This window comes from Oryx dammah, unplaced genomic scaffold, assembly GCF_014754425.2.
Source record: "Oryx dammah isolate SB20612 unplaced genomic scaffold, SCBI_Odam_1.1 HiC_scaffold_12, whole genome shotgun sequence".
NCBI lineage: Eukaryota > Metazoa > Chordata > Mammalia > Artiodactyla > Bovidae > Oryx > Oryx dammah.
Window position 1 is genome coordinate 63,046,569 of NW_024070196.1, and position 72,089 is coordinate 63,118,657.

The 72,089-nt window shown below is 43.8% G+C and overlaps 1 protein-coding gene across 1 annotated transcript; it reads right to left on the minus strand.

Moving 5' to 3' along the window:
• Positions 1-333: 333 nt before the first annotated feature.
• On the minus strand, positions 334-39,490 carry MYO1H (myosin IH). The gene is made up of 30 exons (XM_040250925.1): positions 39,359-39,490; positions 38,460-38,575; positions 36,073-36,271; positions 34,362-34,442; positions 31,810-31,989; positions 30,618-30,716; positions 29,571-29,684; positions 29,132-29,203; positions 27,996-28,115; positions 26,646-26,713; positions 26,196-26,301; positions 25,815-25,895; positions 24,514-24,605; positions 20,079-20,173; positions 16,146-16,192; positions 15,647-15,727; positions 14,789-14,894; positions 13,451-13,568; positions 11,103-11,216; positions 8,240-8,316; positions 7,717-7,785; positions 6,405-6,489; positions 5,552-5,711; positions 4,821-4,904; positions 3,950-4,043; positions 3,684-3,739; positions 2,780-2,915; positions 2,161-2,231; positions 1,697-1,794; positions 334-501 (listed from the first exon to the last, which is right to left on the minus strand). The coding sequence occupies exons 1-30, from the start codon at positions 39,482-39,484 to the stop codon at positions 369-371; spliced, it is 3,078 nt and encodes a 1,025-aa protein (XP_040106859.1). The 5' UTR covers positions 39,485-39,490; the 3' UTR covers positions 334-368.
• Between the last annotated feature and the right edge of the window lie 32,599 nt (positions 39,491-72,089).

The following is a 72,089-nucleotide window of genomic DNA, read 5'->3' on the forward strand; positions in this document are numbered from 1 at the left end:
GTGGTGAGCAAACTGCTTCCTTTTCGTTCAGCGTTTGCATCTGTGCCCCTAGTACCCATTCCTGACTTGTTCAGTGTCGATTCGGACAGAGGAAGAAATAAACTAGATGATTCTGGTCAGTCTGTGAAACTGTTAGTCACTCAGTCATGTCTGAGTCTTTGTAGCCCACCAAGCTCCTCTGTCCATGGGATTTCCCAGGCAAGAATCCTGGAGTGGGTTCCTGTTGCCTTCTCCAGGGGATCTTCCCGACCCAGGGACTGAACCCAGGTCTCCCGCATTGTAGGCAGATTCTTTACTGTCTGAGCCACCAGGGAAGCCCAAGGAGGACTGAAATTAGGATTTTAACCTATAGTCTTGTTTAAAACAGCTTACGCCTCCCTCCCCCAGACCCAGCCACTCACCACTGTTAACTGTCCGTTTTTATCTTTATAGATTTGTTCCTCTGGTCCGGTGTCAAAAACTATTGTGCCTTCTTTTCCAGGACTAATACAAAACTGTAAACTTAAAATATTAATACACAAAGTGATAAATTAGTGACATCCTCCATTATTTTTCTCCCCCAGCTTTGGTTGTGCAAAAGAAATTCAGTTGTGATGCTTACTAGTTTCAAGATCAAATTCCTGTTTCATTACAGACTTTAATTGTATATTTGAGTAATCAGAAGAAAACCAATTCTCCAGCTAGGAAAACGGCCATGCATTCTTATAGTTACTCGCAAATCAATTTAGCACAGCTCTTCCACAGGCATCAACAGCAGGGGTGTAGCTGTCACCTGCTCTGGCCTAGGGGTCCCCCTTTTCACCTGGTGGCAGCTTCCCTTAAGACCATATGCACCTCTTTGGAAAACTAGATGGTAAGACCCCTGTTGGTTCCCTTGGGAAAATGAGTGACACTGACTTCATTTCTTTGGAGCCCTTGTCCTAGGTGCCAAGGAGGGAAGAAAGTTGTTGCAGGCAGGCAGTGCTTGCTTTTCGGGGAGGGGCAGGCATGGGTGAAACAATTAACATTTGCCTCTTCCTTGATCTGTTAATACATTATTGACCAGAGACGTATTAATATGTCTTTTGTTAGCCAAATGTTATTGACTGAAGTTGTATCAATACATTTTTAGAAAGTGATGCAATTAACATCACCGTACCTAGTTGTTAGAGCTTAAAATTGATCAAAGGTTCATTACACCATTTACGGCTGTCATTATCATTCACATTTTGCCCCATCACATTTTTGTTCCAACCTTGTGTGTATCATAAATGCCAAGTCGATTACTGTAAAGTTTTCAAAAATGACACATCGTGAAATTCTGAATGGAGAAGGATGTTTTGGTGAATCTTACGCAGATACTTTTCTCTGATTGCCCGAGCAACATAGATACTAGTGTCTCAGATGATAGCTCTTCAGAATAGAGTTCTGATTCAGACGGTGTGCGTGTTAGACCAACAAAAAGACAAAAAACCTGAGTGACTGGTTCTGATATGGAAAGTGAAAATGGAGCGGTGCTGGGGAAGACTTTACAGGCGTGTCACGTGTCACTGTTGAATATAATAGTGTTATATTCAATAGTTAGTGAATTAACAATTATATTTTTGGCTGGCCAAAATGAAAATTACTGGCCACAGGTGTTAGTTTCTGTAAAACTCCCCCAGTCCATAATGAGATAATACTGAGGGACTTACTGAGTCCAGATGCAACCACCTACCTCCCCTGAACAACATTTACGAGGCTCTCCTTCTTAACCAGCATGGCGAGCTTAGTAACCGCTTCAAATATGTGTTCGCACTGTAAGATGACATCCCCCTGCGGCAGAGAGGAGAGGACACAGCCGTTTCAGCGGCGCGTGCTCGGTCACTCAGTTGTGTCCGACTCTTTGTGATTCTATGGACTGGAGCCCGCCAGGCTCTTCTGTCCATGGGGATTCACCAGGCAAGAATCCTGGAGTGGCTTGCCATTTCCTCCTCCAGGGGATCTTCCCAACCCAGGGATCGAACCCGCATCTCTCTTAAGTCTCCTGCATTGGTGGGCAGATTCTTTACCACTAGTACCACCTGGGAAGCCCTTCAGTCACAGTGGCTTCAAGGAAAAATACCACTGAGGTTTCACTGGGGGCAACTAAAGATATCGGCAGTGTTTCTCCCTGTTAACAGCCCCACAGCCAGCAGTTACCTTTTGCTTGATGTCTGCTTGCGAAACGTGAATGACTAAGATCCCGTCACTGAGGCTGCTGGTGGAGACACCTTAGGGCAGATGCAAAGTCAGGGGCCAGGAACTGGACAAGTTGACACAAAGACAGAGAAAAGAGGCCCGCTTGGGAGTTCCCAACCCCACGCTTTTTCCCTCCTAGCTGGGCTTTATGGGGTGGCAGGCAAATACTCCAGCCGTCAGCGTCTGTGCTTGGAATAAGAAGCTGTCACGGGTGACTGGCATCCTACCTGGATGCTGGAGTGAGATGCCATAGGCCTTTATGCCAGAATCAGGCACAGGCCAGGCCTGGCTGCCCTGGGTTTTGTGGGCACCCTTCACTTAGGTCATTTTTAAAATATTTATTTATCTGGCCGTGCTGGGTCTTAGTTGTAACATGTGGGAATCTGGTTCCCTGTCCAGGACCCCCTGAACAGGAAACCTGGGCCCTCTGGGCCCCCTGCATTGGGAGCGCAGAGTCTTAGCCACTGGACCACCAGGGAAGCCCCTCACTTGGTCTTTCAACAAAGGAGCCGCTTCCTTGCTGGTGCTCCTGGGAGCTGAGTCCACCCAGGGAGTCAGCTTAAGATCGCCTGCTTCTTACCTTTGAGGGTGGGGTACTCTATTTTCTGCTTGATTTTGGCAAGTTCCACCACGTAGGCTGCTTTCTGAGTGAGGATGAGCTGCCGCTGCCGCGTCTTGAAGCCTTTCCTGTCGTATTTAGTGACCGGGACGCTGTACTGTAAGGAGGTAACCGTCACTGCGAGGGATGCTCGAATCACCGGGGAGGGGGCAGACCACCGAGTCCCCTGTCCGCGGACTCCAGCATCGTGGCTTCAGGCACTCTGAACCCTGGCTCTCTGTGAGATAGACGTGATTCCTGGCTCTGCCTATGTTGTGACCTGAGGATTTCAAGGCCCCGGTTATCGGCCTCACCAGGCTGCTCTGAAAACTCAGCAGAGATGAAGACACTCTGCGGGCGCTGGAGAGCAATCTAACCCAGTCACCGGTCTCTGGTGCCCAGGAGACCAAGTGACCCAGCAGCCCCTGAGCCGCCACGGTCACTGGCTGCTGCATGCCTGCGCCCCTCACACCCCCGACCCTCCGTCCTCCCCATTCACAGAAACACAAAGGCACCGAGACCGTAAGTCACCTGCCCAGGGGTTGCACAGCTCAGTTACGAAGCCCTCGTGGGTGCCCGGCACCCCCGTCACGCCACTTCTAACAGGATGTTTAATGATTACGTGCATAGCCGCATTCCACTCAACTTCACAGGACATCAGACACAGTGGGGTGACAGATAAGGGCCGTAAGGACAGCAACGGGCGCCAAAGATTACAGGCCCCCCTCGTCTCAGCATCTGGAGCAGTACAGCTGAGAGCTGGGGCCCCACACGTGCACCCCTGCTTTCAGATAGTGCTTCCAGCCCCGCTTTGTGTAGGAAACACACCCTACTCTCAGACCTTGAGGGGAAGTCCTGTCTCAGGCGAGGACACACAGCTCCTTACCTGGACTTTCTCGCTGCTGAGGAGTTGAAGCACTTTGGGATTAATGTCTCCTTCATCTAAGGAGGCAACCAGAACACAGTGAGTCATCACCAGGTACCAGCCCTGGGCAGAAGCCAGAGGCATCGGCTGGTTTTACGTCCCCCTGTGACCTAGACCTCAAGCTGGGAGATAGCTGTCAGGAAACGCTAGGCGTCAAACATCTTCCTTTGACTTTTTTTTTTTTTTTAGTAGGGCAAACGAGCATGTAGATGGAAAAAGGGACTTACCTATTCGGCTGTTGGCAAAGGGTTGATTTAGGCTTTCTGCATAGCCTTCTTTCTTTCCCCTGAATATTTCACTCGTGACCACCTTTTCCTGCATCTGGTATAGTTAAAAGTACAGAACGGTAGCCATGAGGCTCTTGGGGACCCAAAGAGGTCCATGTTAGCGCTGACTTTCCTGAACAAGTCAGGCTTCTTGGGGAGCCTTGCCACACCTCTGCCAAGGAGTCAGGGCACGCAGAAGTCAAACACATCTGGCTTGGACCAAAGCTCCAAACATTCTACTGCTGAGAGACTGAAGTTGACACTTGGGCTTGTCCCTACTTGCACTGACTTCTTGGAAGTAGAATGTTCACTGTTTGAGAGAGCACTTTCTTCTGGGTCAGAGGTGACAAACTACAGCCTGCGGGCTAAATCCAGTAAAGCGCTGTGAGGGGTGTATATTTTGGAGCAGGACTGTGCCCTTTATTTACAGGTTGTCTCTAGCAGCTTGGGTGCTGCTGTGGCACAGTAATTTCAACAGAAATGGTGTGGCTCACAAAGCCTAGAATACTGCCCTCTAGCTCTTTATAGGAAAAAAAAAAAATCTGCTGACTGGCAGTTGAAATAAAACCACACCTCCAGAGAGGGGGCCGGCTGGATGGTGTTTCCATGGTAACAGTACTAGCAAGACAGTGATGGTGCTTATGACAGTTGCCAGCTCAGGAGGGCTCTGTGCTAAGTGGTCCACGCGCATCTTATCCTCAAGGCGTGTATGAGGCATGAGCCTTGTGTGACCCTCGTTACAGGTGAGACGGTGGATGAGGACCGCTGGCCCTCGCGGGGCTCCACCCACCCCTCTCGGGTTCTGCCACCTGCCCACATGCCGCGTGCCTACCAGGGCTCTCCTCTCGGCGGTGATCCCACGGCAGTACTTCCAGACCAGGTTCCTGGTGCACATCTTCCTGAGCAGATCGGATGCCTGTGTGGGGAGCACACCCGTTTTCCACCTGCCTCCCTCACCCGCCCCCACTTTCAGGCTTTGGCCACCAAAACAGAAGCTTTGAAAGCAGGGCTGAACTCAGTGTGATGTACAAGCACAGCGTTAATACCGGTGGGAGGGGGCCCAGGAATCTTACAATCGCCCCCACTCTGCGCTCCAGACACACAGGGTCCCCACAGCATCTTCTGAGAAACACTATTCTAGGCGACCGTCCCTGAACCCACGTGAAAGGTTCCAGTAAGGACAGAAGCCATTCAGAAGTGCCGTGTGTAAACAGACCTCCTCTGGTGTCATACTTCGAGAGAGAATATGACAGATTCTGAGTTCAGTTGCTCAGGCATCGCCCTCACGGGGAAATGCTTTATCTGGGGAGGCAGCACAGAGCAACAGTCTTCCCTGGTGGCTCAGCTGGTAAAGAAGCCGCATGCAGTGCGGGAAACCTGAGTTCGATCCCTAGTTGGGAAGATCCCCTGGAGAAGGGCATGGCTACCCGCTGCAGTGTTCTGGCCTAGAGAATTTCATGGACTGTACAGTCCATGGGGTCGCAAAGAGTCGGACATGACTGAACGACTTTCACTAAGCTCCACCCATGCCATCTGCCACATGTGTTCTGGAAGGGTCCTTACAGTTCCCAAGATGCCAGGAGGCCTCAGCCAGCTCTTGTCCAAGACGTTCTTCGGGACGTGATGCCGAAGGTTCAAGATGTAATTCTTGCGCACGAACACGATGAACTCCTCGTTGTCGGGACAGAGGGGCCTGTTGCGATTGATGAACCCCTTTATGAACCTACGTGGGAGAGAGTGTTGTTAGTTGCCTATTTCCTCACTTCCTGTTTCTTCACTGAGTTCTCTCCTGCACTGGTTTGAGTCAGCGTCAGCCAAAACGATGGGAGATTAAATTTGCTCACCACGTAGGGCCACGGGTCAAACCTGCCCCCAAAGACACGTTCTATTTCACCCACGCCATGTTTTGGTTTTATTTTGAGTAACTTGAATCTGTTGCCAAACGCAACAAATGGGAGGTATTGCATGAAAGCCAGATTTCCAGCTTTCCTTGAAAGAAAGCCAAAGGTCTGGCCAGACTGGCCCGAGAGCCATGGGCTGAAGCGAGGTGATGACTGCCCCTCTGAGGTGGACTGAGGGTTTCTTCTGGCCTCGGTACCCACCCTACCGAGGGTGGGTTCTTCTTCATCCCAGCTCATGAGCCCTGCTGCACCAGCCTGGCCTCAGAAGGCATTTGACTTTGTGACTTGAGAGCTAGGCTAAGAGAAACGTCAAACGTTGTAAGCTGTGATCACCGCCCAGTGAGGATACTCAGAGGAAGGAGATGGAATGAAAGTCCTCAGGGCTGACGTCCTGCAGGAGAGACAGGTTCTCTACCTAAAGCCAAAAATCTCAGCCAAGTCCACCACCACCCTCTGCAGTACGGCGGCAGCACTCAGGAACCTCCCCGCCTTACCAAAGCCGACGGAGAACTTACTTCCTTACAGTCTGCACCGCCCACTTCCTCCTCTTGGCCTCCTTCCGAGCCAGGGCTCCACGCCAGTGGGCTTCGAGTGTGAGGGCTGAAAGAGGTCGCCGCTGGCATTAGAAGGTGAGCACAATCCCTTAGATACAAGAGCCTTTTCAAGAATGATGCACCCCCTCCTCAAACTCCTGGACGCCGCTGCAGCACTGTGCCAGCCCCCGAGATGGAAAGTCTCTACCCAGAGGGACCCCTGAACCAGGAGGACAGAGGAGCAGAGGGAACTGGGGCATATAAAGGCAAAGCCTGAAACCGTGCTGGGGGCCGGGTTCCCCAGGCCTTTATGAGGGAGCAGAGTGGCCCTCGGTGGCACAGGTTGGTCCCGCCCCTGCATTTGCCCTGCCTCTATCCCGCCCGTGTAGAATTTTAGCCATCTACTCTAAAAATTGGGACATACAAAAATTAGACTTCTGGCTTGTGTCCCAATTTTTAAAAGCTTTTCAGATTTTTTTTCCAGTTAATTATGAAACTCAAAGTGCTTTTCTCGTGTTCCTCATGGCAACACTGTTACAAAAACAAACAACCAGAAATAGCCCAAATGTCTGTCAACAGAACAGCTAAATTGTGGTACACTCATAGAGCACCAGGGGTCAGCAAACTGTGGCCCCCGGGACCAACTGTCCCGTTTGTAAATAAAGTTTTATTGGAACAAAAATTTCGCAAAAACAAAAAATAGAAGTGGTATAATTTTATGGAGTTCAAAACAGTCCCACAAGTGTATTATTTCATGATGCATCCAGAGATGATAAAATTGTAAAGAAAAACAAAGAAATAATAATGCGAAGTTCAGAAGAGTGGTGTGTGTAGAGGGAGGGGGTGATGCTGAGAAGTGATTTGGGAGGGACAGAGCACTGGGGCTCCAAGAACAGTCACGGTGTTAATAACCTTAAAAAAAATTGTCCTTTAAACACACATATATGTTGTGGATCAAATAAAACATGTCCACAAAACAAGTAGAGACTGCAGTGTTATAATCTCTGCTCAACCTAGACAGCATATTAAAAAGCAGAGACGTTACTTTGCCAACAAAGGTCTGTATAGTCAGAGTCATGTACGGATATGAGAGTCAGACCATAAGAAAGAGCGCCGAAGAATTGACGGTTTTGAACTGTGGTGCTGGAGAAGACTGTTGAAAGTCCCTTGGACTACAAGGAGATCCAACCAGTCAGTCCTAAAGGAAATCAGTCCTGGGTGTTCATTGGAACGCCTGTGGATGACAGGGAATCGGTGGGCCTGGCAAACTGGAGAGGTCCTGTCCAGCTCTTACCTGCTTGTCTTTTTCTCACGTACATTCTCCTTTCTAGGCAGCGTTTGTATGTGGCTTGGATTCTCGCAACTTAAAAGAAAACAAAGCTTTTGGTGAAGTGGCTTTCAATTGTGCATCTTAGCAGTTGTGACCTTCAGAAGGGGGTATCAGCAGTGGCCCTGGGGGCATGCAGGGTAGAGGTGACCGAAGAAGTCATGGGATGTGACAGGAAGGACCCTATTAAAATCAGGGCAGGGACTTCCCTGGGGGTCCAGTGGTTAAGAATCCACCTGCCAATTCAGGGGACACAGGTTCAATCCCTAGTCAGGGAGGATTCCACGCGCCAAGGGGCAACTAAGCTCCTGTGCAACTAGTGAAGCCCACACACCCTGGAGCCCATGCCCGCCACAACAAAAGTCACCACAGTGAGAAGTCTGAGCACCGCTCGCCGCAGCTAGAGAGCCCACATGCAGCAATGAAGACCCAGCACAGCCAAACATGATAGATAAATTTTAAAAAATCAAGACAGAGGAAAAAACCATACCCAATTGATGTTTACTAAATTCAAAGGCATCTTCAGTAGCAAACAGAGTTCTGGGGAAGCGAATGAATATTTTGGTTCTAGAAATGAAAAAAAAAATTCGTTTTTCACTGGTCATCACCATCTGTAGTGGGTTGAATAGTATCCCCTCCTCCAAATTCACATCCACTTAGATCCTCAGAATGTGATTCTTGTCAGAAATAGGGTCTTTGGAGATGTCATCAAGGTGAAGATTGAGAAAAAAAACACACTGAATTAGGGTGGACCCTAAATCCAATGAGAGTGTTCTTAGAGAAAGACACACAGAGGGACGTGGGGAAAGGCAGCTGGAAGCGGCATGGGAGGAGCCTCCCGGCAAGACTGCGGAGGGAACATACTCTGCTGACAGCTGGGTTTTGGCCTTCTGTCCTCCAGAACTGTGAGACAATAAATTTCCGTTGTTTTAAGCCAGCCAGCCTACAGTTAATTTGTAATGGAGCCCTAGGAAACTAATTCACCATCCAAACCCCAAGTTACTTCCCTGAGCTTTAAAAGGTGATGACACAGAATATGGATCCAAGTTTAAGAGGAGATCCCACCAAGTGGCAAAGATTAACTAGAAATGTGTGTATGTTTTGATGCCAAGCTGTGTCCGACTCTTTATTGCAATCCCGTGGACTGGAGCCCACCAGGGTCCTCTGTCCATGGGATTCTCCAGGCAAGAACACTGGAGTGGGTTGTCATTTCCTTCTCCAAGGGATCTTCCCGACCCAGGGATCGAACCCACGTCTCCGGCTTGGCGGTGGATTCTTTACCAGGGAGCTACTCACTGATCTCATATTGTCAGCCCACCCCTCTCCCCCAGCCCCAACACTTCAAGGGAAACTTCCCAAGGCAGCCACTGGGGGACAGCACCGCATGGTGTCACAGGAACCCACTTTCTCATCAGAGGTTATGGATGGGGGCAGATACAACCTCTGACCCCCATGACCCACCTCCCTTCAAACGTGCTACGCCCAATTCCCCTCAGAAATCCGGTTTGGAAAAGCCACTGCCTCTTGGAGTAGGGCCCAGAATACAAGAATAAAGGATGGGATGGGGCCAGGGTGGTCATAGAGGGCTATATACAAATTGGCAGGCAAAGCCCATTGGCAGATTCAAAGGCAGAGATCCCTAAGGCTGCCATCTCTGCAGCCTGAGAATGGAGCCTCTTCATGCCCGGGCCCTGTCCTATGCAATCAAATTAATGCTGACCAAAATGACCAACAGAGCAGACGGAAATCATCCTAGTTGGCCCCATTGAGTTCTGCCTCAAGCCTTCAACATGAATGAGAGTCCTTCTGCTTGCCAACAATGACAGCTCTACAGTAAGTATACCCCAAGTTCCAGAACACCACCTTCTGGGAAGCTGGAGGAGCTTTCACATCACAGAAGTCCTACCACCCCCCGAGAAGTCAGGCACACATTTGAGAAAGGAAGGAATCCAGGCACATCGAGGTGAGGGGGCTCCCGTGGCTCCCGTCCTCCCGTTGACACAAAGTTCATCCCAGCTCCCGATGCAGGTTAAGAACCCAGGGCTCCTTTATACTTAATCTCCAGTAGGCAGTGATGTAGCCTTTCTTTCTTGCCATTTAGAGTTTGCGATACTAGGTTTTATTATAAAAGAGATCTGGCTGGTCTTTGTCCCACTGCAGCGTCTCAGCTCCCCAAACCTGTGTGACTTCCCAAGTGATTAGAGCAACAGGGGCCTCTTTTGTTAACGCTCTTGGGTTTTGCTCCTAAAATAGCTTCCAAGCTATACAGGTGAAACAGGTGTCTTTTTAAAAATTTATTTCCATTATGGTTTATTGCATGAAGGTGAATGTAGTTCCCTGTGCTGTGCAGTAGGACCTTGCTATTTATCGATTTTAAATATAGTTTTATATGCCAATCCACACTCCTATTTTATCCCCCTGACCTTCTTTTCCCTGGGTATTGTTTATTATTCATAACAAACCCCTTTCAACTACACCATTACCTAACAAGTGATATTTGGAAAGCCCCTCAGTAACCTAAGGATGGGAACTGGTCGCCAGGGAAACCAGTCTTGAAATTAGAGAGTTGGAAGTTAACAGCCCCACTGCTTTGGAGGGGAGAGGGGCTGGAGGTGGACTGAATGACCCTTGGCTAGTGAGTTTATCAATCATGTCTGTGTAATGAAGCCTCCATAAAACCCCCCAAAGAATGCAATTTGGAGATCTTCTGGGTACACCTGGAAGAGCTTCCTCCCCTCTCCCATATACCTTGCCCTGTGCACCTCTGCTACCCTTGTTCCTGAGTTATATCCTTTTGTAATAAACTGGTAATCCAGTAAGTAAAATATTGGGTTGGAGAAACATTCAAGCTTTTCCATAAGAAGTTACGGAAGAATCCTAATTAACTTTTTGACCAACCCTCTATTTTTCTTGATTCTTTGAACTGCTCTAGAATAATGAATCAAACCCAAGACAGGGGTCATGAGAACCTCCAGTGTATAGCTCGTTGGTCACAAACTGAGGTGACAAACAGCTCTTGTGATTGGCTTCTGAGGGGAGGACGGCCTTGGGGGACCGAGCGCCCCCACCTGTGGGGCATGACACCCCCCCCCAGGGAGCTGACAGACGTGAGTTTCACTGCAGGACACCCAGCTAGCTGGTGTGTGTGTGTTGGAGCGTTCTGAGTGAGTGAAGTGTTGAGAGTCTAGGAGACACACAGGAGAGCATTTTCTTTACAAAACTGCATTTAAATTGAGTGGGCGAAAGTATCTGCTTATAAATCTACGTAAACTCCTGAAGGATGAACCTCCAGGCTCAAGATGGAGACGAACCGATGCGTAAAGCACTGTGACGGTGATTTCCGGGACACTCACCTCCCTAACTTGTACTCCTCAGGTTTGTAGCCAATGTACTTGATCAGCCGCTCTACGCCCTCTCCTGGAGGTCCATGCCAGTGCGGCCAGGTGTCTGGGCACAAGGATTTATACCTGGGGAGAGGACAGGCACATTTAGAAGGCTCCCGGGTCGGGAAGATGCCCTGGAGGAGGAAACGGCAACCCACTCCACTATTCTTGGCTGGGAAATCCCATGGTCAGAGGAGTCTGGTGGGCCACAGTCCCTGGGGCTACAAAGAGTAGGGCACGACTAAGCAACTGAGCGGGCACACACACACACCTTCCACGAGCTCCCCTAGAGATCGGCTTTGCTCTTCTGGGCATGCCAACCACTCAGAGGAGACTTCACACCGAAGTCTCCTAGAAGCGTCACTCCAGTCTCTGCCCCTGTCCTCAGATGGCCTTCCGCCCTGTGTCCCTCTGTGAGTCTCTCTCTGTTGTAAGAACACTCTCATTGGACTTAGGGTCCACGCTAATTCAGTGTGATTTCATCTCAGTCTTTACCTTGACAACATTGCAAAGACCCTATTTCTGATAAGAATCACATTCTGAGGATCTAAGTGGATGTCAGTTTGGGACAGGAGGACACTACTCATCAGAGGTTTATATGAGCAGGTAGATAAATTATTAAAATAGCAGTAGGGGAAGAGATTGTTACTTAATAAATGCATATAAACAGATATTATCAAGACACAAGGCTTCTGGGAGAAAATTCAGCAAGATCCTTGGTAGAGAAAGGGATTCCCAGGTGGCACTAGTGATAAAGAATCTGCCTGCCAGGCAGGATATGCAAAAAAGCCAGGCTCCGTCCCTGGGTCAGGAAGATCCTCTAGAGTAGGAAGTCGCAACCCACTCCAGTGTTCTTGCCAGCAGAATCCTATGGACAGGTGCCTGGTGGGCTACAGTCCCTGGGGCTACAAAGAGCTGGACGTGGCTGAGTAACTGAGCATCACCATTGGCAGGGAAAAATCTGATATTAAACGAAGACTGAAAATAAGCATCCCCAAATGCTGAAATTTCAGAGTGCAGTATCTTGACGTAAGTGGCATAATGCAAGGAATTAGATTTAAAGTATAGCCTATGCCTGTGCTTTTTATAATTACAAAAAAGCTGTACTTCAGAGACTTCCCTGGCGGTCCAGTGGCTAAGACTCTGCACTTTCAGTGCAGGGGGTCTCGTATTCTATCCCTGATCAGGGAACTAAGATCCCACCTACTGTAAGGCATGGCCCACCCCCCCAAAAAAAGTTCAAAAGAAGTTGAATGTTAAGTTAAAATATGGAATTAACAATATTCAACCATGTTAACCTACAAAAACAACCATTTTATTATGCTTCTCTTGAAAGGGTAAAAATGTGTTGTTTGCACACACAACAAGCAGCCCAACTGATGCACAAGCAATCTGAGCCGTGGTGGTGGTGGTGGATATATCATTAAATCCTTACCAAATCCCTGAGAGCAGCTTAATCCCCGTGTTGCACATGAGCAATTAGGGCACGGGGGGAAGAGGAAGATCGGGGATTCCCACCCAAGAATCTGTGGCTCCAATGTCCACCTTCTTACCACTACCCCTGTGTCTTAATTTTTTTTTTAACACTTGCATCTCTTGACAGCCCATGAGGCCAAGGGGATTGCTCCCAGAATGACCCGCAATAAACCAGCAGCCATGGGTACAGACTTCCCCAGCCAAGTTCAGACTCCAGGGGTGTGTGGCCCATGTCTGCCCTCTGGTGGCAAGTCTGTGCATTGGCCCTTGTACTTCCTAGATTCCAAAGAGGTACTGTTGCTGCTGCTGCTGCTGCTAAGTCGCTTCAGTCGTGTCCGACTCTGTGTGACCCCATAGACAGCAGCCCATCAGGCTCCCCCGTCCCTGGGATTCTCCAGGCAAGAACACTGCCATTTCTTCTGGAGTGGGTTGCCATTTTCTTCTCCAATGCAGGAAAGTGAAAAGGGAAAGTGAAGTTGCTCAGTTGTATCCGACTCTTAGCGACCCCATGGACCGCAGCCCACCAGGCTCCTTCATCCATGGGATTTTCCAGGCAAGAGTACTGGAGTGGGGTGCCACTGCCTTCTCCAAAAGAAGTACTGGGTTGGCCAAAAAGCTCATTCGGGTTTTGGGAAACCCAAATGAACTTTTTGGCCAACCCAATACATTAGTGGTTTAGCGAAATGAAGGGAAGGTGGTAAACCAAGTCAGCTTCCTATTCTCTGGAATGCCATCACTGTCACAGCTTCAGCAGGTAAGAACCAAATGAATTCCCTGGGGGGATGACCTTTTATTCATCGCCGCTCACTTCATCGGCCTAAGATCCACAAAACAAACCTTACCTTTGCAAGAAATGCTCGTACTTCCGTCGGTAGGCGAAGCCGGCCCGTCTCACCCGCAGGTGCTCCATCAGCCCCAGGTACTTGACCTGATGCCTGATAAGGAAGTCATCAAACTTGCCTTTGGAAACACAGAAGGAAGAGTGATGGTAAAGGACCCCATGGGTGTGTTTCATCTAAGACAAGACCAGAGGCTACACTCTGACGCTCTCTGGACTAGGTCTAGCCACAGATATGTCCTGTTAGGTTCTAAGTGTGTTTCTTTTAACGGGGGGTGGGGGTTAACAGGAAAATCTGAACTTCTGGTTTCTCTTGAAAAACCACGATGGGACTTCCCTGGTGGTCCAGGGGGTAGGATGTCGCCTTCCAGGGCAGAGGGTACGGATTCCACCCCTGGTCAGGGTCTTAAGATCCCACATGCCTTGTGGCCAAAAGAACCAATACAGAAAACAAATATTGTAACAAATCCAATGAAGACTTAAAAAAAAAATCTTAAGAAAAGCCATAAGATCTGGTCATTCTGGACCTAGACTCTCATGTGGCAATAAGTGCCCTGTAGACAGGGTGTGCCTGCTGCAATTTGCCACAGTCCCCTCCATTCCCTATTGCCTCACAGCCAGCCTGCTTCCCTCATTTGCTCTTCCTGCCTGGCTGCTGTAAGCCTTTGACTGCATGACCTTATTGTGAGAGCATGGCGCAGGTTCAACAAATACCCCAGGCCTAGACCATCTGGAAAACTGTGCACTGGCTGGAAAGAAGCAGGGTGGCTTCCCCTCGCCATTGAGGTCTGCCAGGCTCAGCTGCGTTGGCCCAAAAACTGGCCAGGCTCTGAGCCATGTTCACACGGGCCCACAAAAGTCACCTTCCTACCTATTCATTTACCTTCTATTTCTTTAATACATTTTTTAAAAGCATTCTTTTTTGAAAATGTTATTTTTGGCTGTGCAAGGTCTTCACTGCCGTGCGGGGTTTTTCTTGAGTTGTAGTTAGTTCCCGTGCACGGGCTTCACGCTGCAGTGGCTTCTGTTGCAGAGGACAGGCTCCAGGGCTCAGAGCTCCCCGGCTCCAGAGCGCAGGCTCAGTGGACGTGCTGCACGAGCTTAGCTGCTCTGCAGCCTGTGGGATCTTCCCGGATCTGGGACCAAACCTGTGTCTCCTGCATCGGCAGGCAGATTCTTTACCACTGAGCCACCAGGGAAGCCCCGTTTACCTTCTGTTATTAAATACTGATGACAAGCAGCAAGCCTGTGCTGGTTTTTAGGACTTTACCCCGTCATCATCTTGGTTTTCCTCCCGGCCTCCCTTCCCTCACCTTGGGGTTCCAAACGATTCTCAACTCACTGGGTTCTTTCCTCTCATTGGGCTTGATGCAACGGATGTACGAAGGTTCCTTGGAGATGAGAATTTCCAGAAGGCTGCTCAGACTGTTTTTAAACTGAGTCCCCACCTGCAGGGAGACAGAATGAGCTGACCACACAGCGTTGCTCCCTGTTTATACAGAGAAGGCTGGCTCAAGGTGGAGACTGGTCTTTCAGACCCGAACTCTTAACAGACTAGTTCTAGCGGGATGGCCAAAAAGTTCACTTGGGCATGGTACCGCCAAACTGGAATGAACTTTCTTGGCCAACCCGTTACTTACTACCTGTCACGAGCCATTTTGCCAATGAAGAGAAGGGTTTGGATGTCTTGGCCCGAGAAGCCTGACCTCCATCTGGTGCAGTGGAGGCTGGACAAGCATTGGCTCAGGATGGTTTTGTCACTCAGTAAATATGAAGCGAGCGCCTTGCAGGAGCCAGCATTACCGCTGAGCCAGTCCCCTTGTTACCAAGCTTCCTTTATGAGACGCTCGTTATCGTATTTTCTTTTGTTGATGGGTAATATCTTCCTATAGACTGTAAACCCCACAAGGAGAGGAGGACCCCTATCTGTTTGGTTGTTCCTGGATTCCCCTGTGCCCAGCACAGCACCTGGCACACAGTAGGTGTTCAATGAATGTCTGCCAATGAACACACTGGTTGCTAACCTTGGAAAATATACATTTAGTAAAACTCGTTAGAGAAGGATGCTTCCAGAAAAAGGAGTGGACAGCTTACAAAATACAGTTAAATGAAGTGATTGCTCTTTGGTGCAAATTGGGGGATTTCTGCTGCCTTTCCAATTTTGCACAGGCACCCCCCCCCAACCACACACACAACTCACTGTTGGTGCCCTTCTCCGGTTCTCTAACTCGGCCACCAGGAAGCATTCCTTCAGGATTCTGTTTTTGGACCTGCACAGCACCTGTAGGCAAAGAGAAGTGACCACCACACTTGCTGCTTCAGAAATCACGAAGGGCTCTTCAGGAAAGTTCACATCGGTGTGTCTGTGATGGACCAGAGCTGTTTGCCTTGGGAGCACTTGAAAAAGAAGACGGAAAAGGGACTTCCCTGGTGGTCCAGTGGTTAAGACTCAGCACCTCCACTGCAGAGGGCGAGGGTTCGAACCCTGGGCGGGGAACTAGGATCCCTCATGTCGTGTGTGGTGCAGCCAAAAAATGAAAACAAAGGTGATCTTAAATTGTCTGTTCTAGCCATGACGTGCTGGAATTCTAATAGAATACATCAAAGAGAAAAATCCAGAAGGCCAAACCTCCCAAATCAGTATTCTGAGTGATATCTCATAACCTTCAAAAATACAGAGAGTTAAGTTTCAGACTTACTTCTTTCAGATGTCTGTAGAGGAGATCATTGTTCTTTTCCAAGAATCCTGTAAAACATTGAAAAAAAAAAAACCCTCCTGAATCAATGGCTTTGATTAAAAATATAATTCCATACTGGTTGCAAAGGGAAATCTGAAAAATGATCTCTTAATTAAGAGTTTCACAGACTGGGCAATAATGACATTTGGGGCTGGGTCATTCTTGTTCTCAGGTGTCTGTCCTGGGCACTGTTAAGATACATAATATAAAATTTACTATTTAAACTATCTGTAAGCGTGCAGTTCAGTAGCATTTCGTGAATTTACATTGTTGCACAAGCATCACCACCAGCCATCTCTGAAACTCCTTTCTTTTTCCCCTGGTGGAAACTCCGTATGGGTTAAGCACTAATTCCCCATTCCTCGCTGCCTGAAACCCTTGATAACCACTGTTCTACTTTTTGTCTGTATGGACTGGACTGCACATCTCACATAAGTGGAATTCTTTCATATTTCTTTTTCTGTCTGGCTTATTTCACTTGGCATCATGTTTTCAAGGTTCATCCACATTGTAGCAGGTGTCAGAATTTCTTGCCTTTTTAAGCCTGAAATATGTCCCATTGTAAGGACAGAGCACATTTCGTGTGTCCATTCATCCATAGATGGACACTTAGGTGCTTCCACCTTTTGGCTACTGGGAATAAAGCTCTTGTGTACATGGGTGTTCAGATACCTGTTCACATTCCTGCTTTCAGTTCTTTTGGATATCTGCCCAGAAGTAGTCAAAATAAACTTTTGATGACCTTAGCAAAGCCACTTCTGAAAAACTTAACCTAGGTGTATAAGGTGGAGAAGGCAATGGCACCCCACTCCAGTACTCTTGCCTGGAACATCCCATGGGTGGAGGAGCCTGGTAGGCTGCAGTCCTTGGGGTTGCTAGGAGTCGGACATGACTGAGCGACTTCACTTTCATTTTCATGCATTGGAGAGGGAAATGGCAACCCACCCCAGTGTTCTTGCCTGGAGAATCCCAGGAACAGAGGAGCCTGGTGGGCTGCTGTCTATGGGGTCGCAGAGTCAGGAAGTGACTTAGCAGCAGCAGCAGCAGGCATATAAGGAGCACAGGCTGGCTAACTGAAATATACAAAGATGTCAAACACAGCATTGTTTACAAGAGACAAAGCTGGAAACGACCACAGGCCTTCAGACAGGTGGCAGGACACAGCCCCATGGGGCGTGCATGTAGCTTTTCAGAAGAAACGTGGAGGAATCTGCCACTATGGAGAGTGAATGCAGGTCTGGAGGCAAAAGGCCTAGGTCTGACCTCCAGCTCTGCCACTTAATAGCTGAGTGACCTCAGGCAAGTTACTTAACATCTCTGAGCTCAGTGCCTCATAGATTAAAAGGGGACTGATAATGCTACCCACCTCCCTGAGTTCTGTGAGGTTTAAACAAGCAACAGAGGTTAAGCATTTGGGACAGGACCTGGTCCATAGAAAGTGCTCAATGGATGTTAGCTGGAGTCCAAATCATCGCCAATATCTATTAAATGAAAAATGCAAAGGAGATAACACAAAATAACCATCGGTATTGTTTAGATGTGTATTTGTGTTCTTTAGATATGTGGGCATACACGTCCCCACATATGTAATTATGTGCATAAGATATTTTTATTTTCCAGTTGATTCTTGTGGTTACCTAAGGGAGAGACTGGGAGTAAAAGGGGTTTTTAGTTTTCCTTCTGTGCCTTTCTGTATTGTGAGCAATTTCTAGCCTTATGTATGTATTGGTGAGTCACTAAGTCGTGTCCAACTCATTTTGACCCCATGGCACCTACCAGGCGCCTCTGTCCATGGGATCTCCCAGGCAAAAACACTGGAGTGGGTTGCCATTTCCTTCTTCAGTAGATTTTCCTGACCCAGGGACTGAACCCTCATCTCCTGCATTGGCAGGTGGATTGTTTTTTTTTTTTTACCACTGAGCCACCAAGGAAACCCTACCTTTCTATTACTCTATTCTTTAAACAAAAATCAGTAAGTTATCTACTGACAGAGATTTGTCCTATTTAACATTTTTTTCCTTCTTGGGCTCCCTTGTGGCTCAGCTGGTAAAGAATCTGCCTGAAATGCAGGAGACCTGGGTTTGATCCCTGGGTTGGGAAGATCCCCTGGAGAAGGGAAAGGCTAGCCACTCCAGTATTCTGGCCTGGAGAATTCCATGGACTGTATAGTCCATGGGGTCACAGTCAGACACGACTGAGTGAATTTCACTTTTCTTTTTTATACCTCTACATATTTAAGGGAAAAAAAACCCTAATACATGGTATTTTATTTTTTAAACTTTTTAGTGAAATAAATTTATGTAGAAGTAAAAATTATTTAGAACCTAAAGCAGAGGTGACCAAAGAAAATGTATGAAAAATGTGTTGCAAAAATGTTCACAGCAGCATTATTCATGAAAGCAAAATAGTGGAAACAACTCCCATGCACATAACTGATGAAGGGATAAGCAACATGTGGTGTAACCATGCAGTGAAATCTTATTTGGCGATTAAAAAATAGTAACAGCAGGCATGAACTGTGAAAACATTATGCTAAGTAATAGAGAACAAAGTGGCCTTTATCAAAGTTAAAAACTTCTGGGCTTTGAAGGATGCCATCAAGACAGTGAAAAAAATAACTCACAGACTGGAGAAAATACTTGCAAACCATCTATCTGATAAGGGACTTGTAGCTAGAACATAAAGAACCACACGACTCAATACTAATAACAAAAACAATTTTTAAAATGGGTAAAGGATCGCAACAAACATTTCTCCAAGGAAGAAATGCTAATGGCCAATAAGCACAAGGAAAACGCTCATCACTAAGCATTAGGAAAATGCAAATCCAAACCACCATTTCACACCCGCTAGGATAGCTGGAATCAGAAGACAGACAATGCCAGGAGTTGGTGAGGAAATAGGGAAACTGAGACCCCCTACACTGCTGGTAGGAAAGCAAAATGATGTAGCCACTTTGGCAAACCAGTCTGGCAGGTACTCAAGAAATTAAGAATAGAGTTATCACAGGACCCAGCAACTCCACACCCAGGTGTTTACCCGAGAGAAAGGGTAACATCCGGCCACACACAAACACAGTCATGTTGACAGCAGCAGCATTCATAACAGCCAACGAGTGCAAAGACCCAGTGCCCACCCGCTGATGAGTGATCGGACAAAGTGCAGCACAGCCGCACGGTGGAACGCCACCTGGCACTTAGACAGGAGCAAGGATACGGATGGACCCTGGGAACATTATTCTAAGGGAAGGAAGCCAGACACAAAAGCCCACACGGTGTATAATGTCCAGAATAGGCCAATCTCCAGACAGAAAGTTGACTGGTTTGTTGCCCAGGGCTCTGGAAGATGGGCTAGGGGAAAATGGGGAGTGGCTGCTAACGTGTATAGGGGTTCTTTCTTGGGGTGATGGGGTGATTCTGAAATAGAATGTGGTGACAGGTGCCCAAGTTGCACAGTGAATACACTAAACACATGTCAACTGTACACTTTAAATGAGTGAAACAGAGGCTATGTGAATCATCTCAGGAAAGTAGTGGTATATAAAATTACTACATTTTATAATACTTAAAAAATTTTTTTTGATGTGGAACATTTTAAAAGTCTTTATTGAATTTGTTACAATATTGCTTCTTTTTAAAAATTTTTCCTATATTGCTTCTGTTTTATGTTTTGGTTGGTTGGCTGCGATTCATGAGGGATCTTAGTTCCCAACCATGCTTGCGTTTAAGGCATGGTTAACCACTGGATCACCAGGGAAGTCCCTAAAATACTTCTGAAATGCCGTGATTGCAGTGGGGCTAGGGAACATTTGAGATGGATATGCAGCATGGTTAGAGTGGACTCGGGGGCACCTGCATGGCTGTGACCTATGACCTTTACCCCACAGACACTCACCCCTGGTGCAGTATGTGACCTCTCCCGCGTAGTGGAAGAGCCGAAACTCCATCCAGCCAATCTTCTTTCTGCCCTTCGGACCCGCCAGCTTCCGGCTAAAGCAGGACAGAAACAGACAGGAGCTGAACCTTTCTACTTCACTGCAACAAAATGCACCAATGTATAAAGCAAAAGCTGTTTAGGATTGTGACAATCAGCTGAAGGTCAGCACTGAAATCTATTTCAACTATTTCTTCCGGCCACAGACCAAGGTCTCACTAAAATTAGACCCTTCCTTCTCATGAGCTCTGAGGGATGAAAAACGTACATGAGCCACACAAACACATTTACTTGTACAATGAAATAAGGTTCACTTTCCTTGGTGATGACTCAAAACCGATTTTACTACTTTACATTTTTATGACATGGAGAGACTAAAATATTCACCAAACATTGTTTTTCAGATTCGGGTGATTTACAGTTTTTTACAACTGTTCTTGAAAAGCATATACAGGTATATTGATAGCACTCATATCTGAAGTGCACAGCTCAATGAATTTTTGCAAACCGAATTCTCCTGTGTAAATAATACCAGATCAAAAGACAGAACATTTCTATTCCCTGAGAACCCCCCACCTCGAGCCCTCTCCAGGTACAGTCTGACATCTAACAGAACAGGTTGTTTAATGGCAACCCACTCCAGTACTCTTGCCTTAAGAATCCCAGGGATGGGGGAGCCTGGTGGGCTGCCGTCTTCTATGGGGTCGCACAGAGTCAGACACGACCGAAGCGACTTAGCAGCAGCAGCAGCAGTACTCGGAGGAAGTGGAACCATATGGTGTGTGCTCCTGTGCATCTGGTTTCTCTTGATTACATGTTTTTGTGATTTATCTACATCACTGCCTGTATTTAGATTGTTCGTTCTCCTGGCCATATATTATCCCAATCTGTAAAGATGTTACAATTCATTTTCCCAATCTTTTTTAAAAATTTTACTTATTTATTCTTGGCTGTGCTGGGTCTTTGTTGCTGCCCAGACCTTTCTCTAGTTGCGGAGAATGGGGATTACTCTCTTGTTGCGGAGCATGGGCTCCAGGGCTTCAGCACTTGCCGTTCCCAGGCTCTAGAGCACAGGCTCAGTAGTTGTGGTGCATGAGCTTCGTTGCTGCAAGGCATGTGGGATCTTCCCGGACCAGGGATCAAACCTGTGTCTCCTGAATTGGGAGGCAGATTCCTTACCACTGAACCACCAGGAAGTCCTATTTTTCCAGTCTTGATTCATATACTTATCCAATTCCACTCACTTATCCTTTAAACATTCTAAAGGTTTGATAAAGCCACTGCCATATATTGAATGTCTGCCATGACCAGGAATTACACTAGGTGATTTACATGGTCATTTACAATGCTCTATGGCAGGCATATTAATTATCCCAGGGATGGAGGAGCCCGGTGAGCTGCCGTCTGTGGGGTCACACAGAGTCAGACACGACTGAAGCAACTTAGCAGCAGCAGCAGCAGAAGGGGAAACTCAAACTCAGGAGTACTTACTGCTTGCCTAAAGTCCTGTGTCTATTAAGTGTCTGAGCTGGGATTCAAAACCAGGTCCCTATGACTCCAGAGCACATGCCCTTAAATTCTCTCCTCCTCATCTCAGAGTGCATTCCATTTCTAGTTGACTTCCTGGGACTCTAAATGCTCTGTGTCTTCATCTGTGGGGAGGTGATGTGGGTACACACACATGTAATGATTCACCAGGTTGCACACTTCACATCTACACACATCACTGCCTGTGTTTTACACCTGAATTTTTTTGACTATTTCATGCATGTGGACATGCCCAGAATGAAATGATGATAAATAAAGATACAAAATCTTAAAAAAAGAATTCTACTTGGAATTCACATGAGCTTGACTCCTACCAATGAAAGTTGTGTGCTGGTGTATCATCATGCTATTTCTATGTATGAATTAGTAGCTGGGCCTTTCTATGTATGAATTAGTCCAGCGGTCAAGACTCTGAGCTTCCAATACAGAGAGCGTGGATTTGATCTCTGGTTGAGGAACTGGTTGTGGCCACAGGACTGGAAAAGGTCAGTTTTCATTCCAATTCCAAAGAAAGGCAATGACAAAGAATGCTCAAACTACTGCACAATTGCACTCATCTCACATGCTAGTAAAGTAATGCTCAAAATTCTCCAAGCCAGACTTCAGCAATACGTGAACCGTGAACTCCCTGATGTTCAAGCTGGTTTTAGAAAAGGCAGAGGAACCAGAGATCAAATTGCCAATAGCCGCTGGATCATGGAAAAGGCAAGAGAGTTCCAGAAAAACATCTATTTCTGCTTTAATGACTATGCCACAGGCTTTGACTGTGTGGATCACAATAAACTGTGGAAAAATCTGAAAGAGATGGGAATCCCAGACCACCTGACCTGCCTCCTGAGAAATCTGTATGCAGGTCAGGAAGCAACAGTTAGAACTGGACATGGAACAACAGACTGGTTCCAAATAGGAAAAGGAGTATGTCAAGGATGTATATTTTCACCCTGCTTATTTAACTTCTATGCAGAGTACATCATGAGAAACGCTGGACTGGAAGAAACACAAGCTGGAATCAAGATTGCTGGGAGAAATATCAATAACCTCAGATATGCAGATGACACCACCCTTATGGCAGAAAGTGAAGAGGAACTCAAAAGCCTCTTGATGAAAGTGAAAGTGGAGAGTGAAAAAGTTGGCCTAAAGCTCAACATTCAGAAAACGAAGATCATGGCATCTGGTCCCATCACTTCATGGGAAATAGATGGGGAAACAGTGGCAATAGTGCCAGACTTTATTTTTTGGGGCTCCAAAATCACTGCAGATGGTGATTGCAGCCATGAAATTAAAAGATGCTTACTCTTTGGAAGAAAAGTTATGACCAACCTAGATAGTATATTCAAAAGCAGAGACATTACTTTGCCGACTAAGGTCCGTCTAGTCAAGGCTATGGTTTTTCCTGTGGTCATGTATGGATGTGAGAGTTGGACTGTGAAGAAGGCTGAGCGCCAAAGAATTGATGCTTTTGAACTGTGGTGTTGGAGGAGACTCTTGAGAGTCCCTTGGACTGCAAGGAGATCCAACCAGTCCATTCTGAAGGAGATCAGCCCTGGGATTTCTTTGGAAGGAATGATGCTAAAGCTGAAGCTCCAGTACTTTGGCCACCTCATGCGAAGAGCTGACTCATTGGAAAAGACTCTGATGCTGGGAGGGATTGGGGGCAGGAGGAGAAGGGGACGACCAAGGATGAGATGGCTGGATGGCATCACGGACTCGATGGACGTGAGTCTGAGTGAACTCCAGGGGTTGGTGATGGACAGGGAGGCCTGGTGTGCTGCGATTCATGGGGTCGCAAAGAGTCGGACATAACTGAGTGACTGAACTGAAGAACTAAGATGTTGCACAGCACAGCCAAAACCAAATTAGTAGTAGCTATACTATTGGGGAGCAATACTAAGGGGGCTACCCTTGTGACTTAGCTGGTAAAGGATCTGCCTGCAATGCGGAAGACCTGGGTTTGATCCCTGGATTGGGAAGATCCCCTGGAGAAGTGAAAGAATACCCACTCCAGTATTCTGGCCTGGAGAATTCCACGGACTGTATAGTCCATGGGGTTGCAAAGAGTCAGACACGACTGAGCAACTTTCACTTTCGCTTTCATACTATTGGGGAGAACTGTCCACATACCTAAGAAAATGATGTACAGTTGACCCTTGAACAACATGGGGCTTACGGATTCCACACAGTCAACAAATTGGGTGTAACTCATAATTGGCCTTCTGTATCCATGGATTCAACCAACAGGGGATGGGGTCATGTAGTACTATAGCATTTACTATTGAGAAGAAGGCAATGGCACCCCACTCCAGTACTCTCGCCTGGAAAATCCCATGGATGGAGGAGCCTGGTGGGCTGCCGTCTATGGGGTTGCACAGAGTCGGACACGACTGAGCGACTTCACTTTCACTTTTCACTTTCACGCATTGGAGAAGGAAATGGCAACCCACTCCAGTGTTCTTGCCTGGAGAATCCCAGGGACGGGGGAGCCTGGTGGGCTGCTGTCTGTGCGGTTGCACAGAGTCAAGACACGACTGAAGCGACTTAGCAGCATTGAGAAGAAAAACCCATGTATAAGTGGATCAGCACAGTTGAAACCAGTATTGTTCAAAGGTCAACTATACAGGGGACTTCCCTGGTGGTCCAGGGGCTCAGACTCCATGCTTCTAATGGAGGAGATCCAGGCTCAATCCCTGGTCCAGGAACAAGATTCCACAGGCCATAACGAAAGAGTTTGCATGCTGCAACTGATCCTGTATGCCATGACTAAGACCCAGCACAGCCATATACACTAGAAGTCAACTCCAAAACTACATGAGCATACCCCATGCAACAGCCTGGCAAATGAGACACCTACGTTTCAAAGTGTGCGTGCTTTCCCACTTTCTCCTCCAACCTCTCCAGGAAACTCAAGTCTGTAGCAGGACCAGGACGAACACATTCTTCATCCTTCAAAACAGAAACAGAAGTTTCCGGTCACAGCACCACACTTCATCAATTCCAAGTTTAAATGCTCCCAGCAGCTGTGGCAAAATGTAGTGGACTGAAATATATCATCTCGTGCACAAGTCTGGGTCAACATTTCCAGGGGGAAGAAGGGGTAATCATCTTATCAAATCTGATTAGGGAACCATGGAACCAGAGGGACTGGAAACTCCCTGAAAAGTCAGCTCTCCCACCTATCTGACGTCTATTTCCAAAGACTTCCCAGGGACACTTTGCAGCTTCCACAACCAGCTGGGACACTCAACTTCAGTGTCTCTTAACCAGTCTTAGCCAGCTGGCCAACAACATACCCTCTTTAATGAGGAGCAAAGCCTTCAGAAAAAGCAAGCCATAAAACTAGTTAAGTCTAACCTTCCCCAGTTCACAAGCTGTTTTTACTTTCTATGTTGGGTCCTCAACAGTGATAACATTTAATTGACCGTCTTAAAAAAATAAAAAAGAACCGAAAGAATTCCATGGTGGTTCAGCGGCTAGAACTCTGTGCTTCCACTGCAGGGGGAGTGGGTTCAATCCCTGGTCAGGGAACTAAGATCCTCCATGCCAAGTAGTATGGCCAAAAGACAGAAGCAGAGAACGTCTTCTACACCCACCACTTGCAGACCCATAATATGTAACAAGACTGAGAAATAAAGCTTAAAAAATAATGAATCAAAATTGACATATGCACGCTACTTTATTTAAAACAGATAACCAACAAAGACCTACTGCATAGTACAGGGAACTCTGCTCAGTATTCTGTAATAACCTAAATGGGAAAAGAATTTGAAAAAGAATAGATATATGTATATATGTAACTGAATCCCTTTCTGTATAACTGAAACTAGCGCTATAGTCCAATATAAAATATTTTTTAAAATGAATCAACCATGTAGCTTTTATTAAAACAACAAGAAAACTGGGTTCAGCTTGGTGAGACAATTCTTACAAAGCAACATTTCTATGCTCTCTGAATCCATCTATGGCAAACCATAGATGAATTTGAATAAGAGGGGAAAGCTCAGTCTAAAACTGGGAGCGAAAATTCAGCAAAAGAGTTCAACTTGCACCCTTCAATAATACAGTGGATTTCACTCTTTGTAAGCCTGGGGAAGAGATCTTCTGAGTATCGAGGATACCATGGAATGAACTCCAAGTCAATGTTAATTTTCTCACCAGAATGGAAATGATTCCTTTGTGTCTCTCTTCTACCAAATCACAGATGATCTTGTTGTTGAAATATTGAATTGGTTCCCACTAAAATGACAATGAGGAAAGAATTATCCAGGAAGGATTAAAATTGAACATCAAATATATTTCTTTTAAATTGATTGTCCAACTTTTCTTTTCCAAATCTGATTTTTTTTTTATCTCTAACATTTCAAAAAGAATACTTGCTGACTATCAAAATAATTTCCCAGGAAACAAGCAGAGAAGGAGTGAAAAAATAATTCTTAGTACTCATCAGGAAAAACTTCCAATGAAATGATATTTCTCACAGAAATGTCTTTTGCTTGGTTAAGAAATCAAATGAGGAGAAAACATTGAAACATTTACCTCTATACCTTCCATTTCATATTCTGCCTGTTCCGCTTTTAGGGTTCTCTCAATTAATAGTTGCTGGAGTTTCTCATTGCAGTAATTTATACAGAACTGTTCAAAACTGGAGGTGCAAAAGATTTAAGTAACTAAAGCTACGTGAGTAGACCAAGTTTTTCAAAATAATTATATTTACTTATTTTTAAGGATGCTTTTTCCATATAGAAAACTGAAGTCCTTATTAAACAAATAATTTAATAAACTGATAAGAAGAGTCAAAGTAAAAGACATTTGCATTTTTAATGGTTATTCTGGTTCTGGAAAAGTTTATGAGGCAGGGGCTATGCAAACCTGGAGAATTTCTAGGAACAGGAAAATGAATTTCAATAACATCAGAAATGTCATAAACCAGACTCAGACCTTGAAAATGAGGAACCAGTGGATCACAATGAAATCAAACAAACTCACCCATTCTTGTCAAAGACTTCAAACCCATAGATATCCAGCAGTCCAATCACAGTTTTCCCAGTAAAGTCCTAGTCAAAGTAACACATACTACATTAACCACTGAGGTTATTTACTTTGTAACACTCAGTATCTGGCAACTGCCCCTGAATCCGCCATGTGGCTTTCAGAAGAAACAGGCTGGAGATAATTTTCCCAGCCTGCCTCCTCCTGCCTGCAGCCTCCCTAGGTCCCATCCCGGCTTTCATATTCATCATCAGAGTAGAGAGACTGACCTTCTCCTTCTGATTCACTTCCTTGCTTCAGCCCTTCTCAGCCCCCTAAGCCCACATTCAGTCCAAAAAAAGAAGAGCAAGATAGAGGAAGAGAAGAGGAAGGGAAAGAAAAAGAGAGATGGAGAGAGGGAGGGAGGGAAGAAGGAAGGAAGGGAGCTATTGACAGCAGGAAGATATGTTCACCCAGGAGAGATAGCAGGTATTTTGGATCATTTTCAACAGAGGACCAAGTGCTGTCAGGCAAGGATGGCTATTTAAAGAGAATATGACTTTTCTTCTTAAGGGACACAATGTAGCATTCTGTATGATATGCTGAGTCAATGTATCCAAATCCATCCTTTGCTCATTTCCTCCATGAGTCTCACAGCATCCTGGCATCCCATTGCTCTCATATCATTGCCTCAACTTCCAGCTTCGCGTCAGCTCCCTTTTTGATTTTTTAAATGTTTATTTTTTAATATAAATTTATTTATTTTAATTGGAGGCTAATCACTTTACAATATTGTATTGGTTTTGCCATACATCAACATGAATCCGCCACGGGTATACACGTGTTCCCTATCCTGAACCCCCCTCCCTCCTCCCTCCCTGTCCCTCTGGGTCATCCCAGTGCACCACCCCCAAGCATCCTGTATCATGCATCGAACCTGGACTGGCGATTCATTTCATATATGATATTATACATGTTTCAGTGCCATTCTCCCGAATCATCCCACCGTTCCCTTTTTAATTTAAATAATTCTGCTTAAAAAGGAAATATGTCCTTAGGGTGAGTTCAAAGGAACTGTCTTTTTTTTTTTTTTCTTATACATATTAAAATATACTACTGTTAAAATGAAAATGTTCTGTGTACACTTCAAATGCTGTGCATCCCAGACTTGGGGACACACTGACAAGATCATTTGTCAGAGCATTTTTGTGAGCCTACGGTGTGCTAGAGACTGGAAATGTAGACATGGAAAGACAGTATCTCTGCCCACCAGGAGCTTACGTTCAATTCTCACAAATTCTTTAAAGGTGTTGGTTATAAAACATGGCCATGTTAAAGAGCACAGGCACCCAATATGCGTGGACCAACCTTGTTCACTAAGGAGGCATTGATTTTGTTGACCAGCCAAGTAAATGTTCGCCCATAAACAGCCTTTGCCATAGCGTCTCTAGCATAGGCAGAGAGCTCTAGTGTCAATGGGCATAGCACCTGAGAAGAACAATAGAGGTTAAAAAATTTTTAAAGCCCCCCGAGTTTTCAACCCAGGCTTTAAAGATGACTGGGGGAGAGGGTCTTCCGTGATGGTCCAGGGACTAAGACTGTGCTCCCAATGCAGGGGACCCAGGTTTGATCCCTGGGCAGGTAGCTAGATCCCACATGCTGCAAGGAAGACCTGGCACAGCCAAATCAATAAATAAAGATGACTAGAGAAGGATACTTGATGGGGGAAGAACCTCCCGTCTGTGCTGTTCCTTGAGTGCCAGGCACTGTGCTGAGATACAGCCTCAACCAAGACACACAGTTTCAGCCTCTGTGGGCTCATATTTGGCAGAAGGCATTCAACAAGCCAGGGCTTCCCAGGTGACACCACTGGTAAAGAACCTGCCAGCCAACGCTGTAGACACAAGAGACGCAGGTTCGGCCCCTGGGTTGGGAAGCTCCCCTGGAGGAGGGCACGGCAGCCCACTCCAGTACTCTTGCCTGGAGAATCCCATGGACAGGGGAGCCTGGCGGGCTACAGCCCACGGGGTCACAAAGAGTCGGACACGACTGAGTGGCTGAGCACAGCACAACAGCTAACGAGTCACACCAGGAAGCATCGCATAGTTCTGAAGCTGAAAGCGACAAGCCCTATACGGAGAGACCCATGGCGCTTTAGGGCAGGGATGGGATGAGCAGGGGAGGGTCTTTGAGGAAGTGATCCCTGGGAACTGAAGGCTGGGAAGGATTTAACTAGGTGAAGCACACAGAAGGGTGTTGCAGCAGAGGGAACAGTATATGCAAAGACCCCATGGAGGGAAGGCAGGGCAAGCATGAAGCACCAAGAGCTCATGGGGGTGGGATGTCAAGGGATGGGGGAGGTGAAGGCCGGAGATACTGACAGAAGCTGGACCACACAGGACCTGGTAGGCAGGATTCAGGAGTCTGGCCTCTCCTGGGGCCACCACCCTACTGGCAGCAGCAGCGGGGAGGGTGGGCACATTCCCCCCCAGAGCCATTTTTACCTCCTCTGTTTTGGCTTCAATCTTTCTGTGGGTGAGAGCTTCCAGAAGGACCCATGGGTCGACCCCTAGGAGCTGAATAAATGGAAAACAAAATGCCATTCAGCAACCCAACTTGACTCCCTACTGAAAAGTCGGTGGTGTCGCAGGCTCAGGTTCATCTTTGCCACCTGCTAATCGTGTTCTGGTGCAACACAGACCATACCTGTGCAACAGAGACCATATCTGTGCAAAGCACAGCCCATGTGTGGTCTTTCAACCGACTGGCTTTTACTCGCTCCCTTGCCCACCGCCTAACCAGTGTCAAATGGGAGAACGAGATGGTAGCCACCTGGCACATGGGGACCCGGCTGTCTTGCTCTCCTCCCCTGCCCCTCCATCTCTGACAGGGTCTGGGGCCTCTCCTGACCGCCACCCCACCTCTCCCAAAGTGGACCATCACCTTGGCGATCCATTTGATCTCGTGAGTGTCTGGTACAGAGGCACAGCCTTGCTGGTTCTCTTCAAAACAAATGTTCCCCAGGTGCAGGACACTGGCAATAATTCCAAAGAGATCCTAGGAACGTGGGAAGTGGTGAGGAGGGCAGGCAGAGAAGACAGCGGCCACCCGATTGATAAACGTCATCAGAAGTGGTACCCAGGGGAGACCTGCCCACCCCCGCACCCCTGATTCCAGACTGGAGATCACAGATCCTTCTCCAGAAATTGGCCGTGGGCTCTTAGCCACTTCTGATATTAAGGGAAGAGGGAAGGAACTTCAGTGGAGGGCAGGATGCTCCCTCACTTATGTCCAGCATGGAACACCACTATTCTGGTATCTCCCTTTGTCCCCTGCCAATAAGCCATCCAGTGTTCAAATGCCATGGCCCCAGATACGCACATACACACGTAAATTTTTCTTAAATTGTATTCTGGTCCTTGCAAGGGCAACAGTTTCACAATCCTCCTCACTCCCCAAAAAAGACAAAAGATGTAAAAACAAAATGTTTATAAATCCTACCATTTGGTCCAACTTGTTCCAGTATAAAAGCATAAATAAATGCTATTCCTACCATTCTAGGGGATTAAATATTTGAGACTGGGTCTGAGAGGAAGAAGAAACATGACTCCCTGCTGGCACCCAATATTGGGGAAATATGGGGCTACTGGATAAACTGCAGAATGCCCAGCTAACATCTGAATTTCAAATAAGCAATGCCTAATGTTTAATTCTTTTTAGTTAAAAAAATTTTATTGGAGTAAAGATGCTTTACAATGTTGTGTTAGTAAGCAATGTCTAATTGTTTTTAGCATGAAGCTTGTCCCACGCAATGTTGGGACATACTTCTACTAAAAACCTAGCCAGTGTTTATCTGAAATTCAATGCACCTAGGTATCCTGTATCTTTATTTGCTCACTCTGGCAACTCTGTGTCATCCCCAAGAAACCAGGATGGTTTCCTCAACCCCAAGCCTGACCATAGGGAGCTCCACCCTCGAGGGGCTCATACCTCAAGATCATCTTTAGTAAAATCGATGACAGAAAAGGCATTGGAAACAGTTTTCCAGTCATTCTTGTCGTTAACAGACGACTCTTTGGCACAGCGACCCTGTTGACACAGAATTGGGCCGCTTAACAGCATTTTCATAAGGACAGTTAGGTGTCAAAATTTTTCTCTGCGAGCATTAAAAAGCTAGTTCTATAATGTTCTGAGCTGTGAAAAAAATAGGTTTTATTCTACTTGTCTAGCACCTGACGATTTGCCAACTGCAGCTTTTTTCAAATTTGGGATTTTGTTTAAAAAAATCTGTTCTGTGAAAATTTTCAAAGATACATATCAGTGGTATATCTTTTTGTGTGTATGGTTTTTAAAGTAGGCTTTCTTGCCATTTTTGCTGAACAAATTGAAGACATTTATCTCAATAGATATCTACCAAAACATACAGTAAATGACAGTGTTTAAATTCAAGAAAACAATCTTGATACACTTAGGAACCAGCATCAAAAACTTCAAGGCAGGATTAGATAGAAGGAGATCTTCCCTGAAGGAAATAAAACTTTGTATCTAGAGAAATACAGATGATACAGGAGGTGTGATAAGACTTCTCCCACTAAGTCTAGAAGTTGTCTTTTAAATAAGCAACAGACTACCAGTGTCGCAATTTAAACGGAAAATCTTCTACATGAGGGTTGTTTTTTTTTTTTGTTTTTTTTGGTTGTTTTTTTTTTTTTTACTATTATTTTGCTTTTGTAGTACAGATTTTTCCCAATTACCTGAAGATTCATCATTTTAAAAGAGTTCCTTGTTGCACAGCAAAAACAAAGGTGTCATACCATGAAAATATTCACCAGTGAACTGGAATGTTAAATCTGCAACCTCCCAAATACACAACCAGCACCATGGACTCCCTCCCCTTCAAGGACAGGGCTAGGTTAAGTCAGACCTTAAAGAATACCTAGAGGTTTAGAAACAGTGCCAATATACTGCAAAGCACAGGCACCAAGTTTGCCAAAGTCACAGAAGATCATGAAATCAAAATAGTACTGGTGAAATGCCTGAGCCATTTCCAAAGGCACTGTGGCATCAGGATCCAGTAACACGGCCATGAGAAAGTTACTGAACATCCCACAGAACTAACACCGCCACCCCACCCCACCCCACCGCCAAAGGGGCACCAGAGACAGGTTATGGTCCTTCTAACCTGTGAGAGGTATTTATACAGCTGGGGGTCTCGCTCTAGTCCCAGGTAAGCAAGGAGCTCCTCTTCTCCACCCTCTAGCAGCTGGTAGAAGATATGGAAATTCCGCTCGCCCTGATTCTGATAGACAACTCGAGACTTTTCTATCAGGTAACTGATGATATGCCCGCCTACGGGAATGCCCTTCAAAAGAGAACAAAAAAATCCAGCCAAGACAATAATCAAGGCCACTCTCTTACTAGTGTCTTCTGATGAACTGAAATTGTGAGTCTGAATCAGCTTGATCTATCCATCTTCTAAGATTCGCCTTTTCTGGGTTCCATTCCTGACCCCACCAAGGTGATGAAGATATGTTCTGTTTTCATTTAGAATCAATTGTTTTACCATCCATGTTTAGGACTATGATACATCATGATTTAATTTTTGTATATGGAGTGAAACAGAGGCCAAAGTTCTCTTTATCCATATGGATTTCCAGCTGACCACCATTTATTGGAAAGACAATTTTATCGATACTGAATCTCAGTGGTGTTTTGGTCATAAGTCTGGTGACCTTATAGGTAAGGAGAGTTGGGCTACTTCTAGCCTCTGTTCTGGGCCATCAGCCTCTTAATGTCAATATATTCTTATGCCAATATTAATTATTATTGTCTTAATTATCATTTTAAATAATATATTCAATGAAGATTTGTATTCCATTACATATATTGAACACTTGCCAATCAATGAGAAAAAATTACCCAATTAAAAATGAGCAAAAGACTTTAATATACAAGAGGGTCTTTAAGGGACCAATGAGCAAAACTTCATTAAAATTGCTGCTGCAGCTGCTAAGTCGCTTCAGTCGTGTCTGACTCTGTGCGACCCTGTAGACGGCAGCCTACCAGAAAAACCACTATATGCCACCAGAATGCCTAAGATTTAAAGGAATGACAATACCAAATGTTGGCAAGGGCGTGGGGAAACTGGAACTCAGTTATAACATTGCTGGTAAGAATCCAGCAGGGCAACTTCTAGGTATACAGCCGGCATAAATGAGTGCTTACATCTCCTAAAAGAGGTACAAGAATGTTCAGAGCACTGCTTGCAATAGCTAGCCCCAGACTGGAAACAGCCCAAATGTCCATCACAGAGAACAGATAAACAGTGATAAAAGTCGAGCAATCAAAAAATGAACAACTCCACGCAGCAACACAGTCGAATCTTACAAGACAGGCTGATTCACAGAGGCCAAACATGAAATAGAACAACTATATAATTCCATTTGTTCTGAAGCTCAAGAACCAGCAAAATGAATCTGTGATTATAGATGCCAGAACAGTGATGACTTTTGGGAAGCGGGGGGCAGATATTTGTCAGAGATGGGTAGGAGAAATTTCGAGGTGTTGGAAATGTTAATATCTTGAGATGAGTGGAGGTTACACAGGTAGATTCAAATGGAAAAATTTATTGAGCTGTGGCCATGAGCTGTGTCCTTCTTAGTATGTGTTGGATTCTTGAAAAAGCTTAAAAATATGTATGCTATTAAAATTTTTTCAGTCTGTGCATGCATGACCAGAAACCCATGTTCCAGCCTCTGGGAAATCCTTAATCTGTCTTCATCACTATACTAAACGCTCAGCCAGCTACTGTCCTCTAGTCTAAGGTGTCACTTGGAATTACATGTCCCTGAGAACACTGCCTACCCCTCCTACTTCCATGCTGCCCACCAGGCTCCCCCATCCCTGGGATTCTCCAGGCAAGAACACTGCATGAGCCCCCATTTAAACTGTGTACAATACATTATATATCTTCTCTGGCTCCTTTCATACTACAACAGTGGAGCTGAGTCACTGGGACAGAGGCTGTATGGTCCACAAAGCCCAAGACCCTATCCATGTAAGTTTGCCAGCTCATGTCATATAATCATGTACGCCTAAGCAATAGAGTGTTTACTCTGGAATCTTTTCAAGCTTTGTAAGAAATGGCATCTCACTGACATCCAGTACATTCTCATGACCTGTCTAGGTTGCATGCAGCTGGCATTCACATGCTCTTGCTGCCATAAAATGTCTCATCATATGAGCACCCCACAATTGGGCCCTTCTCCTGTTGATGGGCATTCAATCCTGGCCAGATATGTGGTTCTTTCCAGTCCCTTTACCTTCATGAGCAGTGCTGTTGAGGCCATGCTTACCCATCTCTAGGAATATTTCCAGGAGTGGAATGGCTCCACCTTAGATTATGTGATTTCAGCACCCCAAGATGACACACTGTTTTCCAAATGGGTTTGACCAATGTACACCCCTTCCACCAGCTGTGTGTTGGAATTCCTCATGATCCACATCTTTGCCAACACCTGGTATCACCAGACTTCTTCATTTTTGCCCACATACTAATAGGATATGTCATCATGGTCTTTATTGGCATTTCCTAAAACTATTGCTAACCCTAAATTTTTCAAATATTTGAGCCAAGAAGAAAACCCTTCCTTTCTTAAGGTGCCTTGAGTTGACTTTCTGTTGCTCTCAAAGTTAAGGGGTCCCCAGGAAGCAGTAATAGGAACATCAATGTACCTTAAAGTCGAATTGTATGTCCATGTATTTCCCAAATCTGCTGGAGTTGTCATTCCGGAGTGTTCTGGCATTTCCAAAAGCCTTGGAATACAAAGGGAGGAGACACTGAACCCATCTGTCATTCGCTGACATTGAAGCTCTCCTGTTCATAGAATACCTGACCCTGAATGACAAGCTCATTGGAGGAGAGAAGGGGGAGCCAGGAATGGAAGCCACTTTATCTGCTAAGAAGAAATCACTATTTACAGAGCATTTGATGGCAAATATTGGGGTTGGACACAGAAAAGAAGGGGAAAATATCTTTTCTCTAGAATCCATTCTAGGAATAGATTAAAAATGGCCTAAGGAGAAGTTGGGGCTTCCCTAGTGGCTCAGTGGTAAAGAATCTGCCTGCAACGCAGGAGTCACAGGAGATGCAGGTTCGGTCCCTGAGTCTGGAAGATCCTCTGGAGGAGGGCATGGCAACCCACTCCAGTATTCTTGCCTGGAGAATTGTATGGACGGAGGAGACTGGTGGGTTGCAGAGAGTCAGACACAACTGTAGCAACTGTAGTGACAGCATGCATGCAAGGAGAGCTAGATAGGACCCTAGGCCCTGGCTGTTCTAGAAAGCATCCCTGCTGGCCCCCATCAGCAGACATCTTCCTATAGTATAGATGTACACTGTTCAGCCCAAAGGTCTACTGGGAAAATCCCTTCAACCATAAATGCCTTTTACACAAAGAGCAACAAAAACACAGGAGAAAATAACATATTCAAAATCATCCAACAAGTCAGAGAATTACAGTAGTAAAAATAATAATCAGGATGATTTTAATTAATAGAAATATTAATGAATAATAGCATATTATTTTAGTGCTTACTAATTCTACCTCCTAAGAGGCAGGTACTGTGAGTAGGCCCACTTTCCAGACGGGGAACTGACTCCAGGATATGAATGATATGCAGAAGCTTGCTGCTACGTGATCACCCTGGGCTTAGTCTCCATGCCTGCTGGACTTCAAGGTCACACCCTTCACCATGATACAGTAAGTCCCCTACGCACGAACAAGTTCTGTTCCAAAAGCATGTTTGTAAGCCCAACGAAGTTAGTCTAGGGACCCAACTGACACAGTTAACTATATACTAATAGTATAGTAAGTTCCCTGTGTACGAACCTTCGAGGTGTGAGCTTTCAGAGATGCAAACACGCATTTGCGTGTCCAGTCGCGTAAGTTACTGCGCGTCTCACGTGCAGCCTGCCCTCCACCTCCTGTTGCTGCTGATCCTTCAGCTTTATCATGCCCACCTCCTCTCCCCCCACCAGTCAGGAACTCCTCCTGCCCGTTCACTCGATGCCAGCCCCTGGATACCAGCTGCTGCACTACTGTCCTTTTCAAGGTACTGTACTCTAAGGCTAAAAGTGTTTATTTTTTTATGTATTATTTGTGTGAAAAGCATTATAAGCCTATTACAGCACAGTACTGTATAGCTGATTGTGTTAGTTGGGTACCTAGGCTAACTTTGTTGGACTTATAAACAAACTGGACTTTAGAACACTCTATCAGAATGCAGTCTGTTCATACATAAGGGACTGATTATACTACCCATGTGATCTGTTCTCTTCTTAACCCCTAGACCTGCCCATTTTGACCGACCCAGCCAAGCAGCGGCCCTTCTTACTTAGTGACTCCCTGGAACCCCCCTTTCTAGGTCCTTAAGGATCACTTACCTCCAGTACTGGGTTGGAGAACAGCAGTCTGTCACGGGCTACCTGCAGTGACTCGGTCATCGGGCAGGTCACTGCAAAATACTGAAGGATCTTCTTGGAGGCCTCTGTTTTCCCTGCCCCGCTCTCTCCAGAAATGAGGATGAAGTGGTTATTTAGCTCAGAGCACATCATGCGGTAAGCGTTGTCAGCTATGGCATAGCTGGAGAAGGAGTGAGACAGAAACGGAAGGAGTAGGGCCTTCCCTGGAGGTCCAGTGGCTAAGACTCCGAGCTCCCAATGCAGGGGGCCCGGGTTTGATCCCTGGCCAGGGAACTAGATCCCACATGCCGCAACTAACAGTTCACAGGCTGCAACTAAAGCTCCCATGTTGCTGCAATAAAGACCAGGCAAACAATTGTTTTTTTAAAAGAAGGAGTGGAAGAGACTATAACACTATTTCCCTTGGCTCTGATGCCCATCAGAGCAGAAGGACAAACTACCCGGACTCTCAGAAGCCACATCCAGACTGTGGCACCAGGCACTTAGCTCACAGAGCTAGCAAACCTTCACCATTACCCACTAGATAGCAAACCTCTAATGAGTATTAGTCACTCAGTCCTGCCGACTCTGTGCAACCCCGTGGACTGTAGCCCTCCAGGCTCCTCTGTCCATGGGATTCTCCAGGCAAGAATACTGGAGTGGGTTCCCATTCCCTTCTCCAGGGGGATCTTCCCGACCCAGGGATGGACTCTGGGTCTCCTGCGTTGAAGGTGGATTCTTTACTGTCTGAGCCACCAGGGAAGCCCCCAAACTCTAATAGTAGTTAAAGTAAAGACTTGGGGCAGGAATAAAAAATTTTTTCAGAATATACCAATTTAAAATAATCAATCAACATTTCTTATAAGAATAATCTGTGTACTAAATTACATCCCCAAGAGATGTCCTATTAAATGTAGGTGGAAGTAATATCTTGTCTAAATATGAAATAATGCAACAGATATAAGAGCTCATTTTTTTTCCTTCAAAAACTAAAATACTAAATATATAGAGATAGGAAACAAAAAATATTAAAAATTTCTGTTTTAAAAACAGAAGTTTAGGGCACTATTATAGAGGCTTTATATACAAGATCAGATACTATTATAAAGGCTTTATCTACAAGATCAGAAACTGAAGCACGAAGGTTTCCTGGGGTTTACTCTTAGGATGTGGCTGTTTGAAAGCTGAGTATTTCTGTAATCGCTGGTGGTGGTGAGGCAGAAAGATTTATAAATGCCTTGGGAGGGGAATGGGTGAATCACCAAGAAAAAGGAAGCAAGGCTCTAAATAATGGCCCAAAAGTCAACCAAAGAGGAGAAGAGGGAAATTCAGCAATGCCTGAGAGTCACATACAGATCAGGCAGAATATTGCTTTTTTTAACGGATCGCCAGTCCTGGTAAGTTATAGTCACCGGCATTCTTCTCAGTGAAGTGAAGTCGCTCAGTCGTGTCCGACTCTTTGCGACCCCATGAACTGTAGCCTACCAGGTTCCTCCGTCCCTGGAATTTTCCAGGCAAGAGTACTGGAGTGGGTTGCCATTTCCTTCTCCAGGAGATCAGCTGCCATGATATTCAAGCACCAGTAGGTGGCACTATAGCAGTCCACTTCCCAGAGAAGGTAACTCTAGCTACAGCTGTCATACAAAGATGCTACTTTTCATCACAGTTAAAATGAGATTTGATAATGATCTGCTGTTTTCTATTGTGTTGAAAGATTTATTTCAGAATAAGGGAGTAATTTAAGTGAGGTACAGAACCTAATGAGCATGTATCAAGAATGTAGATGGACGGGTATATGAATGGATGGATGAGCGGGGGATGGATGGATGGGTAGGTGGGTGGGTGGGTAGATACGTAGATGGATGGATGAATGGAGTGGATGGCAGATGGGTGTGTGGGTGAATGGATGGATGAGTAGACAAGTGGATGAAGAGGATTGGTAGATGGATGAATGAATGGGGTGGATGACGGATGGATGGATGGATGGGTAGATGGGTGGATGTGTAGGTGGATGGGTGGATGCATAGATTAGTGGATGGATGATGGATAGGTGGGTGGGTATGTGGGTGAGTGTGTGGGTGGATGGATGGATAGTTAGATAATGGGTGGATGGGTGAATGGATGGGTGAAGGGGTAGATGGGTGAGTGTGTGGGTGGATGGATGGATGAGTAGGCAAGTGGATGGGTGGATAGTGGATGGATGGAAAGTGGATGGATGGATGGATGGATGGATGGGGTGGTTGATGGATGGGTGGATGGGTGGGTAGGTGGGTGGGTAATAGATGGACATATGTGGTGAAGGGAGTGGGGGGAAAGAGAGGCAGAAAGAGAAAAATACTTCTATTGCTGATTCCATGGGTGCTACTTACACATGTGGGGGCAGTTCAAAGACGTTGGCCCCTTGATAAAGTTCCATCTGGCTCAGAGTATAGATTCCCAGCTCTTGGTATGGGTTCACAGACACAAGGAGGGTCCCAATATATGTCTAGAGGAACAGACCAAAGCACTAGTGAGGCATTCCAGGGTGCAAATGGCTCTGGCAAAAGACCAGCATGTGCTATGATCCCCGTGTGCCCCTTCGGTACTGGGATACAACACAATAAATAGATCAGGTTGTGTGTGCGTGGGCGGGGTGGGGGGGGATGCCTCCACTGTCATGGAACCTAGCTGGCACGGGCAGACAAACAACCGAGTGATCAAGACTGCCCCACTTAGTGTGTTAAGAAAGGCCTAGTTCTGCTGGCAGCTGCCTTGCCACCATGCAGAGAGGCTGCTGCAGAAGGAAACCAATGCAAAAGAAAGCAGAAGTATGGGAAAGAGTCCTCAAGACATCATCCTAGACCCTAGAGATCTGCTTCTGGACCCTGAAGTTACATAGGTTGACAGATTCTCTCTTGGGGCTTAGGCTGATTTCAGTTGGGTCTCCAGCACTGGCAGCTGGAAAGGTCTTAATACAAAGGATCACAGTACAGCTGCCAGTGGTTCCTGGACAGGCCCCCTCTGATGGTCAGCCTAGAGTGATACTGTTCACAGCCATCAAGACTAGAGACCAGGGGACTTCCCTGGTGGTCCAGTGGCTACAACTCCACTCTCCCCATGCAGGGGGCTCAGGTTTGATCCCTGGTCAGGGAACTAGATCCTACAGGCTGTAACTAATATCCAGTGCAGCTAAACAAATTAAATAAATTAAAAAAAAATTTTTTTAAGGCCAAGGACCAGAAGGGAACCACCACTCTAGGAAAAACAGCTGAGAAATGAGTTACGCTACATAGATGAGGTTCTCGCTGAAACGCTTCCGGAGGTTGTCCAGGAAAGCAGATTCACTGGTGTATGCATCCAGCAGCACAAAATCCTGCACCCCAACCTTGTCCCGGGCAGTCAGCGCGCCTTCCATGTGCAGACGGATGTGCTTGCGTCTCACTTCTTCTTTCTACGGAAAACACAACCTTCCTCAGCAACTCACTTATCGTGTCATTTTAATCATATGTCTGGTATGGAAATAGCAAGATCCCAGACCCTGGGGATAGCTGAGAGCAGAGGTTACATTATGCTTTCTTCATTAAGCATTTATGATCTGGTTAGGGATACAAGTAATGATAGTAACTATAGCACCAGCAGCTGCTGCCAGGGACTCAGCATTCACCGCTTCAGCATGACACTAACCGTTTGACATGTATTATCTCTACTGATCCTCATTCCCACCCTATGACCTGCTATTATCATGCCCATTAGACTTCATCAAACATAAACCTTCTCATTCGAAGACACTGTTAAGAAATAATCAGCCAGCCACAAGCTGGCAAAAAAATGTTCATGAGTTAGTTATATACCTGCAAAGAACTTGTATCTAGAATAAAATACCCAGCTTGGTTAAAAGAAAAAAAAAAAAAAACTCAGACCTAACAGAAACTGGGAAAAAGACTTGAATGGATGCTTCACAAATGAAGATAGACAGATGGTCAATAAGCACATAGAAAAGTCCTCAACATCTTTAGTCATCAGAGAAATGTACCCTTAGAATCACAATGAGGTGCCACCAGAAGAGTTCAAATGAAAAAGACAACATCGAATATTCTCGAGGTTGTAAAACGATGGAACTGTCATACGTTGCTGGCAGGAAGATCAACCAGACGAATCACTGGGGGAAGGTCTGGCAGTTTCTAATGAAGTTAACCAAGCCTCTACCCTTTGATGTAGCAATTCCATTCCGAAGTATTTACACAAGAGGAATGTAGACATAGGTCCACAAAAAGACTGGAACATGAAGGTTTACATCAAGTTTATTCATGATGGCCCCAAACTGGAAACAATCCAAGTTCCTATCAACCAGAGAACAGAAGTGGAACATCTATACAATAGAATGGGTAAGCAGTGAAAGAGAAACGACAGGTGTGCACAATGACACAGACATTATGCCGAGCGAAAGAACTCCGACACAAAAGCCTGCATGCTGTATGATTCCATTTATATGACATTCTAGGACAAGCAAAACTAATCTACGGTGAAAATCACAACTGTTGCCTGGTTATGGGGGATTGCCTGGCGGAGGACATTTCTGGAGTGATAGAAACATTCCCTAACTTGGGGCAGCTATGAGTTACACGAGTGTATCTATTTGTCAAGATGAATGGCTACAGTGTTGTGCATTTTGATACATGTAAATTCTATTTTGAAAAGAACCATAAAAAGAATCAGATGGGGAGTGGAGGATCGCGAGTGGATGGAGGTGAAGATGATAACAGAACGGCAGAATGCTCATAACTGTTGAAGCTGGGTGATGGGTATAGAAGGGATTTATTAATCTGTTCTGTTTCTGTTGTTGTCCAGTTGTGTCCCTGACTCTCTGTGACCCCACGGCCTGCAGCACGCCACTGTGTATGTGTGAAATTTTCCATGAGAAGTTTTAAAAAACTGGATCACCACCAGGTGTCTCCCTACACTAGCCAAATGAAGCTAGAAGGAGTAATCTTGATAATAAGGAGTAATCATAGGATAAAAATGATGCATTTAGATCAAATAATTTTGGGAGGATCCCCTGGAGTAGGAAATGGTAACCTGCTCCAGTATTCTTGCCTGGGAAATCCCATGGACACAGAAGCCTGGTGGGCTACAGTCCATGGGGCCACAGAGAGTCAGACATGGCTAAGAGACACACATTCTAGTAGATTGCAAATATTCCCATTAAAAAAATTTTTTTATAACAGAGGCATAGTGATAAGTATAGAAGGAGGAAAGGTAATACAGAAATTCAAGAGTTTCAGCTTGACCAAAAAAAAAAAAAAGATGATTAAGAGACATCAGTTCAGTTGTTCAGATTAAGAGATATATCAGTTCAGGTTAGTCACTCAGTCGTGTTCAACTCTTTACGATCCCATGGACTCCAGCACACCAACTCCCAGAGCTTGCTCAAACTTATGTCCATCGAGTCGGTGATGCCATCCAACCATCTCATCCTCTGTCATCCCCTTCTGTCTTATAAGAGACTTATGTTTTATAAGTATAGCATAGTGATGAAAGATGCAAAGACTTTGGAACATGAGTCTCTCAGGTTCAAATCTCATCTCTGTTGCCCCCCGCATGCTATAATCTTGGGAAAGTCTTAGGCTTTCCAAGCCCCTGTCTGTTTCCTGTCCATTCCTGTAAAATGGAATCATAAGTGTAGCAACTTCATAGGATTATTGGTTTGAACAGGACCATGGAAAGCTCTTGGAACAGTGCCAGAGACAATATCAGCTCTGTGAGTTCTTGCTTCCGTCCCCATGACTATTAATAATTAGATTGTTAGAAACGAGATCATAACAAAGCAAAAAAGAAATCTGCTGGTGAGTAGTCAACAAGCCCCATATGAAACTCGGAGTGGGCTGGAGTCTGAAGATCCCCTGAAGAAGGAAATGGCAACCCACTCCAGGATTCTTGCCTGGAGAATCCCATGGACAGAGGAGCCTGGTGGGCTATAGTCCATGGGGTCACAAAGAGTCAGACATGACTGAGCATGCACACTCTTCATTCTTCATTGGAGTCTGAAGTAATCTCTAGAGCTGCACCCACAAATATTACAGCAGTCCAATCTCTGCATGTGGAGGGTTGCAGAGATTAACAAAGCTTCTTTCTTATTCCGGTCCTGAGAGGGGAGTGGCAACATGCTTACTGGAGTGAGTCCAGCAGTCAGCCCCTGGGCCTTATGTGGCCCAAAGAGTTTTGATAAAACCTCATAGATTAAAGAATGTGACAATGATTTTAACTTGCAACGGCCAAAGCACAGTGCATCCACGTCAGCCTGGAGTTCCGTTTGTTGCAGTATTTCAGTACTAAAATCTGGATTTCTTTTATCTAGTTTATTTCAAAATATCTTCAGAAGGACATGGACAAGCTAGAGGGTCCTAATGATTTCGACAAGAATGGTCAGAGAGATGAATATTGGAGCAGGAGAAAGGGTAATGAAGAAATTGAAGGGTTTCATCTTGACCAAAGAGACTTTATCGTTAAGAAAACATTAATACCGTAAACAACCAGACAAGAGGGAAATTAAAGAGTACGAGATCTTTGCTATACCCAAGAAAGAATTCCATCTTTGGGGTGATAAAACTAGGAGATACTATGATGCAAACACAAAGAGCAGGAATCACAGACTCTGCTACCTAAAGGGCAGGTACTGCCTGAGTCAAGCTGCAGGTGGCAGGACTCACGCAGACTAGCGAGTGAATGGCCATCTACGCGCAGCCACTGCTCGGAGTGAGCTGGTTAACACCAGGCAGGGGTGTCCAGCTTGTGTTGCAAACCCTCCAATTCTTCAAGAAAAGTTTTAAACATAGAATTTTATGGACAATTTGCCCTGTAGAATCCCCCACATTCTGGATTTTGTGGATTGCATTCTTACAGAGTCATGCAACATGTTTCTCTCTTTCATGCATTTTCTGAAAACTGCTAGTTTGATCTAGAAGACTTATCAGATGCAGGACTGAGTTATTCAGTCAAAAAGATTTTACAGGCAGTACAGTGTACTTCCAACAGAAGTACATAAGGTCTGGCTGATGTTTTAAGATGTCAGTGCTCTAATACACATGCCTAAATCCAGATTTTCTTAAGAGACTGCAAAGAATGGTAATATTCTAACTCTTTCACTTCTTTATTTATTAGCTGGAATCTTTCTATAAAGAGAAACTTTATCAACTATTTGGTTGCCCCAAGGTTCAGTTTGGGGAGAAAAAAGGCAGGATAAATGCTTGCTTTGCCTGTTTTCAGAATGAGTCGGTTCCATAGCATTCTTCAAAGGGGATGATGAGTTTTTAATATTATGGGATTGCAGGTTTAACTGTATTTGATATATTTCATTCTATGGCAATTATTTATTCCTATTGATGCTAAAATTGGCCTCCTTGATAACTCAGTTGGTAAAGAATCCACCTGCAATGTGGGAGACCTGGGTTCAATTCCTGGGTTGGGAAGATCCACTGGAGAAGGGAAAGGCTTCCCACTCCAATATTCTGGCCTGGAGAATTCCATTGACTGGATAGTCCATGGGGTTGCAAAGAGTCGGACATGACTGAGCAACTTTCACTTCACGTGCTAAAATTATCCCACTTTTGGACAGTGCAGGAACCCTTTAAGTGGGCTCTTGAGTCCTTTTGACATGACCTTAACAGTCTTTGATGGCTTTCCTTGCTTATCAAAATGCCAAGTTGCTTTTAGGTTTATTTTGTATGTTCTCAACCTGGACCTTGAATCTGCCCAAGGAGCTCCGATTTCTTTCAATGGGGAGGTGGCAGATACCACAACCAGACACAAGGGGTGCTCACTGTCACTGGGTTGCGCACTGTTTCTAAGCTTTTCATTAGAGACACTAAGAAAGTATTTTTTTTTTAATAAAATACATGAGTTTATTCTAATTCTATCAATTTAAATACACAATTAAGGGGTTTGTACTTAAACTTACTTTACTTATATCTCTTCCCCTTTCTCCTATCTAAAATTCCAGTTCATTGACACAATTATTCCTTGGCTTTATTCCACAAGTCACACAAAAATCTCAACACAACAATACTAACACGATCGTCAATATGACTACCAAAGAGCGTTTGAAATATTTTTTAAAGAGGTACTTCTCTATTTTTTTGTTTTGTTTTTTTTGGTTGTGCTACAGCATGTGGGATCTTAGTCCCCTGATTAAGGATCAAACCCTTGCTTCCTGCATTGGAAGTGAAGAGTCTTGGACAGCCAGGGAAGTCCAAAAGTTATTTGTCTTCAGGACACCCCCGGGTGGCACAGTGGATAAGATTCTGCCTGCCAATGCAGGGGGCACAGATTTGCTCCCTGGCCTGAGAAGATTCTACAGCCAAGGAGCAACTAGGCCCATGCATCGCAACTACTGTGCGGCTAGAGCCTGTGCTCTGTGAAGAGAGAAGCCCCCGCAATGAGAAGCCTGTGCACCACCACGAGGAGTAGCTCCTACTCGCTGCAACTAGAGAAAACCCACGCAAAGCAGCAAAGGCCCAGAGCAGCCAAAAATAAATAAAAAAAATTTTTTTAAGTATTTGTCTTCAGAGTACTTCACTGGGTTTGTACAGGCACATTACTGTGTTTAAGCTCCCTTTAAATAGTTGATTTCCATGTGACTATCTATACCAGCAATGAGATACATGTTTTGGTTCACTTTTATTGTTTTATTTGGGGAGACTGATTTTGAAATTTTATTTTATCATTATGTAAAATATACCTAATGATGCCAAAAACAAAATAAGGCATATTCAAAGATCTATCTATCATACTTGTCCCTTCTACCCTATTACCTTCTTCCTGCTGTAAACAATCATTTCAAACGCTTTAGAGTACTAAAAATTGTTCCTTTTCTTAAATAGAAGCAAATACACACGAAGATTTGCTTTCCTCCTTTCTTAGGCATATGCCTTCAAACTCAAAATGCTGTTTTTCCACCAGTATGTTCACTGGGAAATCTATCCAGGAGATCCCTTCAGAGCTGTTTATAATGACATTCCTCACTCCTTTTCAGGGTTGCAAAGTATTCCATTGTATGTACACACTATACAGTTGACTCTTGAACAACACAGATTTGAACTTTGTGGGTCCACTTATATGCAGTTTTTTTTTTAAATAGTAAATGCTTTTCAGCAGGACTACAGAATCTGTGATTGGTTGACTCTGCAGAGGATCAACCCTAAGTTATAAATGGATTTTTGACTACACAGAAGGTCAGTACCCCAACCCCCTATGCTTTTCAAAGGTCAACTGTACAATAGTTTATTCAGGAAGTCCAATAGTAACAGATCTTAACTAACCTCTGTCAGAAATTAACAGAAAACCATGGCAGAAAAATCAGTAGGACAGAGAAAATCTAGACAGAACAATTAGCTAACACAAGTATAATACTGCACCCTACAATCATACAGTGTATGCTTTGCACACAGCGCATTTCTAAAAATTGACCACAACCTAGGTCATAAAGCAAATCTCAGATTTCAATGGATTCAAATCACGCAAAGCTTAATCTTGATTAAGCCTCACTGAATCTGATCAGGTCAACACTTCAACAGAATAGAACTTTCTGAGATGAAAATGTTCTGTAGCTTCACTGTTCAACACAACAGCTATGAGCTATATGTGGCCTCTGAGCATCTGAAATATGATGGGATGGAGAAACTTAATTTTTAATTTAAATTAACTTAGATTTAAATAGCCACAGGTGGCTAGTGACTAGTGTTTAGGCTGCACAGGTCTGGAATCTAATTTCCAGTTCAAAGGAAAACAAAGAATGAGAAACACTTTAATAAAAAAAAGCACTTCCATCAGTAGTCACCTAAATTCAAACTAGGAAACTCTATGGGACAGACCATCTACTTTCTTCATCATTTGCTGAAGAACACTGCAAGAGAATCTACATATCAAAAGATGTGAAACAGAAAGATGCAAATCAAAATCACGATAAGCCATCACTTCATACCCACTAGGATGGCTACAATCAAAATGTCAGACAATAGCAAGTGTTGGGGAGGAAACATAAAAATTGGAATCTTCGGATATTGTTGATAGAATATAAAATGGTGCAGTCACTTTGGAAAACAGCCTAGCAGTTCCTCAACAGGTTAAATATAGACTTCTTATATGACCCAGTTGTTCTTCTCTTAGGTATATACCCAAGAGAAATGGAAATGTGTCCATGCAAAAACTCGAATAGACATGTTTACAGCAGCATTAGTCATAATGGTCCCAAAGTGGAAATAACTCAAATGTCCATCAGCTGATGAATGAAACAAAATGTAGTACACCTATACAGTGGAATATTAGTTGTCAATAAAAAGGAATGAAGTGGGACTTGCCTGGTGGTCCAGTGGTGGAGATTCTGCCTTCTGATACAGGAGATGCATGCTTGATCCTTGGTTGGGGAATCAAGAACTCACATGCCATGGGGCTACAAAGTCCGCATACCTCAATGAAAGATCCTGCGTGTTACAACTAAGACATGACACAGCCAAAAATAAATAAATATTTTTAAAAACAATATCAAAAAAAGAGAAAGGAATGAAGTACTGATGCATATATGGGTCAACTTGGAAAACACTATGCTAAATGGAAGAAGCATCACAACAGATGACTTATATGATTGCATTTATATGAAATGTCCAGAATAGACAAATCTATAGTGATGGAAAGGTAGTTAGTGGCTACCAAGGGCAGGGGGGGTTGAGAGAAAATGAGAAGTAACTGCTATAGGATAAAAGGTTTCTTTCTTTTTAATATGTATTTTATTTCTTTATTTTTGGCTGCTCAGCACGTGGGATCTTAGTTCCTGGACTAGGATCAAACCCATGCCCTCTGTAGTGAAAGTATGGAGTCTTAAGCACTGGACTGCCAGGGAAGCCCTGTTGAGGTCTCTTTTTAATGTGATGACAGTGTTTTAAAATTGATTTTGGTGATGGTTGCACAACTCTGAATATACTAACAAACTTGAGTTGTGTACTTCACAGGGTGAATTTCCTGAATGGTATGTGAATTAGATTTCAAAACTGTCACAAAATCAAGATCTAAATGTGAAAGGCAAAACTATAAAGTTTTAGAAACAAATATAAAATTTATCTTTATGACCATGGTTTAGGGAAAAGTTTCTTCATAATTTATACAAAAGAATATCAATCATAAAGGGAAGTAAAGTGTTTGCTCGCTAAGATCTTCTGTCCATGGGATTCTCCAGGCAAGCATACTGGAGTGGGTTGCCATTTCCTTCTCCAGGAGATCTTCCTGACCCAGGGATCAAACCTGGGTTTCCTGCATTTCAGGCAGACTCTTTACCATCTGAGCCACCAGGGAAACTCAACCATAAAGGGAATAACATGCAATCTTGGCTGTAAGAAAAATGAGCTTTTGTTTATCAAAAGATATTTAGAAAGTGAAAAGAAAAAGTACAGAATGAAAAAATAATGCATAAAGAGAATTTGGGGCTTCCCTAGTGGGCTCAGATGGTACAGAATCTGCCTGCAATGCAGGAGACCCACATTTGACACCTGGGTTGGGAAGATCCCCTGGAGGAGGGCATGGCAACCCACTCCAGTATTCTCGCCTGGAGAATTCCACGGACAGAGGAGCCTTACAGGTCCATGGGATTGCAAAGAGTCGGACACGACTGAGTGACTAACAGACACACACAAAGAGAATTTAGGGATGAAGAAAAAAGAAACCCAACTGACTCAATGACTAGCAGGCATTTTGTTGAAGAATAAAATGGCTAATAAAAATGTTTTAAATGCAAATTTTTACCCTTGTGGAATACAGTTGCATACTTAACACACTGGTAAAAATTTTTAAACCTTATAGGATAACAAAAATGTCAAGCGAGAGAAATTCTCAAACTCTGTGGATGGGAGTGTAAACTGGTATAGTTGCTTTGGAAAACAATTCAGCACAGCCTAGTAAAAGTTGAGGACACATGCCCTGTAACCAAGCATCTTCCTTCTTCTTGTTTATGTGCAGCGAGGGACAAACATGAGGCGCATGCAGCAGCATTATTTGTAACAAGCTATAACAGGCTTAGTTGTTCAGTCGTGTCCAGCTCTTTTTGAACCCATTGACTGCAGCCCACCAGGATCCTCTGTCCATGGGGATTCTCCAGGCAAGAATACTGGAGTGGGTTGCCATTTTCTTCTCCAGGGGATCTTCCCAACTCAGAGATCGAACCCAGGTCTCTCGCATTACAGGTGGATTCTTTGCCATCTGAGCCACCAGGGAAAGGCTCAAAACAGGAAAAAACCTCATTTCTAACAATAATAAAATACATGGCTATCACTACCACATAATGCTATAATCACATCAGTTATTCAGAGCTTCACAGAGCACCATGCACTGCCTTAAGTGCTTTTCACATATGGATTCATTTGAAACCTTTCAACAACCCTATAAGGTAATAGATATTTTACTCCCATTTTTCAGATGTGAAAACTGAGGCTCAGAGAGGTTAAATAGCTTGCCACAAGGAGAGTAGAGTTGACAGAGATTCAAATCTAAACCATTTATAGTCAAATCTAAACCATCCATGCTCTTTTTTACACATTCCAGAAGGACACAAAGCAAGACTTCAAGAAATGGAAATACATGTCAGATCCTGGAAAAGGAGATTCAAAGATGTTTAATTTAACTATTATGCTGTGTACAGTTGTGAAAGTGAATGAAGGACAATTAGGCTCATCAACATGACTTGATTTCAAATAAACAACATTGTTCAAAGAAAAGCACATCATATAAGAATATACACATATGTATGTAGTTTCTTTATATTTTGACCAAGGTCCCCAAAAAGCAAAATTAAGCAATATGCTGCTTGAGGATACATTCACAAGTGATCCAACTACCAGGAAAACAAAGGATTGTACTTATCTAACACTGGGTAAAAACAATATAGTTATTATTCTTTAGGTTATACATATATGTTCTTCTTCATGGATGTTATTTTGTAATAAAAGTACTAAAAAAACTAGGCCAACCTCATTTAGGTATAGCAATACCAAATTCCTCAATAAGTGACTAGTAAATAGAATTCAATATAACAATAAAGGGATAGTAAAATGTGACCAAGTGGGATTTATTCCCAGAAGGCATATTAGAAAATCTATTAATAATAGACCTATCATATCAGTTGATCAAGAGTGGAAAACTACATATCTCATAGATTCTGAAATGGCACTTGATACAGTTCAACTGTCTTGATAATTACACATCAAAAAAGAACAGAAACCAAAACAAATTCCAGAAGGATCAAAGATTGAAACATCAAAAAAGAAAATTATAAAATATTAGAAGAAAATACAGGTGAAGGGAGGAATGTCTTTTTAAGTATGATACAAAATTGAGAAGCCAGAGGAAAAAACACTGATCAACTCAACTACAAAGAAAAATTTCAGGCTAGGAAGAGCATCATAAGCAGAGTCAAAAGATAAAAACATTTTGGGGGAAAAAAGTGCAATTCACATCTCAGACAAATGACTCGTTTCTTTAATATATAAAGACCTTCCATAAATCAAGAAGAAAAAGTTCAACACCCCTCAACATGCATCCCATCAAAAGTGGGCAAGGGATATAAACAACAATTCACAGAAATGAATATGAAAATTTGTCTTTTAAACATTAGAGAAAGATACTCAACCTCACTCCAAAGAAAAATGCTATCTCAATGCTATACATTGAGATACCACTAAAATACCATTTCTCAGTTTTGGCAATCTGATAGGTAGTTTGAGAACACAGTCTTCATGAGAGTGTGGCAAACAATTACTTGCATCTATTACAGGTGAGAGGACACGTATATTGTAGAACATCTATGAAATGTAATTTGATAATATATTTTAAAAATCAAGTACACATTCTTTTATGTAATAATTTCACTTATAGATATTTAGTCTGTTATATATGATCTCACAAAGATAAAATTTAAATATTCATCAATAAGGAAACGCAGCACAATGGAGCTCTACAGAGGTACAGATTCTTCTCAATAGATCGCTACCATATAATGTGAGGTCATAATATTTCTTTAACAGATTTTTTGTGAGGATATGAGGTAGCACCAAATAAATAGTAGTTTGTCCTCCAGAAGTAGTAGATGATAAAGATAACAATGAATGTAGTAATGTTGGGTTGGCCAGAAAGGTCATTGGGGTTTTTCTGTAACATCTTATGGAAAAACCCAAGCAAATCTTTGGGACAACCCAATAATAGTGAGAACTAAATTTACAGCCAGTTAGAGACCCAGCTGGGATTCAACACACACCTGTCACTCTAAACTCACTCTTCTACCTCTACTCAGTTTAGCCCCTTGCATAGCAAATACAAGCACTTCTCCATGTTTGTTTCAATGTTCCACCATGGTGCTTCATCTCTTTCGTATATAACAGGTTAGAAAAGGTTTATCTGCATCCGAGTGAGAACCACAGATTTGTCCTGCATTTGGAACTTCTGATTCTGTGGCAATGAAATTGGAACCTTGAATAGATTTGCTCATCCTACTTCAACCACAGAATAAAACCGCTAGCTGCAATGGTCTCAAAGTCAGTTCTAGGGCTGTTTCAAAGATCCCTATACAGTTAGACTTGATAGGTACAGAAGGAGACCCCCAAACTTCTCCAAACCTTTCCCTATCTTGGATAGATTGTACTTTGGCTAAAAACTCACTATAGATCCCTTTGCTTTGGGCTCACTTGTTGTGTCTAAAGTTGATGGGCACAGGTTTAAGAAGTTTTGGTGCAAAGAAGTGAACTGACAAGACCTGGCTTATGTGGACAGTTGCAAAAAACAAAGGATTTCCACACTGAGAAGTTTGCAACAACTAACCATGGCCCTCCCTTACCTTGCCTTTATAACTGCTTTGTTGAAACCCTTCAAGGACTTTGGGGTTTGGGGGGCACGAGCCACCTGTCTTCTTGCATGTCCCTGCAATAAACCTTTCTCTGCTCCGAACTCCAAGGTTTCTGGTTTGTTTGGCTTCACTCTGCATTACTTAGGTTTGGTAACAATAACATAATGGATAGAATTTTAATAAATCCAGAAGAAAAAAGATGATCTTTTGACTCAAACTGGAGCTCAAATTGTAAACCGTACGGTTTTTGAGCAAGCTCCGGGAAATGGTGAAGCACAGGGAACCCTGCTGTGCTGTATACAGTCCATCGGGTTGCAGAGAGTCAGACACAACTGGCGACTGAACAACAACAAGGCTGGACGCAGGGAAAGGCCCTGTCAATAAATCTCACGATCACTAGGTCCCTTCCCTCCATCAGCTAAATAACAAGGCCACACCTGCAGGTTCCCGAACAATTGCTTGGTGACCTGTAGCTTGTGGGTAAAAGCTCTCATTTTTTTGCTGACAGGATTACAGCGCCTTTGGTGGCTGAAGAGTAAAGGCTGTTAGATCTGTTTTCTCTTTCCAAACTTAAACTGGAAGCAGTCGGCTCCATGCAAAAGACAATCATGAGTGAATCTGGTCACTCCACGTTTCAGCTGTGACTTTTGCCGTGTCCAAGTCCTGCCTTTTTCAAGATGCCCAACAAGGCCTTTGGCTCATCCTCAGGTGTGGGATCTGAAGGTGACGTGTCAGGTTGCCAGCTCTTTTCTCCAATTCACATGAACACACAACTATGCCGTCTCCGTACCAGTCAAAAGCATCTAGATGCTTCCACTTTGTGAAACTAGTCTGATTTCTTTTGAAAAGTATAATTTTTATTTGCACAGCAAATGATTTTTTTTTTTTAAGTCATTAAAATCCGGGGGGGAGGGGCTCCCATGTGGTGAAGTGGTAAAGAATCCACCTGCCAAATTCACTTTCGCACTTTGGTGAGTATGAAAAGAGTTGAATGAAAGAGGCAACCAAGATGGTGGTTGCATGGGTGTGAGCTTTTATGATAATTCATCAAACTGCCCATTTATTTGAGCTTCCCTGTGGGCACAGCGGTAAAGAACCCACCTGCCAATGCAGAGGATGCAAGAGATGTGGGTTCAATCCTTGGCTCAGGAAGATCCCCCGGAGAAGGAAAAGGCAACCCACTCCAGTATTCTTGCCTGAGAAATCCCATGGACAGAGGAGCCTGGCGGGCTACAGTCCAAGGGGTCGCAAAGAGTCAGACATGACTGAGTGACTGAGCGTGCACGCACACACTTTTATTTATATGTTTTTCAGTGTGTGGGTTATAGCCCACAATTAAAAACCTTTTGAAAACATCATATCTTAATTGTTTCCTCTCAAGATAAAGAATGTAGGGCAGCAGTGGCTATAAGGAAGTCCACGTTTATTTTTCACTTATTCGCTATAAAATCAGAGCTGAGGAAGCTGAGTCACTGAAAGCCTTGCTTCAGTGAAAATTAGGTAGACTTGTAGAGACAGCAGGTAAACAAGATAAACCAAAAGAGAAAGACTGGGAGGATGAAAGTTATGTTCACATGTCAGAAGGAAAATCAACATTCTGTTGCAGCTTTTAAAAGTACTGATTCTTGCATCTATTTCTCCTCTAACACAGAATCCTGTGGCTGCTTCTCATACCTAAAGCTTAAAAGCCAATGAGGATTTCACGCAGAGTCTTGTAAGCAAGACCCACTTCTGTCAACATCTTTAATTCACAGATGAGAAATGCTTAGCTTTTTTTCCCCTTACTACAATACTTCCATACGATTAATCTCGTGGAAAAAAGTTGAGACTGTGAATGTTTTCGGCTACATCCACGAGGACCAGAGACGTTTTCCAGGGAACAAACACATTCACCCTCCACTCCGTGAAGGTAGATGACCCAAGAGTTTGGAGTGTTCCACCTTCCAGAAACATTTTACCTATGAGCATCAGATATTCACAGCTATTTTTGCCTTCATCTCCCTAACATTCGTATTAGGAAAATTCCAGGGAGAGAGAGAGAAGACCCTGGCTATGGCAGTTGTCTCACTGGCAACAAAGCAGCATTGAAACTCTGAAGTTGACATCTCCACACCAATTCAAGCAGCTCAGAAACTCCTGTTAGTTTTGTCATAAACCGATTAGAGCTGGTACACAGACCTAAAGCTCTCAATGCTTCGACACTGAATAGCCACTCAGATCCCAGCAGTTTCCCCAGTAAAAACCCACTGGGAAATTGTCAGCAAGTTCACCACAACGTGCCATCTGAGATACTCTTCAGTCTCATAATCATCCCCACACACACTCAGGAAAAAATAAAATGATATTTAGTCCAGAGAAAGCGGCAACCACCCATGCCTGGGACCCCCTGCTTGTCGGTATGAAACACGCTCTGAGAGTCTGGTAAAGGCAGACCGTCCGGCTGCTGCTGGAGCAGGACGAGGGGGTGGGGGTGGGGAGAGCCTCTACCCTTTCCCAAATCAAAAGGGGGGAAAGTAAGTGAGAAAATCTCCGGAGTTCAAACATTCCTTTAAACCCCACAACTTTAAATACTAAATGTGTTTCATGGCTGCCATCTTGAAAAACATTAGTTTGCCAAAGGCGGCCTTTGATTCCCATTTGGGATGGAAACGCTGGCAGATAATCCATTGAAACAGGTCCCGCACAAAGGCCCTTTTGCAACAATCGTGGTGCTTGTGAAGGACAACATTTTTGTGCCCAAAATAAAACATTTTAATGCGCTACAATCCATTACACATATAGTCCTCCATTTCCTTTCAGTAATTATTCATTAGAAAACATTTAACGTCACTGTGGATTTCACACTGGGCAGTCTGGACACAAAGAACAAGAGATGGCCCATTTATAAGGGGCTGGGGTCTTCTTTTCTAATCTGAGAAACTCTGAGGAGGTGGGGCCCGCAGGACACAACAGGCTGGCTAAATTGTGCGGTTAACGGTCAAAGCCCCCCTGCCTACTTTGACACTCATTTAAAGATGACGGGGAACAAAAGAGATTTGTTCTGTGCAACCCTTTCTTGTTACGCAGTCTACATCGGGCTCCGTGCATGAAACCCGCCCGATATTTTATTCCACCTGCCAGCTCCCTGCCGCCTTCCTCGACTCTCTCCTCTGCTACTTGGCTTTCTCCCACTTTAACACAAAGAGACAGGTAAAGAATATCTGTAAAAGCGGCCCATTCAGCGTGTCAGCTCTCATAATACAACTGCCTGTCAGGTCCCCGAGGAGCTATGAGGCGCTCAAACGTCTGGGTTCAGGCCAGAAATCCAGCCCGCACTTCTGTTGGTTTAGCCGGGCAGCTCCCGGTCACCTCCCACCCTCCCGTAGTGGAGGGCCATCTCCCGGGGCACAGACACAGAAAACCATCTTGAATAACAACAGTCTGAAACATTTGCTCCATCAGCGAGAGACCACATGCCCACTCCCAATGGGCTGCATGTATATTCCTTTCATGCCTATGTTAAAAAAAATGTTAACCGAAAACTCAGACCCGGGGATCTAGAGTCATTGGAAATGTTGGGGAATATTTATCTTATAGCCATGCGACAGAATAAAATAGTTTAACAGCAGAGGATTCTTCCCTAAGGTAGTGGGGAAAAAATTCTATCTTGAGAGTCTAAGCAGATTAAGATGTATGGGCATATGTTCAAATCTAAAAACCTCTAGTTCCATTTCAACTCTGCAAACTGCATGAAGACTATATATCACCTAGTGATGTTTCCTGAATATACTGATGAGAAACCAGTGAGGACAAATAGGCTTGGCTTTCCTAGGGTCTCAAAAATGATTCATGTCATGGTATGGCTCTTTTTATAGCTGTTGCATGTTATACCTGCTTTTTATCATTATCCTGATGGGTTGGAGGAAACTGCCTCCGGTTGCAGAGTCAAATGACAAGAATATGCCAGAGAAAAGCAGTGGGTACTTAAAGAGAAAGCAAGATTCATAATGAAGCCAGTCACAGCAGCTCAGTCAGCTCAATAAAATTCTTAAAAAATGAAATAGTTATGATAGTCTGTGTCAGAGAATAGCAAACTAGGGCTCGTGGGTTGAACCCAGACAGCTGCCTGCTTTCGACACACAAAAGAATAATTTTTTTTTAAGTTGTGAGAAAACTGTATGAAATTCCAATGTCTGTGTCCATTAACATTTATTGGACTATAGCCATGATTATCGTGTATGTCTATCTGTGACTACTTTCCTGCTATGACAGACTTAAGTAGTTGCCAAGGAAGCTGAATGGTCCACAAAATCTAAAATATTTACTATCTGGCCCTTTATAAAAAAAAATCTCTGATCCCTACTCTATATCCAGTATAGCATACATGTCTCTAGTCCTTAAGATCCAGGCTTCCAAATCAATGGTATTTAAAAATTGTAGGCACCAAGAGGGAAAAAAAAAGTAGAATCTCAAGTATAACCCTTTCCAAACAAATGTTTGATGGTTTATGATGAATCCCTCAAACTATGGCTGGGCTACTTCTTAATTAAGATCTTTATATCCAGCACTGTTAAATGTTGAAAAATAGGGTCGTTGAGAACGCAAGGCGAGATGGTACCTTTCCAGACCCACTGCTGCTTCTTAGCTGCCCAAACACACACAGCAGTTTAACTGTGCAAACAGCAGGTAGCAGTATCTCCAGTAGAACTTAGTGAGTGTTTGCTCCGTAACCAAACAATGCTTCTAGCTCTCAAGAAAACCGTCTGAAGGATGGTACTCAGTGGTAGCCAAAATTTGAATCAAACATACATCAAGAAAGAAAGCAAGGTCTGATACTTTGATTCAAGGGGGAGTCTCAGCTGTGGAAAGGATAAGGATCAAACTTGAATGATAAGAGTATTATCATATTATACGTTTTTATGCATCCGATTTGCTCAACGGCTGAAATGCAGGACTATCTTTTCTTGTAACGACAAGACTGTCAGCTTTTGATTATTCAACTGCAGCCTCTTAATCACTACTGAATGTGTATAATTATAAATATCAGTAAACAGAATAATGCTTCTAAATTACCTTAGGGATTAGATGGTCTCCTAGTAAGAATTAGAACAGTTCACAGGGTCTTAATTGCCTCATGGGAGTTCCAGGTGGAGAAAGAAATGGCCATGCAACTGCATACATTTTTTTCAGCATAAAGTAGAGGATTAAAAAAATCAAGTGCAAGGGCTAGATTTCTCTTACTACTTCCCAACAATAAGTAAACAAATTAGACCAATAAATACAGCACAAAGATCTTGGATGCTTACTGCATTTTTTTCCCTTCATACACATTCTTTTTTTTTTTTAATTGAGGTGTAACTGAGATATAGAATTATATTAGTTTCAGGTGTACAAGGTAATGATTTTTTAATACATTGTGAAATGGTCACCATAAAGTCTAGCTAACAGCCACCAACTTACACAGTTATAAAAATTTTTTTCTTTGATGAGAACTTTTAAGATCTCTTTTAGCAACTTTCAAATATAACAACAATATTCTTGACTATAGAGTTACCATACTGTATATGACATCCCCATAACTTACTTATTTTATAACTGAAAGTTTGTATCTTTTGACCACTTTCAACCATTTCTCCCAATCTCCAACTCTGGCAACGACCAGTCTCTTTATCTATGAGCTTGGGTTTTTACTTGGTTTTGTTTTTAAGATTCAACATGGAAGCGGGGGATAAATTAGGAGTATGGGATTAACAGATTCACACTAATATATATATATATATATATACACACACACACATATACATATACACAATAAATAAACAACAAGGATTTTACTGTATAGCATAGGGAACTATATTCAATATCTTATAATAACCTATAATGAAAAGAATCTGAAAAAAGAATATGTATATATATAACTAAATCACTTTACTGTATACTTGAAACAAACACCACATTGTAAACCAACTATAGTTCAGGAAAAAAAAAGCTTCAACACGTAAGTAACATCAGACAGTGTCTGTCTTTGTCTGACTTTTTTCACTTGGCAAAACTCCCTCAAGGTCCATCTGTATTGTCACAAGTGGTAAGATTGCTCTCTCTTTTGTGGCTGAATACTATTCCATTGCATATTTATACCACATTCTCTTTACCCACTAATCTATAGATGGACACTTGGGTTGCTTCCATGTCTTAGCCATTACAAACAATGCTGCAGGTGACTTCCCTGGTGGTCCAGTGGCTAAGACTCTGTTCTCCCAATGCAGGGGGCCTGGGTTTGATCCCTGGTCAGGGAACTAGATCCCATAGACAGCAATGAAAAAGATCCTGAGTATCACAGCTGAAACCTGGCACAGCCAAATAAATATATAAAAATAAATTTTATTCATTCTCCCCCCCAAACCCCGCATGTATATGTATGGCTGAGTCCTTTTGCTGTTCACCTGAAACTACCATGATACAAAATAAGAAGCTTAAAGTTAGAAAAAAAAATTTTTTAATATATTGAAAAATTTAAAAACTAATATGGGAATACCCACATTACAAAAAAAAAAAAAAGTAACATTTCAATGAACACGGCAGTACGCATAGCAGCTTTGAATGGAGGATATATATCCTAAAACGTTTTAGCCTTTCCTCAAGTCCATGAAAATTCCTTAAAGTCCCATATTCCTGAGTTTATGGATGAATTTATAAAAGCAGCATTTTCTTCCCTTAAAGAGAATCTTATTGGTATTCTCAGCTATCTTTCCCTGGAAAGAAAGATAGTTCATGGTTTGGGAGCCTTGCAAACACTCAGCAGAAACCAGACATTGACCATGGATTAACACTAAAACCCATTTGGAACGATAAGTGATAAAGTGTGGCCCAGGATTTTCCCAGGGTGCCCCCACCTGCTCAGTCCACATTTCTTTGGGGTCAGTGAAGAAATTAATAGACATCACAGAATAGACAGCTTTCAGGATAGCTTTTTAAACTATTTGGGGCTTCCCAGGTGGCACTCATCTCACATGCTAGTAAAGTAATGCTCAAAATTCTCCAAGCCAGACTTCAGCAATACATGGACCATGAACTTCCTGATGTTCAAGCTGGTTTTAGAAAAGGCAGAGATCAAATTGCCAACATCCGCTGGATCATGGAAAAAGCAAGAGAGTTCCAGAAAAACATCTATTTCTGCTTTATTGACTATGCCAAACCCTTTGACTGTGTGGATCACAATAAACTGTGGAAGATTCTGAAAGAGATGGGAATACCAGACCACCTGACCTGCCTCTTGAGAAACCTATATGCAGGTCAGGAAGCAACAGTTAGAACTGGACATGGAACAACAGACTGGTTCCAAATAGGAAAAGGAGTACGTCAAGGCTGTATATTGTCACCCTGCTTATTTAACATATGCAGAGTACATCATGAGAAACGCTGGACTGGAAGAAGCACAAGCTGGAATCAAGATTGCCGGGAGAAATATCAATAACCTCAGATATGCAGATGACACCACCCTTATGGCAGAAAGTGAAGAGGAACTAAAAAGCCTCTTGATGAAAGTGAAAGAGGAGAGTGATAAAAGTTGGCTTAAAGCTCAACATTCAGAAAACGAAGATCATGGCATCCGGTCCCATCACTTCATGGGAAATAGATGGGGAAACAGTGGAAACAGTGCCAGACTTTATTTTTGGGGGCTCCAAAATCAATGCAGATGGTGATTGCAGCCATGAAATTAAAAGATGCTTACTCCTTGGAAGGAAAGTTATGACCAACCTAGATAGTATATTCAAAAGCAGAGACATTACTTTGCCGACTGAGGTCTGTCTAGTCAAGGCTATGGTTTTTCCTGTGGTCATGTAGGGACGTGAGTGTTGGACTGTGAAGAAGGCTGAGCACCGAAGAATTGATGTTTTTGAACTGTGGTGTTGGAGAAGACTCTTGAGAGTCCCTTAGACTACACGGAGATCCAACCAGTCCATTCTGAAGGATATCAGCCCTGGGATTTCTTTGGAAGGAATGATGCTAAAGCTGAAACTCCAGTACTTTGGCCACCTCATGTGAAGAGTTGACTCATTGGAAAAGACTCTGATGCTGGGAGGGATTGGGGGCAGGAGGAGAAGGGGACAACAGAGGATGAGATGGCTGGATGGCATCACGGACTCGATGGACGTGAGTCTGAGTGAACTCCGGGAGTTGGTTTTGGACAGGGAGGCCTGGCGTGCTGCGGTCCATGGGGTTGCAGAGTCAGACACGACTGAGCATCTGAAATGAACTGAGGTGGCATATTGGTAAAGAATCCACCTGCCTATGCAGGAGACTCAAGAGACATGTCCGATCCCTGAATTGGGACAATCCCTTGGAGGAGGAAATGGCAACCCTCTCCAGTATTCTTGCCTGGACAATTCCATGGACAGAGGCACCTGGAGGGCTACAGTCCAAAGGGTCACAAAGAGTTGGAAATGACTGAACAACTGAGCGTGTAAGCAAAGAGACCCTGCTGTATAGCACAGGGAACTCGACTCAGTTCTTTAGTGACAAAGAGTGGATATATGCATACACAGAGATGATTCACTTCGCTGTACAGCAGAAACTAACACATTGCAAAGCAACTATACTCCAATAAAAACCAGAAAAAAATAATAAAGTTAAGGAAGGTTGAAAGTAAAGGAAACTATTATTCCCTGGAGGCAACATGCATGTGAAAATTGAGAAAGAAAACTCTAAATACTCTGAGGCTGAGAAAAGGGTTCACTGACGGGGGGAAGCAAGAAAGGAAGAAGGGAAGGCTACACATGATTCCTTGGGGACACATAAAAGGAATATGCAGCAAATAAAGATCAACATGTGCCATTTAAAAAAAAATTTACTTTTCTGGATCTTGCCACCTTAAAAACAATTGGCTGCATCAGGTCTTGGCTGCAGCCTGTGAACTCTTGGTTGCGGCACGTGGGCTCTAGCTCCCTGACCGGGATGGAACCGGAGCCCTCTGCACTGGGAGCACGGTATCTTAGCCTCTGGACCACCAGGGAAATCCTTGGGTTTTGCTCTTAACACTGTATCCTGACAGTCCAGTTAGGTTAGGGGGACTTCCCAGGTAGCTAAGTGGGTAAAGAATCTGTCTGCAGTGCAGGAGACACAGGAGATGCAGGTTTGATCCCTGGGTCAGGAAGACCCCCTGGAGAAGGGCATGGTAACCCTCTCCAGTATTGTTACCAGGAGAATCCCGTGGACAGAGGAGCCTGTCAGCTGCGGTCCATGGAGTCGTGACGAATCGGCCACAACCGCAGTGACTGAGCGTGTGCACACCGCGGTTAGGACTCAGCACTTCCACGGGAGGAGCCTGGCTCAACACCTGGCTGGTATTGGACCCTCAAGCTGTGCAGGGCAGCCAAAAGGGAAAAAAGAAACTCAGAATGGCTTCTGACGTGAAAAAGCAGGGAAAAAAGTATGAAAAGTATGCTGACTAAATAGGCAACTATTAAAAGCCTCCCATAAATATACCTCTTTTAAAATACTATCTTCTTTTTTCTGTTATCTGATTATAAAAGAATTACACATACATTTTAGACACTCTGGGAAAACATGATAAGGAGAATAAAAATTATCCAAAATCCCACCACTCAGAAATTACCACTGTTTTCCTTTTGAAATATTCCTTCTAATCTTTCCCACCCCTGTGTATGTGTGTACATAAAAATACTGGGATAGTGTTTTATTTGTGATTTGATATCATTTTTCTAAAATAACATGATTAATCTTCATAAGTTTAGAATGACACTATTACATATCATATAGTGTAAAATCACCTGAAGAGCTTTCCCGGTGGTCCACTGGTTAAGAATCGCCTGCCAATGCAGGGCACATGGGTTTGATCCCTAGTTTGGGAAGATCCCACATGCCGTAGGGCAACTAAGCCCGTGTGCCTCAACTACTGAAGCCTGCAAGCCTAGAGCCTGGGCTCTGGAACACCAGAAGTCACCGCAACGAGAAGCCCGTGTCCCATAACCAAGAGTAGCCCTCTCACTGCAACTAGAGAAAGCCTGAGTGCAGCTATAATTAATCAGTTAATCTTTAAAAAATCTTTTGGAATTGAATTGTGCAGAATTACAAGGTTAGAAATCAAAGTTCAGGCAATTCCGTTAATTTGCTAGTAAGTTTTATGGACTCCAATGTTATATTTTAAGCCTTATGACCAAGTACCCCTGATATGAAACTATTAGTATTAAGAACTAGAATTATTTTCATCAATACATGTCATCTTTGAAAGACTCCATTAAAAGTAGAATTCTGAGCAGAGCCAGACTTCTGTGATAACAAAGAATCTGGCACTGAAAACAGAAAAAATCCTACATCTTCTCAACTGTATTGAAAGCCTCTTCTTGTTCTGCTACTAAAACTTAAATTCTGAAACAAAGAAAAAGAGCAAGTCTCATCTGACAGAATCCCGAATATCTAGAAGATCATACAGGAGAGGAAACAGTTTTATTTTATCTAAATGACAGTGATGGAAAAACAGCATAACTGGAACCAACTTCTCTGACCAGCATAGACTCACGTGTTTTAGATTCAAGCAGAGACAATTTTATAGAACCTGCTGAAACTACTGGAAACATTGATCCTAGAATCTGTATTGTCAATTTAAGAAGCAAACTATCACACTGCAAATTTGAGTGATCCTATTAAATAGGAATATGAGCACAGTCAAAATAATCATAATTATGGAGTTCTCTTATTTTTTTGACTTTTAAAAGTTTATTTTATTTTTTATTGGCCATGCCATGCAGCATGCAGGATCTTAGTTCCCTGTCCAGGGACTGAACTTGTACGCCCCGCAGCAGAAGCTCAGAGTCTTAACCACTGGACTAGTAGAGAAGTCTCTTATTTTTCAAAAGAGCACAGCGGTTGATTAACTGGCAAATATTTTCTGAGCATCTACTATGTTCAAAGCACTATGAGAGGCATCTGGCCCCCAGGAACTCGCGACCCCTAGAGAAATAAAACGCAACTACAGGAACAGGGAATAAGACAACAGACCTGGAGTCAGTGGCTAAGCTTTTCAATGCATTTTCTCTGATTTTTGTCAAAAAATGGTTAACTAGAAAGTGACTTAAAATAGTGTCATTAAGTTCTTGCCATCAAACTCTGTTTGATATTGTTTTTCTTCAAGATTTCAGGATAAAATATTTATTTTGTTAGTCAAAAGATAAGGTAAGATAATGGGAGCTGACTGGAGGAAAAGCATTCATAAGAGTTTTTAAGAGCAGTGATGTGAAAACACACCGCCTGGCTTAGATGCTGCTTTGCTTTAAAAATAAGTCATACTATATACATACCTATGGCTGATTCATGTTGAGGTTTGACAGAAAACAACAAAATTCTGTAAAGCAATTATCCTTCAATTAAAAAATAAATTAATTTTAGAAAATAAGTCATATCAAAATTAGTGGGCAAAATGAAATTACTTGAAATGAGATCTAAGAGGAGGCTTATGCTCCCCCATCGAGGATGGAACCTGCGTGGAGTTCAGGGAACCGGCAGGAACTCCTGTGGAGGAAGTGCAGTGTCTTAACCTCTGGACCTCCTGGGAAGTCCCCAAAATAAATACGTTTGATTGTGATGGTTGGTCCATGGATCAACAAATGTGATAAAATGGCATAGAACTACACCTGCACATCATAGAATGTCATTTGTCCTGGTCTAAATATTGTGCTACGCAAGACGTAACCACAGGGGGACACTGGGTGAATGGTCCATGGGACCCTCTCTGTACAATTTCTGCAACATTTTATAAGCTCATATTTTAAAAAGTTTAAGAATTACCTATTGCATTTTGACTCTTGGATGTGTCATAAAGACCCTTACTCCTTGGAAGAAAAGCTATGACAAACCTAGACAGCTTATTAAAAAGTAGAGACATCACTTTGCCAGCAAAGGTCTGTCTAGTCAAAGCTATGGTTTTCTAATAGTCATGTATGCTTGTCAGAGTTGGACCACAAAGAAGGCTGAGTGCCAAGAACTGATGCCTTTGAACTGAGGTGTTAGAGAAGACTCTTGAGAGTCCCTTGGACAGCAAGGAGATCAAACCAGTCCATCCTAAAGGAAACCAACCCTGAATATTCACTGGAAGGACTGATGCTGAAGCTGAAGCTCCAATATTTTGGCCACCGGATGCAAAGAGCCAATTCATTGGAAAAGACCCTGATGCTGGGAAAGACAGGGCAGGAGGAGAAGAGGGCGCCAGAGGATGAGATGGTCGGATGGTATCACTGACTCAATGGACATGAGTTTGAGCAAACTCCAGGAGACAGTGAAGGACAGGGAAGCTGGGCATGCTGCAGTCCCTGGGGTCACAAAGAGTTGGACACAACTTAGCGACTAAACAACAACAACAACAAAGGCACGGAAATCTATAAAGTCACAAAATATATTTGAACTCATGGCGAGGTACTTACGTGAAACCTGGTGAAAGCCATCCTCTGTAAACATGAATGTAAACCTTGAGTCTCTTCCTTATTATCTGACAGGAGCGCTTTCTGATTCCGACCAAGTTCCCTACAATTCAGTTACCTTGGAGGAAAGAGGCAACTGACCAGACGATTTGCATAAAGTGGGCAGCATATGGAAATAGCCGTTCAGAATGATGCCCAATCAAGTGGCAGGAAGTGAGTGCTCAGCTTTCATCAGCATCATTATTCAAGTAGTTCTTCGCTGTGCTTCGCTCATCAAACCCAGCTCCCCCTGAGGTCATTTCTAAATGGCTCCATCTCTAATATTTCCAAAAAGGCTTCAACTTTTCATTTTAAAATAATTATAGACTCATAAGTTACAACAATAATACAGAGATATCCCATGTAACTTTTACCCAAGTCCTCCCAAAGTAATATAACTTTAGTACTAGAAAACTGACATTGGGACAATCTTCTGGTTTTATTTGGGGTTTTTTCATGCACTCATGTGTGTGCAGTTCTGTGTAATTTTATCACAGGTATGTAACCACCATGACAATCTAGACACAGAATCGCTCCATTATCCCTGAAGATATGCTACTCTGTACAGTCATACCAAACATCCTCTAACTCCTGGCAATGAGGAGTCTGTTTTCCATCTCTGTAATCATATCATTTCAAAAATTATTTGAAGACATGCAGTATATAACCTTTTGACATCTTTTTTCACTCAGCATGATGCCTTTGAAATCCATCCAACATCTTGGATGGATCAACAGTTTGTTCTTTTTTAAAAAAAATTTTTTTTTAATTTTTACTTTATTTTACTTTACAATACTGTATTGGTTTTGCCATACATTGACATGAATCCACCACGTGTGTATACAAGCTCCCAATCCTGAATCCCCCTCCCATCTCCCACCCCATATCATCTCTCTGGATCATCCCCATGCACCAGCCCCAAGCATCCTGTAATGGAGGAGTATTTCATGCCAATCGTGGTTTACCAAGGGAATCTGAGAATAAATTCAGCATTTAAGGAAGGAAAGCTTCCTTCATGAAAAAAAAAATTTATATATATATAAAAAATAGATATATATAAAACTATGGGTTGGCTAAAAAGTTCATTTGGGTTCTCTATAAGATGTTACGGAAAAGCTCAAATGACCTTTTGGCCAACCCAATACATGTAGATACATCTGCGTGAATTTATGTAAGTTTCATATGGCCACGACAATAGGAAAGGCCACACATGACCTTGCTTGAGGACAGCCTGCCTGTGTCCTTTCCTCTGCAGGACCCTGATCCGTAGTGAACATTCCTCTCTACCAATCAACCAAATTATTTCGCCCAGCACATCATGCTTCCTAGAGTTCCTATTCTGAGATATAATGCAGGAATGGCAGGTAAAACTAGGACCTCTGGGCATTCAAATACGTTTTCGGTAAAGGACTCTGCCATTTGTAGTTCTCAGTTGCCAGGGCAACAGTATGATGTGCTATAGAAATGGACCACGGTCAGAATGGCTCGATGACAGGCTGTATCTCGAGTTTCTTCATTGTGCAGGAGGACTCTGTGGCCAGCTATTGAATTATTCTAACTCATATATAAACATTTCTGTAACCTTCGTGGCTGTCTAGAGAAGAAGAAATAATCTTTTGACAAATAATTTTTTTGAATAGACAATATATAAGATGGTTGTACCAAAAAAAAAAAAAAAAAGTGAAGGAACCAGGGAAAAAAATTGTCTTTCTAGATCTTACACCTTTAATTAATTCCTAGGAAAAAGCAATAGGTCTGACACTCAAATTCTGTCTTCCAGTACCCCCAGAGAATTTTTTCATGGTGTACAGGCCAATGAAAATAGTTCAGTTTTCATTTTCTGAAGGTGATTTTTACCTGAGATAATATGACGTTATCACATCTAAGAGTAAACACAATACATAAAAAAGAAAAATTACAAGTAGTCTTACACCTAAGGGCCAAAATTACCTACGATATTCTTCACTATTAGGTAACCATCTATTATTTAAGGCTCTACCTGGGCTGCTCAACACAGTAGCCACTGGCCACATGTAGCTTTTAGGATAAAGTCAAATTTGAAACTTAGTTCTTCAGTCACACTGGCCACATCACAAGCATTGAACTGATAACTCGTAGGACATTGAGAATATAGACCATTCCATCATGACAGTACATCAGATTGACAGCTCTGCTCTGAAACAATTTGAAAGGAATTTGTAACATCCCACACTACAATCCTCAATGATCACATCTCCCCCAGCCAGCAAAAGGGGGGCATCCAATTGGGTCACCTTAAATGAAATTTTCACCAGTTTCAGAATCTTATCCATGAGCCTCTTTCCATGCCTATCAGAAGCCCAGGTATTATTGCATTTCAGTGGCTCCAGGTAGAGGATGCCACCTCCAAGTCCCGTTACCTTGGATCCCATCCTGCTTGGAAGAGACTGGATTGTTAGCAATTATTCCACTTGAGCCATTCAAAGCCTGCTTCCCAGTGGTATATGCTCCCTCGGCGTGTGGTGCTGGATAGCAACGTATGAGGTGATTCTACCTTGAAGGGCGGAGCAGTATTCATAATTTATCACTGCATCCTATGGCCACCCACCTGCGGGCACACGGGGCTGCTGGGGAGTGATAAGAACTGGAAACCGGACCTCCTTCGAGATTACGTTACAGCTATTGCTGATCCCTGATTAGTCACTTACATTCCCGACAGGTCACCGTCAGGTCCCAGATGAGCTCCGCTTAAAAAGAGAAAAAAAGTAAAAATTCTCTCGACTTGATCCAGCCCAGCAGAACTCTTGGAACCCCGTCTTGACTCCCTTTGGAAAACTTTACGTCCTCCAACTTCAGAGAAGCAAGGCAACAGGGTGACTTCGAGATCCAGAATACGGAGATGCTGGCTATCCCAAGATTTTTTCTATTTTCATTTTATTAATTTTCAGAAGTAAATAGAATGCACGTGTGCCTCATTAAAAAAAATTATAATGTTCAGATATCTGTGAAACAGAAACAGGCTCAAGGACGCAGAGGACAGACTTCTGGTTGCCAAGGGGGAGGGAGTCGGGAAGGGAAGGATTGGGAGTCTGGGGTTAGCAGTTGCACTGTTACATATGGTTTGCTCACAGTGTAGCAGGGTCAGGACTAGGGTGTGATAAGTGTCTCATGGTGCAGTTTAACAGGGTGTCAAAAAACTCAGTAATTGCTTCAATCAGCTTGGGCCATCATAACAAAATACCACAGGCTAGGTGGCTTCAACAGCAGAAATTCAACTTCACTGTCTCTCCACTTTTTACTCTATGTGTGCCCATGCTAAATCACTTCAGTCATGTCCAACTCTTTGCGACGCTATGGACTGTATCCTGCCAGGCTCCTCTGTCCATGGGATTTCCCAGGCAAAAATACAGGAGTGGGTTGCCATGCTCTCCTCCAAGGGATCTTCCCAACCCAGGGATCGGATCCACATCTCTGTGTCTCCCGCATTGGTAGGTGGGTTCTTTATCACTAGCAGCACCTGGGAAGTCCCCTTGTCACTTTTTATTCTATCCAGGCCCTCAAAGGATTGGGTGATGCCCATCCACGTTACTGAGGGCTCAGTGGTAAAGAATCTGTCTGCCAGTGTAGAAGAGGCAAGTTGGATCCCTGGGTCAGGAAGATCCCTTGGAGGAGGAAATGGCAACCCACTCCAGTGTTCTTGCCTGGAGAATCCCACGGACAGAGGAGCCTGGCAGGTTACAGTCCATGGGGTCTCAAAGAGTCAGACATGACCTAGCAACTAAATAACAACCACCAATTCAAATACTAATCTCTTCTGGGAACACTCTAAAAGACCCAGGAATGACATTTACCACATACCTGGGTATCCCTTAGCCCTGGCAAGTTGACACATAAAATTAACCATCACGCCTGATAAGAATTTCCTCAGTCAAATATGAATAACCTAATTTTGCAGAGTAGTAAAATATACATTTGAGAATCCAAGTAACTCACCAAGGTCAAGGTCACACAGCTTGTAAGTGGTGCCATAGCTAGATCATCCAAGCCAGTATTAACCACTGTGGCCAATGCTGGGAAAAGGTACCCAGTTCTCAGTTAGCAGGTTCTGGCATAATCAGAGCAAAACCCCTCTCATTGTTTCTTTTTCTTTTCTATTCTGGTGCCCTTGGGCTACATTTAAGCGGTGGCACCAGCATTTTACAACCATCTTAGTAAATGCGGAATCAAGCTAGACTCCTCGGTGGGCCCTGAATCCAGGGGGGATATTTTGACGAGGTACGAGATATCTTCCAACAGACTGCATATTGACAGAAAGGAGGAAAACTGTATTGCAAAAGCTGAAAGTTCACTCAGGTTTTTCCATAAGATGTTATGGAAAGGAACTTTTTGGCCAACTCAATAATTATACAGTGGAGAAATCAGACCAGCACCTCTGCTGGGTGGCAAAGTTAGCATCATCAACCAGGAGCAAACGAACATGGTGAACCCTCAGATTTGATTCCCTGAGAAAGCAACATCACCTCTGCAATAACATGGACCAGATAACTGGAATCGAATCGCCAGGAAACATCAGCCAAACACACAAGATGAACAAGGGTCTATTAATCAAACAGGGTGAGAGGGACTGTATTCTTCCTAAACGTCAATGTTACCAAACCCAGGCAAGACCGCAAAAAAGTTCCAGATTAAAGAAAGCTAAAGAGACGTGACAACTAAACACGAAATCTGACCCTCAATTAAATCCTGCACTGGAGAGGAAAAGATGACAGAAAGGAATCATTTCAGGACTTCCCTGGTGGGCCAGCGGCTGAGACTCTGCGCTCCCAATGCAGGGGGCCCAGGTTCACTCACTGGTCAGGGAACTACGATCCCACATGCTGCAATTAAGAGTTTGCATGAAAGTGAAAGTGAAAAGTGAAAATCACTCAGTTGTGTCTGACTCTTTGCGACCCCATGGACTGTATAGTCCGTGGAATTCTCCAGGCCAGAATACTGGAGTGGGTAGCCTTTCCCTTCTCCAGGGGATCTTCCGAACCCAGGGATCGAACCCAGGTCTCCTGCATTGTAGGCAGATTTTTTACCTGCTGAGCTACCAGGGAAGACCCAAGAGTTCCCACACGCTGCAACGAATATGGAAGATCCTGCATGCTACAATTAAGACCCAACGTAGCCAAATAAATAAATCTTTAAAAAGAAAAGAAAATGACTTTGAGGTAAAGGGAGCACCAAGGATAAAGCAAATGGGATGAACTTCTCCCAATAAGGGAATCTGGATAAAAGGTGTACGGGTCTTCTTTGCACTGTTCTTATTTTTGTATGTAAGTTTCAACATTAAGAACAAAAAGAAAAAAGCGACATAAAACCATTCTTCCTTTTGACTCTAGGTTTGGTTTTAGTATGTTTCTGATAACTATAAGGCTGATTATATTGGTTGTATTCCTAAAGAAATTCCTCAAGACCCTTTTAGTGTTCTGGCCACTGAATTCCATTGTAGGGAATGAAATTCAGTCCCATACATTCAGTTCCCTACATACGCCTTGAGCAATTCTTGGGACACCAGTTGTGTGTCCTGCGATTCGACTCCATGCTGACACTATCTACCCACAGGTAACGTCAAATCCCATAGGTTAGGGTTTCAGTCCTATAAGACTGGCCACCCCCAGCCCCCACTGCTGATGGCAGTCCAAGTCCAGGTTGTTACCTGTACTTGTAGCCAACTAGCTATAAACCGGAGGTTCCCCCTCCTGAGGGTCAGTTAACTTGCTAGTGTGGCTCACAGAATTCAGAGAAACTTATTATGTACTAGATCACTGGTTCATTGTAAAATAACATAACTCAGGGAACAGCCAGATAAAAGGGCATGGTATGTGGGAAGGCAGCATGGTGCGCCACGTCCTCTCTCCAAATCTCCATGTGTTTGCTGATCCGGAAGTTCTCTGATCCTTGTCCTTTTCGGGTTTCTATCAAGGCTTCATTACACAGGCATGATTGTGCCAATTAAGGAAGGCCGCTCACCACCCAGTTCTATAATAATTAAGTCACTAGTCCCTGTAGTTGTTGCCTTTCAACACACCCTGAAAGGAATTCAGGGCGGAGATCAGGAATGAGGCATTCTGTGCTCTGGGAAAACTGGCAAAACACACCTTCAGTTAGATATTTTCAGGAGAAAGTTCGTATGTTCCTGAATTTCATACTTAGACAAGCACTAAAACCATTAATCAAGATATCTGTTCCTCGTGACCCTCCACTGGCACATGGGCTTGAGTTCAGTATCCTTAGCTAAAACCACACATATGCTGATGTCCCCTGATGCCTCTTTGGAATAGTTTCTCAGAGTCTCTGAAAGGCTGTCTCCCAGGCTAGAGTCTTCATTCAGTAAAGACGCTGAATATACTCCACTCACAGCTTTTACACTGTACCTTTTCCCCCCAAGTTGACAATTGATTAAATCATTGGCCAATGGAGACTGATTCGGCTTCAGTTCAGTTCAGTTGCTCAGTTGTGTCCAGCTCTTTGCAACCCCATGGACTGCAGCACATCAGGCTTCCCTGTCCATCACGACCTACTGGAGCTTACTTAAATTCAGGCCCATTGAGTTGGTCATGCCATCCAAACATCTCATCCTCTGTTGTCCCATTATCCTCCCGCCTTCAATCTTTCCCAGCATCTGGGTCTTTTCCAATGAGTCAATTCTTCACATCAGGTGGCCAAAGTATTGGAGTTTCAGCTTCAGCAACAGTCCTTCCAAAGAATATTCGGACTGGTTTCCTTTAGCTTTGACTGGTTGGATCTCCTTGTGGTCCAAGGGACTCTCAAGAGTCTTCTGCAACACCACAGTTCAAAAGCATCAATTCTTCAGTGCTCAGCTTTCTTTATAGTCCAACTCTCACATCCAGACATGACTATTGGAAAAACCATAGCTTTGACTAGACAGAACTTTGTTGGCAAAGTAATGTCTCTGCTTTTTAATATGCTGTCTATTCAGCTTACCAGCCCCTCTTCTGTCCCTAGAGAGGGAAGGTGGGTGCACCCAGCCCCATCCACAGGTTCATCTCCAAATGCACCTCATTAACATAAAAATATGCTTTCTATCACTTATAACACTTAGGAAATTCCAAGGATTTATGAGCCAGGAACCATGGATGAAGACCAAATATATACATTTCTTATAAATCACAATATCACATCCAAATTAACTATTTAACTTTCTTTGTACTTCTTGGCAAAACAAAATAAAAAACAAAAAAGATTCCTCCTCCTTCCTACCCACTCCCAACAGGCAAAATTATATCTGAAACTTACTTCTTATCCAAATGTTCTTGCTTGTCTCCTGACCTTCACAGTAACCAGTGCAGTACCAGGCACAGAAGTACCTCAAGATACCACTTGATAGACTCAAAATTCTCTAAATCTAAGGTGTGAGTAACATCTGGAAGTAGGATATAATCAACAAAGAACCTAGTCACACTGTGTGGGAACAGTGACAGACTTTATTTTGGGGGGCTCCAAAGTCACTGCAGATGGTGACTGCACCCATGAAATTAAAAGACGCTTACTCCTTGGAAGGAAAGTTATGACCAACCTAGACAGCATATTAGAAAACAGAGACGTGACTTTGCTGACAAAGGTCCATCTAGTCAAGGCTATGGTTTTTCCAGTGGTCATGTATGGATGTGAGAGTTGGACTATAAAGCAAGCTGAGCACCAAAGAATTGATGCTTTTGAACTGCGGTGTTGGAGAAGACTCTTGAGAGTCCCATGGACTGTAAGGAGATCCAACCAGTCCATCCTAAAGGATATCAGTCCTGGGTGTTCACTGGAAGGACTGATGTTGAAGGTGAAACTCCAGTACTTTGGCCACCTGATGTGAAGAACTGATTCATTGGAAAAGACCCTGATGCTGGGAAAGATTGAAGGCAGGAGGAGAAGGGGATGACAAAGGATGAGATGGTTGGATGGCATCACCGACTCAATGGACATGGGTTTGGGTGGACTCCGGGAGTTGGTGATGGACAGGGAGGCCTGGTGTGCTGCAATTCATGGGGTCACAAAGAGTAAGACGTGACTGAGTGAATGAACTGAACTGTATGGATGTGAAAGTTGGACTATAAAGAAAGCTGAGCACTGAAGAATTGATGCTTTTGAACTGTGATGTTGGAGAAGACTCTTGAGAGTCCCTTGGACTGCAAGGAGATCAGACCAGTCAATCCTAAAGGAGATCAACCCTGAATATTCATGGGAAGGACTGATGCTGAAGCTCCAATAATTTGGCTACCTGATCCAAAGAGACAATTCATTGGGAAAGAGCCTAGTGATGGGAAAGGTTGAAGGCAGGAGGAGAAGGGAGCAACAGAACATGAGATGGCTGGATGGCATCACCAACTCGATGGACATGAGTTTGAGCAAGCTCTAGGAGTTGGTTATGGACAGGGAAGCCTGGCATGCTGCAGTCCATGGGGCTGCAAAAAGTCGGATATGACTTAGCAACTCAATAGCAACAGCAAGAACATGGCCAATAAAGAACCTAGTCATACTGTGTGAAATATGATATGTCAGAGATACTGATCCTGTCTTTATTTACATTATTGGTGTTTTATTCATCATTGGATTTTTTGCATTAATTTTGATTTTTAAAAAATATTGTTTATCCCAACTATTGACATTTTTGACAGTCATTTAATTTTGCACTTTTGCCTCATCCTAGTTCCAGACCT

Bases quoted from the DNA above. Each gene is read 5' to 3' on its own strand.
- MYO1H (XM_040250925.1), bottom strand. From the start codon at position 39,484: ATGGAAGGCGCGCTGACTGCCCGGGACAAGGTTGGGGTGCAGGATTTT. The intron at 20,174-24,513 runs GTAGGTGTCTCA...GTCCTGCTTTAG, and splicing joins AAGCACGCACACTTTGAAAC to CCGGAAGCTGGCGGGTCCGA. The intron at 15,728-16,145 runs GTAAGTCTGAAA...CTTTGCCTACAG, and splicing joins TCTACAGACATCTGAAAGAA to GTGCTGTGCAGGTCCAAAAA.